This window comes from Gymnodraco acuticeps, unplaced genomic scaffold (genome assembly GCF_902827175.1).
Source record: "Gymnodraco acuticeps unplaced genomic scaffold, fGymAcu1.1, whole genome shotgun sequence".
Lineage (NCBI taxonomy): Eukaryota > Metazoa > Chordata > Actinopteri > Perciformes > Bathydraconidae > Gymnodraco > Gymnodraco acuticeps.
Window position 1 is genome coordinate 3,081,433 of NW_022992216.1, and position 72,089 is coordinate 3,153,521.

Sequence of the window (72,089 nt, forward strand, 5' to 3'; positions counted from 1 at the left end):
GAAGATTCCCCAAACATGTGGAAGAAGGTCCTGTGGTCGGATGAGACTAAAATTGAACTTTTTGGCCATCAAGGTAAACGCTATGTCTGGCGCAAACCCAACATCTCTGATCCCCCTCAGAACACCATCCCCACAGTGAAGCATGGTGGTGGCAGCATCATGTTGTGGAGATGTTTTTCATCGGCAGGGACTGGGAAGCTGGTAAAAATAGAACGAGTGATGAATGGAGCTAAATACAGGGAAATAGTTGAGGAAACTATGTTTCAGTCTGCCAGAGATTTGAGGCTTGGGCAGAGGTTCACCTTCCAGCAGGACAATGACCCAAAGCATACTGCTAAAGCAACGCTAGAGTGGTTTAAGGGGAAACGTTTAAACGTTTTGGAGTGGCCTAGTCAAAACCCAGACCTTAATCCAATCGAAAATCTGTGGTATGACCTAAAGATGGCTGTACACGCCCATTTAACCCAAAAGGAGCTGGAGCAGTTTTGACAAGAAGAATGGAATCAAATCTCAATGTTAAGATGTGCCAAGCTTATAGACACATACCCCAAGAAACTTGCAGCTTATTATTGCAGTTATTACTGCAAAAGGTGGCTCTACAAAGTATTGACTTTGGGGGGAGGGTGAATAGTTATGCACGCTCATGTTTTTTCTTTTTCCTTATTATTTCTTGTTTGTTTCACAATAAAAAAATATGTTTTGCATCTTCAAAGTTGTAGGCATGTTGTGTACATCAAATAATACAAATTCTCCAAAAATCAAATTTAAATTACATGTTTTAATGCCATAAAACAAGAAAAATGTCAAGGGGGGTGAATACTTTAGCAAGGCATTGTATGTGACCCCTCCTGTTGTTAATTGATAAGCCTGAAACACGCATTAGTCAAGGTTCAGAGGCAAATGTTGCTAATATAGCAGTAGCCATCGATCATCTTAAGATAAGATATACTTTATTGATCCCAAGTTGGGAAATGTTTTTGTTACAGCAGCATGTACAACATGCAATTTATTGTTGGTTTGTAATTCTACTCCACTACATTTCAGAGGTTATCCTGGTATTTTTACTCCACTAAAGGCAGAGGCGCGGGAAGGTATTTTGAGTGGGGGTGCTGAGGTGCTGGACTCCAGTGAACACTATTACGGGCACTATAGAGCACGCACAAAAGCACTCCCCACACGCAAATACACAGTACACCCGCGACTGTTACAATGAAGGCTCGATAATCAGCTCACCAAGGGCCCCGGAAGCGGGGGGGCCAGGGGGCCATTGGCCCCCCCACTTTACGGCCCTGCCCCACATTTTCGCAGCAGCGGATGCCGCGAAACACTGTACACATCCCGTTTCAATAATTCCCCTCTACTCTTAAGTTGCATCTAAAAAGAACGCCATCTGATCTAGCTGTGTATATTTTGTTATTTTTGATTGTTATATTCGATCTCACTAGCTACAGGCATGTTTGAAGCTTGTAAAGGGAATAACACAACTCGCCTCTCACTCGCCACTCTGCTCTTCCACAGCGCCGCTTCCCCTCCCTCCGCTGACATTATGAATGTAAGGCATAGTAATCATAGATAACACCGCAGGGTCCATTACAGTTTGTTTTCATCTGATTTCAAATAAACGAAAGTCTTGGCTTTCAGAATATTAAACTTGTTTCGGCAAATTCAGATGATAAATACAGCTTTGAAGCTTCGGCATAATTACAAGCGGAGAACGGAGTAACTTGACGTCACAGTAAGCATAACAACAGCCGGTGTTTCTCCTGAGTTTTCCCCGGGAAACAAACGCAAAAATACACAAACATACACACGTATACACACACACACACACACACACACTCGCGAGCTCCCCCCAGACCAGTAATCCAAACGAAAATATCTTCCCTCCGTAGTATTTTGATCATTTTCTAATAATCAATCAGATCGATCCAGAGAAGAGGAAACTTTAAAAGCCTTTTTCTCAAAATGATGACTCAGTGACAGTCATTATATAATGTGACATATTTTGCTTAATATTTGGAGAACAAAAACAATCCTGATATCATTAGAAAGTTAGGAATCTCCTCTTTCCAACAGTGTATACCACTCAAAATGTGTCTTCGGATCAATGCGACTGACTTCGATGGAGCAGCAGGTCACTTTGCATTAGGTAAAATACAGCAGGCAGACATAACAGGAAGAATATGTACATTTTAATCCAATCAAAGAGGACATTGTCACACCATTCAAATGTATCCATGTACATTACAACCAATAACAAAGCTTAGATGTGTTTATTTGTTACGTTGTTTAGTGTGTGTCAGCCGTTAACCTAGATAGATAAACTTGCAAACATGTCAGACGAACCGGCGCATAAGAAAACGAAATACTGTCAAACTAAGCTGAAATTCAACAACTTGAATGTCACATCCCTGACATCCACAACTCCGGAGCCTGGTCCTTCAACCATAGAACCAGCGCAGCCAGATGAACCCCAGCAGCAGCTCTGCGGCCGCAGAGGCTGTCAAAACCGCCGCCGCCATCGTTGAACCAAAACAGGCTGGTTCCAACTGCATGGAGGTTTGTTGTCGGGACATTGTGACGGGCAAATGAAAGCTTATTTGGGCAAAGAGAAGGTACTTCAATGCAGAATGGTACAAAAACAGAGAGTGGTTAATTATTTGCAAAACCACTAAACGAGCCTTCTGTGAAATATGCAGATGTGCTGCTGTCAAACGGCTTGTAACTTTCTCCAAATGTGGAGATGACAGCTTTGTAAATACCGAGTTAATAACTGGAACTTTTCACAGAGCTTACTTCAGTCAAACACCAGTCAACATTCAGCTTGTCAAACAAGAGCGTAGCAGGAAAAAAGAAGAGATGGGATGATGTGTGGGCTCGACCTGTATATTTCCTTTACAGGAAAGGAGTGAGCAGAGGGTCGAGTTGTCCATTCTTGTTCTGTTTTCTCTGACTATCTTCCTCCTGAAGACCCTCTCAGACTTTCATTTGCTCGCGCTACTAAAGAGACACGTTACCATGGAAACCAAACAATGGTGTAGCTGTATTGAAGTCCGAGTGGAAACAGTAACATTTGGTACGTTATGTTCAAATCAGATTTAGTCAGAAATCGGGAGAAATGCGGGATAAATATGACCCCGGGAGGAAACCGGGAGTCTCCCGCGAAAATCGGGAGGGTTGGCAAGTAATACACACGCACTTTTTGCCCCCCCCACTTCTGAAATGAATCCGGCGCTGCTGCAGCTCACGGCATATAGGCAGGGGTAAAGTGCTATTTACGAGTGGGGAGCGGACCTCACCTCCTCTAGGGGGGTCCGGGGGGATGTTCCCCCGGGAAGATTTTTTTTAAATATTGAAGTTGAAAGCATCAATCTGGTGCACTTTAGAAAATGTTTTAGATCTTTGAGTTCATCTCATGAAAAATGGGAGCAAAAACAAAAGTGTTGCATTTATATTTTTGTTCAGTGTAGTTTGGTCACCATTTATGCAAACAAGTATTTCCAAGGCACACCTTTATATGATCATTATAGTTATAAAAAAAACAAGAGAATACATGAAAAACAGGTATGAAATACTATATAAAAGTAAAACAAGAATACAGTTTAAAAGGGGAGTGATTAGTAAAATATCCATAAAGTAAATGTGTTTACAGTTCTGTTTCATATGGGTGTTGAGAGATGTATCCATAGATCTCTTAATTCTGGCCTCAAAGTGCACCTGATTGATGCATTTAACTTAAATTATACAAATTATTACTTCTGTTAGGGATTCATTTTGTCTTACTCCTAGGAGTCTAACCTTTTCTGTTTGGGGACGTTTACGACCAACCCTGAGTCTGTTATCTCCCGTAAGGAATGTGCTAATGCAGTCATATGTTGATATTTCTCAGTTTTATGACCGGTCAACTCTCGGTCACAGAGCCTAAGAGTCAGGCAAGTGATTGAGTGTCTCCAATGTTGGGGATATCTCCAGTGTTCCCAGCTGTTGATTAACTCTCTGTAAACTAGTTAAAATGTCTATAGAGAGAGAGGCTGGGCAGAATTGCTGTGGCAATGCACCCGTGCAGTCAGAACCTCTTGCTGCTGTGACTTGTGATATGAATTCTCCGGCCGATACTTGTAATAAACATCAGTGTTTGATATCAAAGCTCCAACTCTCCTCGTGTCTCTCTGAGTCCTGACTCTCCATTGCTGCAGAAGTTTCCCTTACAACTTCCTGTTTATGTCCAGCCATAGTATGGTGGCCTTGAAGGGGGAAAAAGCCACTACCACCATATTAGCTATTTCCAGTCTAATTGGTCCAGTCCAGCAGACAGCTAGAACGTTGGTCGACTTATCTGTAGGCTGTTACCAAATGAACCAATTGTTATTATACATTATATTTGTATTGCATATTTGCATTGCTTTAATTTTCTCAGAAGTTGTACTCATTTGATAATCAAGCAGCAAAGAAGAACATTTAGCAACTACCTCATAACAGTATTTTAAATATATTTGTGAAACAATATGTTTTTGTTCTGAATTCATGTTTTTAATATTTAAATTCAACAGCTATTTTCTTCTATCATTCATCAACTCCCTTCTATATCAAAGCTACATTTGAAAGTGTTAAATACGTAGGCAATTACAATCTTCTCACCTGCTTTCACATCTTCTTAGATAATTATGATTCATTTTACACCATTGATTATCCAGATGTCGTTTGTAGCGCTAAGCTAATTAAGTTGATCATTGTGTGAAAAACATAGCTTAAATTCAAGGTTTTCCACACCTCTTATACATGCAAAACTCTTAGGAAAAGTGTGTCCATTTTGGTTGCAATCCACTTACTCATACTTTTATTTTTATTTTAACAGCCCTTGTTGTATTGTCACAACTTATTACTATGGCCAATGTATGTGTATGTTTTAATTCGGACAAAGGGGAAATTGGCTTTATTCAGAATGTTGTATTAATCTTTGTCTGTGTGTGCTAGTGGTGATGCATTAGCCTCCATGTGTCTGTCTGTGCATTTACAAGTGTGTGTGTGTGTGTGTGTGTGTGTGTGTGTGTGTGTTCTAAAATCATTTTTCTAAAAAGGCTCAAATTAACTGAATCAGAGCGCTGCCCTCTCCTCTCCTCCTCTCTCCTTGTCTCTCCTCTCATCTCTTTCCTCCTCTTTATCGCATCCTGTCTTTTCTCCTTTCATCGCTGTTCAGATTCCCTCACATCTCTCCATCACACCTTTCACGGCGCTCCTCCTTGTTTCTGTGCCGCTTTCGTCAAGGATCACTTTTAATGACGAGGTTTGAACGCGGCGGGACAAAGGCTTTGAAGAGTGAACAGCCATATGGGATTTGTGTGTGTGTGTGTGTGAAGATAAGATTTGCGATTGAGAAACCCTTTCATAATGTGCAAAGATATTGGATTACATAACACACACAGAAGCTTGGGTGTGGTTGGTCTTTGTAATTGCATATTTATTTGTATTTTGCCTTAGTGTAGACCCCCCCCCTACCTTTTGCTGTCTTACACCTTTGAAAAAAAAGTGGATGCTGGTGATACAAAATCATTTGAAATAAGATGTATTTTTATATAAAATAATTTGTACTACATATAAAAGTTAGCAAAATAAAATATGATGATTGAATACTGTTTAGCTTTAAATAAAAAATAACACAGATATCATTTATAAAAGAAAATATATCCTTGACTATGATTTTAATAATGGAAAGTGTAAAATAAGAGCATTTAGAAAAACATTTAGATGCGTTTCACTTTTAATATAATTTAAAGATTAAAATTGTTAAATAAGATGTCACATACAGGCTCATTACAATATACTGCTGTCCATAGTATCTCCACTCACAGCTTGAGAACTACCTTTGCAATTTACTCAGAGCCAATCAGAGCAGTCTGGGCTTTTTCGGGGGAGGGCTTAAAGACACAAACGGAGAGTTTTAGACGATACAAAAAAATATGGGTATATTCAGACTGACAGTGTAACAAAATATACAAAACATTGTATTTTTTGTGCATATTATTAGTAAATCATTGGATAATAAAACCTAGAGATGAGTTGAACTTTTCCCCCTTTAAATATACAGTGAAATAACTACTACTTCCTGCATGAATCACATTAAAAGCCTTTCCTTTAATGGTGAGCTCACCACCAACTAAGTGGAGCCTGAAGAGTCATGTAAATGTACCACTAATGTTGAGTGTTTTAATTGTATTTTTCCCTTGATGCTACAAGGAACACATGAGCCATGATTCCTGCTTTAGTCTCTCTCTCGGCTCACACTCTCTTTCTCCAGAGAAAAGCTGACTGTTGGCTGATCGTCCTCCCTGTCCACTTCTCTTCAGCAGTAGTATTGGCATTCACCTTCGTCACACACACTGTCCAACTCTAAAAGTGCGCAGTAACAGTCACCTTTTCTCTCACCCTCTCTTTGGCTCTCCCAACCTGCCATCCCCATTGCTTCCCCCCACACTCTTTCTCTCTCCCACCCTTTTTCTCTCTCTCCGTCTAAAGGTGAATGTTAGCGGTCACTGTCTGCAGATCTGCCCACAAAATTGAATCAGCCAGCAGGTTGGGGGCCAGCGAGGCACACGTGCCAAGCTCCACGCCGATTTAATTGTGTGTGTGTGTGTGTGTGTGTGTATGTGTGTGTGTGTACATTTGTCTATACAGATGTGTATACGACGTACGTGTTTTTACTACATATACAGAATGTTGTATACTTGAGGAAACCAGTGACCAACTATACATAATCCAAAATCAATAGTTGTACTTTATTTTGTGTTATTGTATTTTATTCTGCATTTATTTTTTAATGTATGATATTAGAAGCTAGACAAGTCAGACAGGAAAGTAAAAAACAAAAACAAATGGTGACACAAACTATTGCCACTTGATGCAACCTGTTCTGATCCTAACTCAGAGCTGTTCTATTCTAGTTTACTGTGTATTTTTAACATTAAATCCATAAAATATGTTTGGTAACCTCTGTTAAATGTGGTTGTTGCTCTAGAAATGGAAATAAAGAAAAAAACAGACACTGGAAGGATTTGTGCTATAGTCTCTGCAATTCATAGCTGAATGTTGCTAAACCACTCCCCTGAACGGTGTTTGTCCAATCATAGCTTAGCATCTGTAACTAGGCACTCAAGGTATGTAGCTTTGGCCTTTTCCACAATAAAAGGACACATATTCAGCTTTGAAAGTACATGAAAAGATACATTTTGAATAAACATAGAAGAAAAATAGTTATCGCTATCTGTTAATTTGCTCTGCTAGTTAGCATACTACCTACAGTAGTAGTGTTTCCAAACGCTAGGGGCATGTTAATGGATAATTATATTATTATTTGTTGGTACCCTATCTCTGAGAAGGTCATTATTTGGTCTGGATAAGATTAGATTTAAAAAACGTAGCATTATTTTGGTTTCACTGACATGGTTCTGTAGTCCCAAATGCTTTTCTCGTGTAAAACACCTGTTCGAGTAGGCTACCAACTTACTTTTTAATTTACATCAATGAACATTGCTGAACAACCTTTTTTAGCCCAATATCATGTGAGAATCCATCAAGAACCTATATAATTACCATTTCACAAGGTTTGTTATTTAAAACATGAATGGAACATAACGCTGATAAAATCGCAAGCGAAAATGTTCTTTGTCTCTTCAGCTGACTAAATCCAGGCTCGTCAGCTTTTATATACCCATGTGAAATAAAATACTTTTTGTTCCAAAAAAATGAAATGTATATTATATCAGTAATATTTAGTGGTGCACGATAATTATCGGCCCGATAATTATCGGTCCAATATTAAGAATTATGACGTCATCCCGATAAACCCGATAAAAGTAGTAATAGCCCCGATAATATACAATATATTTTTTGGGTAAAAAAAAAGAAAAAAATACTGCGGTGTGGGTGGATTGGGATGAGGGACGCTTGTTTTTCACTCGGCTCCTCCCGTTTTGCCAGTACTGTGGTATTAGTGGTTTAGGAAGAGGGGAGTTTTTCACAAATCCAGCGCTCCCTAACTCATGCCTGGCTGTGACGTAAATGGTGTGCGGCCATGAAGCCAGGACAGTTAACAAACATGTCGTCGGTAGTATGGGACTATTTCAAAGTTTCAGAGTTAGATAGTTCGCTTGCTATTTGTATTAACAAATGCAATGCAGAAGTTCCACGAGGAGGGAAAAAGGCAACGAGCTATAATACTTCCAACCTGATTAGTCACCTGAAACATCGCCATCGCTACGATGGTGTGTTAAAAGCGTACGAAGACGCCTGCGCTGCTAAACTAGCGGCGAATCCAAAGCCAGCTGCAAAAACTACAGGTACATTTAATATATACATATATTATATTATTATCGGTATCGGTCTTGAGAAGCAGGAAGTTATCGGTATCGGTATCGGTTTCAAAAACCCAATATCGTGCATCCCTAGTAATATTACTTACTTTATATGAGTAAAGGGTATTTGAAGCAGGCTTATATAGAGACAGCCCTTTATTTGAATAAGGCTTGTATTTCATACAGGCCATTATTTCTACTTCCCTCTATTTGATAGTAACAATGGTTTTATTTTAGTATGAAGCTCCCTTACATTTGGATCTGCTCCTGTTTGCCCTTTAATTTCTTGTTACAGCTTTACTGTACACCTTATCAGGCAACATGTCTTTCAGTAGAATTACACTGAGATAAACAATTAAGATGATTTTGCAGCGGACACAGAGATCTGCCGGGGACGGAGCGTTCAGAGAGTATAGAGACACATTTTGACTAAAAGTTGACTAAAATGTAATTTTTCATCGACTAAAAGTTGACTAAAACGTTTTGAGTTTTCGTCGACTAAAACTAGACTAAAACTACGAAGGATAGGAATGACTAAAATGTGACTAAAACTAATAACCATTTTCGTCTAAAGACTAAATCAAAAACAGCTGCCAAAATTAACACTGAAATATGCGAACACAAACCTACAGACTGGGGGTTGGGAGATCACAGGAGGGGGGGGAGAGCTGTGGAATGTGACCATCCCCCTTGGGAGACTTACTCCACACATTCCGATGGCCAATTCGTTTTAAACAAAGAGTTTGCAGCATACATCATAGGCAACATGGGGGGTGGGGGCTTCTCAAAAGATAAAATGCAGATATAATTCACTCTCTCTACTCGCTGGTATCTCGAGCTGAGCGCTCATTGGTGGTTTGTACCCCGTGCTGCTGATGAAACTCTACATTGGCTCTGCAAAAGTTTGTTGTTTTGTGTCAGTTTTACGTCGCCACTTCCATTCACATTTTTCATCATTGTTCCACAATGTTTATCATGAAATTAATAGCCATATATTTGATACTATACTTGCACTGCTTACCGTTTTCATACTTTATATATCTTAGCATATTCATACACACTGTTCATACTGCTCACAGGCTGCTGTGTATATCTATTGTATTCATACCCGTCCTCATTGTTTATTCATCATTCAATTCATTCTATATTTTATTCTGTCTATTGTGTACATTACTTTTCACTTTACTGCTTGTTGCACCTGGTTAGAAGCTAAACTGCATTTCGTTGTCTCAGTACCTGTAATCTGTGCAATAACAATAAAGCAGGCATCTTTATTGTAGCCTCAACAATCAAGTTCTAAGTGCTATTTTTTATAAGTGGGGGGTGGACCGAACATCCTTTAGGGGGGTCGTCCTCTCCTCTCGGGGGGTCCGGGGGCATGCTCCCCCGGGAAGATTTGTTTTTAAATATTGAAGTTGAAAGCATCAATCTGGTGCACTTTGAGAGCAACATTAACCCTACCTTAATAACACCTTAAAGCGGACAAAAGGCACTGGAGAACACTCATTAACACCCTTTAATGAAGCAAGCTAATGCCTTAACTCACTCAAAGAGTCGTTTACTTATTAAGGTGAAACGAATGTGCGTAGAGTTTTAAAGGATGCGAATAGTCTCACCTTGATTCTGGCGCATTGCTTATCGTTTTATAGATCTATTCTCATCCACCATCTTTGTTTGTGACGTAAAGAATGTAAGAGTCACGTTTCCCAATCGGATTCAGAGGGTTGCCTGTCAGTTCTGTTGTTATGTGTACTGAAACGAGAGCCGGTATAATTCCACGCGCGAAAACAAAATACAAATTGGAATACGTTATTTTAGTGTCTTAAAAGTAGACTGAGGTATGAAGGGTTAACGTTACAGGATAATTTTTAGTCATGTTCTGTATACATACTAACATATAAGGGTATACTTAGTGTGGTTACTCCATGTTTACTGGCTATAACATTAACGTTACATCACTCTTTTTCACTTCTTACTCAGTCAGCCAGAGTGCAGATATCACCATTAGATTAACAAACCTGAAACATCATCCATTTCTTGACTGCTGGTGATGACATTGTTGTCAGCTGCTGATACTGCTGCTGCTGCAGCTTGTGGCCTGCTTCGATGACAATAACTTTCTAATATCCATAACTGTATAGGCTATTAGCTTAAAACTCGTCAGGCACTAGGAAGGATCACTTCTTCTTGAGGGCAGGATACGCAGTACGCAGGCTAATGTCCCACAGTGGCTGCTTTTCTGGTGGACTCCGGTACTGCACAATACTCCCGAGACGTTTAAAAAAAACAAAAAAACATCCGGGGCTTTTCAGAAAACATCCGGGGCTTGAGCCCAAGTAGCCACCCCCTAGCGCCGCCACTGGTCTTTGGCGACTAGTTTTATAGCCTCATGTACATTACTTAGGTGCTTCAGGAGATTGGCATTGTTGTTATTCGATGAGACGTTTTTAAAAAATAAAATAAAACATCCGGGGCTTTTCAGAAAACATCCGGGGCTTGAGCCCAAGTAGCCACCCCCTAGCGCCGCCACTGGTCTTTGGCGACTAGTTGTATAGCCTCATGTACATTACTCAGGTGCTTCAGGAGATTGGCATTGTTGTTATTCGATGTGGACAATGCTTTCTGTCCTGCACACAGTTTACATTTGACCATAATATTTTGTGCGTCCTTTACAAATTGAAAATAGTGGTTATATCTCCAAGTTGAAAATGCGCTGCTGCTCTCGCTGATACTTGCATGTGCCATAGTGTGCTGGTGGTGGGCGTTGCCGTGTGTGTGTGTGTGTGTTAGCAAGTGTTTGGGTGTCTGTGTATTTTCCCCATAAGGCAAGACCCGCCCAACTCTGTCTCTGATTGGCTTACCCTGAAATGTTACCCCGCGTTAACCAATCATCACTCCTCTCTGGTTACTTTCACTTTTCCATGGTACTGTGAGAGGACATCACTGTATTCGCCTGTAAATTACATCCGCAGGGAGATTCGGTTCAGTTCCATCACATAATGTAACGCAGTAACGCACCCATTTAAATCACAGTAACTATAACGGCGTTACTGAATGGGAATGGGTAACTAGTAATGTTATTAGTTACCGCAAAAGGTAGTTGCGTTACAGTAATGTGTTAGTTTGTAACACGTTATAGTCCCAACACTGCTAAACACACACACCTGATCACCTGAGAGCTGCCGTTTCATTCAGACAGTTTAAAAAACTAATACTTTTTTCCGAGTGTGCTTGCTTTTCTCTTTGGAAGTCATCACATTCGGCATTGTAATACACGGTTTGGCTGAAATAAATATTACACATCTGACGTAGTTCTCTATTTATAGAGCCCTGATTAGAAGACCTTTGGACAAACTGGAAGAAATGCCGCCGAAACTGAATATGTGACGTGGATAGGGTTGGGAACCGAAACTCGGTTCCAGATGAGAACCGATAAGAAAATGCCGGGTACCGGGTACCCATACAAAATACACAATTTCGGTTCTGCTTAACGGTTCCTAAACGCGGTAGACCCTGTATTCCCAGGCGGGTCCGTCTGCACCGCGGTGCTGCGGTGACCCGGTGGAATACAGGGCGGACCTGGAGAATCACAGAATGGGCCGGTCGTCAGCGGGCCGTTGACGGCCGGCTCGGTACGCTGACGGCCGGCACCACCGCCTTCATTTTTTAAACGGCATCATATAATTGCGCTGACAGGCGACAGAGGTCCACAGTTGCCCCGCAGCGATGCTCCCCCCGCCCTCCCCGTAGACATTTTCACGAAGCTCAGTCCTTCATAACACAAGATAGGTCGCGGTAAACACTCTGAAGTGAGGCTCCACTACACTAAAAAATAAAAAGAAAAGGCAAAGTGTAATGCCTGTTAATAGCTTGCCACAGGCAAAGCTCAGTTAAAATAAAGCACAGCTATTGTGCAATACATTTGTATTGCATGTATATTTTTTAGTAACAATTTCAGTTAAAGCTTTTAAGAATAAATATATTTTTGTTATCTAAACGTTTGACCTCTTTATTTTACAATTTTGGAATCGAAACGGGGAATCGATAAGAACCGGAATCGATAAGCAGAACCGGAATCGAAATCGGAATCGATAAATTTCAAACGATACCCATCCCTAGACGTGGATCATAAATATATCAACAATTAAACATCTTCAATTTCTCTTCACACAATACGTCCCCTTGCAGTATCAATAATAATTCGGCTGACTTTTATATTTGATCCAATTGGTAGATAGGCTATATTTACACCATAACGGTGCACAGCTTATAGAAAAGGACTTTAAAGATATTACTGATTTTCTTTGAATTAAAGAATGTAAATACTGTGTTGAGAGAATAGTCAGGGGATTTGGGTGATGGGAGACACATCTATGGAATCACAATTACAATAGCTTACCATTAAATGACGGATATACCTTTCTGTCTGTGATGTTTTACAAATCAGATATTCATATCTGTAGAACTACAATATGTGAAATAATATAGCAATATCCTGTAAAATGATGTGAAAACATGAATAAAACTACACATCTTCAGATGTTATACATACTCAAGTGTCCTACACTAATAATACAAATAAATCCATCACTAAACTGGAAATTATACTTTCACCGTTCAAACGTCACCGTTTTTTAACCCGCACCGCTTAGTGGTTAAAGCACGTTATTGAATTATTTTTGTTGAATATGTTATATTTGATGAAAAAAATTAAATATTAAGAGTAGCCTACATACAAAATAGGGGGAAAGTAGAAGGTCAATGATAGAAATATAGAATAGAAAATATCAAGAAAATACTGTAGTGATCTCTACAATAAAACAGTTTAGTGCAGGACGTCCAAAGATATTAATAGGAGGATGTGCAAAACAGACAAACTAATAAGGCTTTATTTAAACATTAAAGAATAAGGTCTTCTTTTGAATAAGAAAAAAACGTTGGGGGTATCTACAGATAAATATTAAGCCTGACAAATGACTTAACGTCTAATATATTGCATAGTTTATTTTGGCACTTGACAATCACCTTCCCTGAATTTTACTCAGGTGTAACTCTAGTCTGCTTTAAGGGTTGTATATATTTCACATCATTAATCAGAATCTGCAAAGTAACTAAAATACATTAGTGGAGTAAAAATACCAGGTTAACCTCTGAATTGTAGTGGACTAGAACAAAGTATGCTGCTGTAACAAAACATTTCCCAACTTGGGATCAATAAAGTATATCTTATCTTAAGATGGTCGATGGCTACTGCAATATTTGCAAAATTTGCCTCTGAACCTTGACAAGTGCATGTTTCAGGCTTATCAATTGACAACAGGAGGGGTCACAGACATAAGAACAGCTATTAAATAAACATATTCTGACCTTAGCTGTCATGTGGGTATATTAATGCTGCCCATTATGGACACAAGCAATTTTCACCAATTTATAAGTTATGTTTTAAATTTGATAACACCAATGTGATTCCCATCCAGTGTACCTCCAGGGGTGTACAAAGTTTAATACTGGCAACTTCTAATTATGGGAAATACGAAAACGTCTTTTAAAACTACAATTCCCAGTAGAGACGTGCCATAGAACATGTTGCGAAACACAATTAGCCAGCATGTGTAGTTCTGGGGGGGTGGGGGGTGGTGCTGGACCCGTTCGAGTCCAGTTTTGGATAGTCTGCCGTGGTTTAATTCCATTTCAAAGAACTGTTTGACGCTCGGCGTAACCTTGGCGCACTGCCACTCCAACATGCAATCACAGAGCTTGAGGACTAATCACGGGGTTTGTAAAGGAAAGTGGATGTTGTAGTCCCAAACGATAGCTGAGGATTATGGGTAGTGTAGTGTCTTCGGCCATCCTAAACTCAGAAAAAACAATTTGTTTCTCCGAATCGAAGGTTAAAAATACAAAAGCATTGCACAACATTTAAACCAATCAATGTTGTGTAATTAACAAGGATAAACTGATGTTTTTTAGTGGATGAGTACGGCAGATATCACTGTAAAATCATTTGACAGTGAGGGAAATACTTCCTGTTTTATTATGAAAACGTCGAGACCGGAAATACTGTTTTCCCCCCGTGAGGCTTGACGCCAACTTTACATGGACGCTGCCGTCAATAGAAATGAATAGGGGAAAGATGTAGTATACACGTTCTCCTGGCGAGACCTCAAATAATCTTCTTAATATCTATCAAACTATAGATCCTACACAGCCACTGGACGTGGATTCTAAAAGTACAATATACACTTTTTGCTAGAAATCAAATCAAAAAGCATTTTAATGGCCAAACTATTTTCCAGAGAGGGTTATTTCCTCAGGAGCGTTTGCAGTCAACAGGAGCATCAGCCCATATGCCGCAAATTGTTGTTTCTTACATGACCACTAGAGGTGCTAAACTTTAAAACTTTAAGACTATAGGTCGCAATGAGCTGCTGAACAATCAACCTATTTGGTCGTTTTTTGGAGGAGGAAAGGCTGTAAATTAAACCCACCACTAGTTCAAAGCAGCAAAACACAGCCACAACATCAAGTGTGATCCCCTGCCTGTGACTGCTTGAAAGAACGGTTTTTACTTCTCTTTTTCATTCCATCTTCTCTAGTCTTTTTTTCAAACTTGCCCTCTCTTCTTTGATTCCTTCTTACCCTTTGTCTTTTATTTCCTTCTCTCTTTCTTCTTTATATTTTCTTCTTCCTTTGTTTTTTATCCCAACGTTGCACCCTTCCTTCCATCCGTCTGTACAAGTCTCCCTCCCATTGATTCTGCTGCCCTCTTCACCCCGACTCTCTCATTCATAATTGAACAGCATTAACTGCTGCTGAGGCCAAGCAGTCGCCTAATTAGCTGACCAGCCTGCAGAGACTCAGCGGTGCAAAATATATATTGCACTCCTGCTCAGAATATTCAAAGTACAGAGAATGTTCTACTAGTGTGTTTGGATACGTCGTCAATGTTGAGGAGTCAGCAAGTATGTTCTGCTTGGGTGATTGCTTATAAAATAAATCATTTGACAAATAGAATGTTGACGTCATAATTGCACTAGGTGAAAAGCAATAGATTCTCCAATCTAGGGGAACATGAATGTGTGCACAACATTTAACAGCAATCTAATCCAGTGAACGTTGATAAACTTAATGGTGGCACAAACCAGAATAATTACAAAAAGGGTTCCTCCTCTGGGTACCAAGGATCTATGTGCCAAATTTTTCAGCCATCCAGAATTATTTAGATATTTCAGTCTGGGAAAGATAACAGGATTCAGAACCCATTTAACTTCATAGATGTTTAGGACAAAATGAGCCACCATCACAAACATGAGAACACTTCCCACAACTGCCATAGGATCCGTAATGACCATCAAATGTTTTGTGATTGATCCATGGAAGTTCAGTAACATAACAATCATTCAACTGAGCTCCATCACAGAGAAAAACATATAGCAAACCAAATATCTGATGTCAAATAGCCACAACTGTTTCAATGTTGGCATAATCTTCTCTGTTATTTATATCATTGCCAAATATCCGTAGAGACAGATGTTGGGAATCGGAAAAGATCTGGCAACATCGGAAAAGATGTTGCCAGAATTTAAAAAAGATGAACTAGGTTAAAATCTTGAAAGGGATGTGCAAAATAGTCATTATATACAGTCTTTAATTAACTATTAGTAGAGAATAACGAGTAATGAATATACTTTATACGGATCCTATTAATATCTTGAAAAGGAATCTAGCTTCGATACAACAATTGTTAATACCTAGGCCGTCTCCGATACCGAACTCCGGTGCTGATAAGGCTCCGGTGTACCGATACAACACCCTCTCCAGAATATGAACCAACTCCGATTTCACTGTGTCCATAAACAGAGACGTCTTGGCCCCAGGAGTAACATCAGCAGCAGTAGTACTGCAAGATTCGGGTGTCCAAAATGGTGGTGATGATGGTAGTCCAGGAGTCTACTCCTGGCTGCAACTCGCGGGGGGAGTCTTGGTTTTTCTCAGATCCATGGCTAGTTTTCAACGGTCGTCTTAGTGGGGTCCTTAGTTTTAGATGATTTGCTGAGTGGAGGGTGGGGTTTATTGCGTTGAATGGGGGGAGTCATCTGTAGAATTGAGAGTTTTTTAAAAAGTTCTTTAAGCGTTGTAGCTTTTTCATCTATCATTTCCAACCAAGCAGCAATAGGTCAAATTTAAGAATAAGTAATAGTTTGTCAAGATTTTACGGAAAAAGTCAAAGGTATAGTTTGTCAGAAATATGGAAAAGTCATTGTGTACAAATATTATGTTGAAAATCAAAAGAAAGAAACTCAATTCATTACAAATTAATGAATATTTTACCCAGTTCTAAAGTTTTGCACCCCTTAAAGAAAACCCCATTCCTTACAAAGTACTTCATACTATACCCTTTGTTAAGTGTTGCGTCAAAGTGTATCTTAAAGTATCTTAGTAACACGAGAAAAGAGAAAAAAACATTGATGTTAACAAAAACTGGATTGTGTCACAGTCTTTAAGAAAATAAAAGTTTTACACAGTGACTGACATTCTGTATGGGGGTTTCACACCTGAGCTGCTGCAGGGGTGCGTTGAAAAGGGGATGAGTATGTCTGGCTCTCGGGGGATGGTGTGTTAAGAGCCACAGTCTTTAAGAAAACATCTAATCAGACAATGTACTTCATTTTCTAGTTTTAAGGTTTTGCATACCTCAAAGTGTGTCTAAAAGTATCTTGGCAAGAGAAAAAAGCCAAAATCTGCCTAGCCCATTAAAAGAAACCGAATTCCTTACAAAGTACTTCATATTCTAGCAGTTGTTAAGTGTTGCATACATCAAAGTGTGTCTAAAAGTATCTTAGTAACATGAGAAAAGAGAAAAAAGCATTGATGTTAACAAAAACTGGATTGTTCCACTGAAATAATAAATAAATAATTTCAAAAGTGCCTTTAAAAGAAAATGTATTAAGATAAAGTATTTTATTTTCAGAAATGTTTAAGGTTTTGCATACATAAAAAGTGTATCTTACAGTTCCTTTGTGAGAGAATTACACACAAATCTGCAGAGTGTCCGTAAAAAGTGTTAAAATCACAAACTTGCCTTTTAGAGAAACAGTCTTTAAGAAAAAATCTAATCAGACAATGTACTTCCTTTTCTAGTTTTAAGGTTTTGCATACCTCAAAGTGTGTCTAAAAGTATCTTGGCAAGAGAAAAAAGCCAAAATCTGCCTAATGTCAGTAAAATAAGTGTTAAAATCACAAATGTGCCTTTTAGAGTCACAGTCTTTAAGAAAATAAAAGTTTTACACAGTGACTGACATTCTGTATGGGGGTTTCACACCTGAGCGGCTGCAGGGGTGCGTTGAAAAGGGGATGAGTATGTCTGGCTCTCGGGGGATGGTGTGTTAAGAGTCACAGTCTTTAAGAAAAAAATCGAGTCAGACAATGTACTTCATTTTCTAGTTTTAAGGTTTTGCATACCTCAAAGTGTGTCTAAAAGTATCTTGGCAAGAGAAAAAAGCCAAAATCTATATTCTAGCAGTTGTTAAGTGTTGCAAAGTGTATCTAAAAGTATCTTAGTAACACGAGAAAAGAGAACAAAGCATTGATGTTAACAAAAACGGGATTGTTCCACTGAAATAATAAATAAATAATTTCAAAAGTGCCTTTAAAAGAAAATGTATTCAGATAAAGTATTTTATTTTCAGAAATGTTTAAGGTTTTGCATACATAATAAGTGTATCTTACAGTTCCTTTGTGAGAAAATGTTTCTTTAATAGTTACTAACATTAGATATTTTTAATGAGATATGGACCGCAAAACAAAAGATATCCCTGGTTTTCATTTAAAAAATCAAGTCACTGAATGCAAGTAGTTGCCTTAGCTTATTTTGTTATGAGATGATGATGAGTTAATGTAATAATCGTTTGGTTATTTTATTCATAGCCTAATGTTACATTTCTGTGCTTAAGAATGCCTTCAAGACAGAGGAGACTGAAGCAGAGAGAGAGAAATCTGAAGGAGGCAGCTAAAAGGACTGCAACTTTGCAGAGCTGGATAAAAGGTGCCAGCAGGGCATCTGTAAGAGAAAAAAGCTGAATTCCTTAGTGGTGGTGGGGGGGCTAGCATCAGACCAGTTGAAGGGGGGCGTTACAGGGAGACGAGTCTGTCTGGCTCTCTGAGGGGTAGTGTGTGAGAGGATCACTGAAGATCAAACTTAGATCAGCACTTGTCGCATAAGGTAGGCTGTGTGTAAACTCCAGAGAGGGGAGGTTTTGGTACACTGATGGCTGGCTTACGCTGCAAACTTCATCACCTTTTAACAAGAGAGTAAGTATATAAAACGTTATTTTGGATATTTTACACATCAGCAAAAAAAAAACATATTTTATTTTTAAAAATAAGCTAGATACAAACACATACAGTTTTAAATACATATATACTCACTTTCCTCAGGGAATGAATCATATGGGGTTCCACCAAAAGAGTTAAGCCTCTAATATTCCAATTCGTATTTGGTTCAGACTTCCCTGAACTGAGACATACACAAAAAATATTTGATTAAAAATCTCCCCCAACTTTACTGACAATGTGTTTTAGAGAGAACAATACAGGTGTAAGGTAACTGTTTTTAAATTCCATCCCCCCTCTCTCTACTGATAAGATGGCAGGAAGGGGGAGGAGGACAGGATCACACACCATACACACACACAGACACTGTGTGAGACTCCATCCCTTTATAAACTAAAGTACTTCAACATTAGTTAACAGTCTCCCCAAAAACTTAAAAACCATTATGAATCATAGTGCTAATACACAATAAATACAATATATACACAGAGGTTGTTTAACACACAACATACAACATTTAATAATGATATGAAGTACTTACCATAGTTTTTCAGGATCAGATCCAGGTCGGGAAAACGCAGAGAAGAAATGCCAGGATGGTTCATCATCACCTTTCTCTTGCTGTAGAAATTAGATCTCCTTATAAACCCAGATAGACATATCACACACGTCGTCTATACATGCATCACCACAGAAGGAAGGAGGCTTTAAAACGATAGAAGATTTTAGCTTAGATTCCCGTTAGAAAGGGCTGTCTGATGAAGAAGGAAAGTGGTAACATACATCAATACTATTTTTTAATTATTATGTTTATGGGGGGCTTTTCTTTAGGGGCTAAAATAAGATTTGATGTAGCCTCGGTCCACAGCAGGGGTTAGGGGAAGACAGTCACACACACACACACTCACACACACACAATTGGGGGTGGGCCTTCCTGTCACTTTCTATGCATACTAATGTGATTAAAGCAGCATTTTATTTATTTTTTTATTTTTTTAGGCGCCATAAGGCGCAACAGTGGGGGCATTTCACACCTGTGAATACACATCACCCCCTCCTATCGACTAGGGATGCCAGTGATTATTTGATTATTCGAATATTCGTTACAGTCTCCATAATAGAATATTATTTTTAAAAATCGATTTTATTTATATATATTTTTATTATTATTTATGTTTTTTTTTTTTTGTTTTTTTTTTCTGGCTTAGTTTCAACCAAAATATAGACTAATGCTAATAATAGTAATAGTATTAACAATTGTAAATGGCCATTGGTCACACCACCAGTTTGTTTTACTGTAAACTTGGAGGAAGCCTGCGTGCAGAGCAGACTGCTGCTGCAGCACGCTACACACCGCCCCCACCCCCACCCTCCCTCACACGTGTGACTAAAGATGAACAAAGCGGCAGGTAAAAAGAGTTCCTCCTCGTGGAACTACTTCGAACTTATAAGTCCAAAGGAAGTTAAATGCAAGCTCTGCGAAAAGACGTTGGTCTATCACAGCTCAACCTCAACAATGCGTTCGCATTTGAGTGTGAAGCACGCCAAAGAGGTGACATGATGTGCATGTTTGTTGTTTGTACTGTTAAACATGTTCCAGTAAAGAAAACAACGGAATTCCTTTTGTCTGAGTTTTTTCCTCTCTCTCCCGCGGGGGGGGGGGGGGGGGGGGGCTGCCAGATAATCGATTTTGATCATGGTCAGTTTCTGGCAACCCTACTATACTATCGACGGATCTCACATCTACTTGGGAAATCACACCTACTTGGGATATCACACCTCGACCAAATGGGAGGTGGGACTTAACTCATTTGCATAAGTAGTAGAGGTGTGACCTGTCACTTTTGTATGCATACTAATGAGATTGATGCGGCATCTGTAATACTACTCGCAGTGATCAGCAGGCAACTGGTGGTCCATGGGCCACATACAGCTGACCAAAGGTTTACTGTCTGACCTGAAGTATTTTAATGATGTCATAAAATGTAACCCACTGCCACCGGGACCACTTCAGGTGCCGGTGCTACCTGTAGAGCTATCAGGATGGTCTATCAAAGTCTATTTTCTGTCTATTGAGAAGTTTTACTTGGAAAGTTTTGGTAGCAAACAAGTTGTGCTGTAGCAGTGGCAGCACTACAGATTCAGAGCAATGCCAATGAAATCACTAAAAGCTACAGTCGTTTGACTGCATGTATGCGAACACATTTGATCAAAGAAAATACCAGACCAATACATAATGGCTTGAATGCATTGCGTTACAATGTGTGAATTTTAGTCAGTCCACTAAAACAGTGGTTCTCAAATGGGGGTACGCGGACCCCTAGGGGTACGTTGGAGTACTGTAGGGGGTACGTGATATTTATTTTATGTTAATTAATAGTAATTAGTAATTCTGGATAATAAAATGGGAAAAATAAACAGGGTGCTCTCTTTTCCTTTTCCTCTCCCTCTCCTGACAGCACGTCAGTCTCGTGCAGCTCGCTGAACCTGTAATAAGCAGTAAAGAAGAAATATATGTATAACTAGTTTAGCTTGTTCCAGAGTAGATAAACTAGCTAAGTGTGTTAGGTCTAACTCTTACGGCCCGTCCACACTACAGCTTCGACAGCTTCAAAAACGGTTTCCAACGCGTCTGCCCATTCACTTTGAATGGGGTGACGTCACTTTTCGCCGAACTGCATTGTGGGAAGCAGAGCGGAGCTTTCCTGGCGTTTCTGGCTGCAAAAGTTGGGCAATGTTCAACTTTTGAAGCTTCTGAAGCTTTCGGTGGAAGCGTCAGCCAATCAAATCATATGCCAGTAAAAGCTCTAGCCAATCAAACCGCTGCTTGTGTGTCAGGGGCGGGAGATTCATGTGATTGGTTGTTGGTCCAGCTCCAAGCTTTTTTTTAAGCTGTAGTGTGGACGGGCCGTTAGTGTATTTTGCTCTACTCAACGGTCCGTCACAGCGGACGGAGCTGTGATCATGCAGAGCTGCCTGTTCTCCGTCAGCAGCAGCTGATCTGATCTCTGATCTCTCTCTCGCGTCCGGGTATACTTCACTCGCGTTTATGTCCAAATCTATCAGATCTAGCTAGTTCTAGTTAATTATATGACTGCCTGCTTATCAAAGGACCTAAACAATAAGCGTTGCTTGGCAACGGCGTGTGGCCGCAAAGTATAGCCCAGCATTATGCATATGTTTTATATGAGGGGTCAAAATCCCATGCTCATAAAATGCACATATATTTGTTTCTCTTCATTCCCCACGCCCCAAAATAAATAAATATACCAATTTTAGTAAAAGTAATATTATATATATATATAAAGTTTTATATTAACAGATTTACACATATTTCAAAACACGAAGTGTAATAACTGCAGTTTGCCTCCCTGTCAGAATGACAAAGATCCTCAGTGAAGCACAAGCCCATATTTCTCACTAAATTGTAAGTACAACTTATTAAAAAGATCAGTTCAATGCAACTAATGTCGTCTTAGTGTTATTGCATGATGTTAAAATTGGTTTGCCATGAATTTAGTGATGGATTGTAAACATTTGAAATGTAGCATTTAAGTGTTTCTCAGTTACAAGGTTGTTGTTTTAATAAATCAGACACTGATGGTGCAGCACTGTGCTGTACCTCTTTATATAGGCATTTTTTCCCTAACAATTTTTTTTCAAAGGGGGTACATTATTGAAAAAAGTTTGAGAACCACTCCACTAAAACAACAAGCGCAAGCTACAATTCAGGAAATATTAGAATTGATTCTACAATTACATTTCTTTAATCATAGTCTTTTTGCTCAGTGTTTGTCACTTGAGAACCAACTAGATGAGTTTCCAGTTTTGTGTCCAGCCACTCAAAGCAAAGCATAAAAGTAAACACAACATGGGACAGCTTAACCGTAGCATTAGAGTTAGCAGCACACAATGTGATTATAAAACATAAACACTGGTTCAATCAGTGGGAACTGATAATAATGTTGATAATATTTCAAATATGCTGAGGATAGGAATATCTTGGTCAATTTAACTTATTGTAAAGAGGCTTTTTATGTTAATTTAGATTATTTAATTAACTGCTCCATAATCCCTTTAAATCAATGAAGTACCATCAAATGTCATTCTGTCAGATTATAAGGCTAGGATCAGTTGCTTATACATTTTCTTAAATTATGGTTTTAATTTGCCTGACATACAGTACTGTATTGGAGGCGAAAGCTGGTTCTTCAGTGAAGGGGTATGATGTTAATATATAATAGAAGTTGATTTGTCCTCATGTACATTTCACTCATTATTTAACTCTGTTATGTAAAGCAGAAGACCTTGCACACATCTTGTATGAATAGCAGATGTCAATAAAGATGAGAACTGTTCAGGAAAATAAAAAAATCAAGAACTTTCATTCGTATCCATGGAAACAAGCAAAGTTTGTAGTCTTGTCTGATCAGCAGCCCCTGTGTCCTTGCATACGTGATGACAGAGACCCCTTCAGACACGTCCATCTTTGTATAACTGAAGTCAGCGGAGGATCAGGCATTCACATTCAGCTCCAGTAAGTAAACAAGTGTTGGCCGACAGCTGGGCAACTTCTGCAAACAAATTTCATTGAGATCAAACTGCTCCCCCCCCATCTTCTCCCCTGAGGATTGTGGGTAAACAACCACAAGTTTGTGATCTGATGGTGTGGTCAGACGATTTACAACGCAAGGTGAGGGATGCAGTGTGAGTGTGTGGTTTGTTACAGCCAGAGACCGAAGAGTTGTGGTTATAAATTACACAGCGTGCAGTAATTATTTGTACACTACAGGAAAAAGCTGGTGTTGAAAGCATGATGAATGCTTTACAATAAAACTAAAATAACTTTGGGCAATGTATTCTGCTAACACAGGAGGCTACACACCAAAAGTGTGAAATGAGAACACTCAACACAATGTGCCTTCGCAGTTTGCTTGTATTTCTTTGCATATTTTATATGAAGATAGCTGTAGACAAAGAAAATATCCACAACTGCAACGTGGGAAGTCAATGATGGGTTTAAATTGAGATTCTTTCCTCTTACGCTTCATCCAAACCAAGCTTATTTGGCAGCATTTCGCATTTGTGACCTTCTTTGGTGTTTTTTGGAACTATGACCTTTGAAATGTCCTCTCAATGTTCTGTTGCCTCTTTCGTCACCTTTTTTTTTAACAGTGTAGCACCTGTGACAAACCAAAATGTTGCCCGTGTACCTGTGTCCCAGCCAATCATGTGATAGGGAATCATCTTTGGGAAAAAAAGGAACTACTAAAGTAGTGTTTCTCCTTGAAAACACTCCTTGGTTGGCCTGCTTGTCAGATTACTAAAGTCAATTGGTTAAATAACTACTCCAATCAATGCATTTTAAAAGGGACGTTATTTGGCTGATATTATAATTCATGGAAACCCCATTGGTGACCAAACCAATTCCTATTGATTCAGAAGTATGTGCTCTCAACAAACCATCCTTCCTTACTCAAAGAAAAGTGACACCAGTGACAGAGTGAAATGAAGACAAGGAGCATGACTGACACTGTCAGGGTTGGGGGGAAATAGGACCCAAATGCAGTAAAAGGACTAACAAAAGGTCAAGTAACAAAAAGTGAGCTTTATTTCCCAAAGCCGATGACAAAAGAAAACAAGGAACAACTTGACATTACCAAAACCAGGGGAGTACGAAGAAGGAAACCAGGGAGCACGAGGGAGGATCAGGACAAAAAACTTCAGGAACAAACATGGAGCGTGACCAGTGCTTGAATTGGAATCAAAAAGGTGCCAGTACTCTAAATCAGCAACTGTTTCAAGTCAATTTATTTATACAGCCCAAAAACAAGTATTTGGCTCAAAGTCATAGTATATCCTATAATGCTGGTGGGTTTGTCTCTTTACTGTATATTTTAGTTCTTCTAGTGCGGCAGTATTCATCTTGGACTTGAACTCTTACTGTGGACTGTTACATCTGACATTACATGGTCGAAAAGCATGAACAACAGCATTTTCTAAAGATAATTTAGCTGAAGAAATGTTCCAATACTTGTGTGACCGGATTGCGAGTTTTTGTGTGCATGCTCTCGAATGGATAGGTAGGTGGTGTGTGCGTGAGTGTCCTCTAAACACCAATGAAAGATGTTTGTCCTTCATGCGAGGCAGAAAGGGACAAAATTGAATCCTTCCTCTTTGTTCACTCTGAATGTTTGAATAGAGTAATACACTCCGCTCTTTCTTTCTCTCTCCTCAACAGTGCGCCAGACAAAAGGACTGCTTTCAGGCTTTAATTGAAATGCGGGGCTGTATAAAAAGGTGACACACACACATGTATTTCAACATACAACACACGCTCAACACATATTCAATTCAGACACAAAACAAGACACCAAGATGAACCCTGCTGACACAACACACACATCTGAAACACAAATCCTTGTACGTCTGTCAATGTGAGGAAGAATATTTGCTGACTGCGTGCTCATAATCCTTTCCTTCACCCGTTCTTTGACCTTCACATCAGTTTAGAATTCTCATATACATACACTTTTACACCATTTTTATAAAATCTGCCCCATGATGCAGATCATTTTCTCCTTCCTGCCTCCCTTCATCCTCATCCTTCTGATGCCTCCCTTCCTCTCTCCTCATTATCCTCTTGTGCCACGGCGGACACAGAGCAGCGTCGGAATAAAACGGAGTGGGGACACGCTGAGGGACCCTCCCCTCCTCTTCATCCGTCTCTACCTCCCTTTTAAGAATTTTAAAGGGATCACTTACTGTGCCCCTTTGGTTTCAATGTGGCATTCTACTGATGCTAACAAGCCATTTTTACCGCAAGGGAAACTCCCCCCCCCCCCCCCCGCACAATATGACAAGTGTCTGGTGAAGAAAAATAACCGGGCAAAATTCAAAATGCCAAGTTGTAGTTTTAAGACGACAAGGCTAAATTGGCTATTATTTTTCCTTTCTGTCTGTGCTGTCCTATCCTGTCTGTCTCTTTCTGTATTATCTTTATTAATGAATGCTGGTCGGCCACATACAGTATATCTTTTTTTTTGTAAAGGTGTGTGTGTGTGTGTGTGTGTGTGTGTGTGTGTGTGTGTGTGTGTGTGTGTGTGTGTGTGTGTGTGTGTGTGTGTGTGTGTGTGTGTGTGTGTGTGTGTGTGTGTGTGTGTGTGTGTGTGTGTGTGTGTGTGTGTGTGTGTGTGTGTGTGTGTGTGTGTGTGTGTGTGTGTGTGTGGTGTGTGTGTGTGTGTGTGTGTGTGTGTGTGTGTGTGTGTGTGTGTGTGGGGGCTTACATCTTAATCAGTTAGAGTTTAGAGGCAGTCTTAGCCTCCCCAAACCCAAAACAAAAAAGGTTTTACATATTTTTTCCAAGAATTTAAGTCAATTGAAGGTGAGTTTTTCTAAATTAAACTATGAATGTATGTTTAATTACATATGATAATAATATTTCACCCTTATTTTTTTACATTGGAGAAAAAAAGGTTTGACTGCCTGCCTCTCTTCCTCCTAATGTCATGACAGCTTGTCTGACTTTCTCTGAATCATTTTTAACAAAGATCTTTGCAAAAAGGTTGAAAACGAGAATACGCACTGTCTCCTTTCAATTATATGGGTAATGTGTATTTTGAAAGGCTTAGAATTAACATACACTTCTAAATGTTTTTAAATAATCTACTTACTGTAAGACTCATCAATAACATAAAACATCCTTATGAAAAGCGGAGACATTATTTATTTCATCACTTGCCATACTGCTATAAAATGGGTTTGAGAAGACAGAAGAGGTGCTCTGTTGGCCACGCCCATCACTAGAAAGCCCAGGATGTGATTTTAACCATACATCAAGACTGAAATAAACTGCATATATGTTGTTTAAAATGAAGGCCTCAGTATCCCTGATGGTCAACAATGAATGAATGGGCCTCGGGAAGAAACCTACAGTATAGTGCAGGTAAAAACTAACCATTTTAACCATTACAAAAGTGAAACGTGGAGGAGGCAAGTATAAAGTATCAACAAAAAGCTAGTTTTTAATTAAATAAAGCTAATACAAAAACGGGACTAGACCAAGCAAGGCAAAAGAAAACCACAAAAACAAAGAAAAACTGTACAAGTAAAGACCAGAGGACAACAATGGCGGGAACATGCAGGACCTCAGGGAAACATTACAACAAAGACAAGGCACAGCTGGAGAGGGCAGGCAGAAACACAAGGGGTGAACACCATCATACAATCACACAGGGAAAACAAAGAGACAGGAAGTCAAACTTGAAACAAAGAGAAAATATATTTCAAAATAAAAAAGAGACATAAAAACTAAGATCATTCAATTCTGTCCTAACAAATTAAATACTGTGTGTCACTCCTGCATCCTTGTTCTGTGGAACATGGTAACATATCTGTGTTTTTTTCCATTCTCTCTTTGTTGTTTTCTAGCTACAATTAAATGCAGACAGCAATTTGTATATAGGGTACACATACTGGATAAGAATAGAATCAATTTTTTTTTTTTTAAATAGAACAAGTGTGGATAAGCAACAAATATATACAATGTATTAATACCATAATAGAAATATCACTATGTTCTGAGATTATTTGGGATACAGTGGAGCTTGTTTCAGGAAAAACTCTTCATAAGGAGTTATAATTATCAAATCTGCCGAAATGTACTGAGGTCTAACCTCTTGTTTAAAATAAATGTTTAATTTAGAGTGTTTTCACGAGTTGGTAGGTTAGTGCAAAAAACTGAAGAAACATATTGGCAACATGCTTCGTTCCATCTGTTTTTGTCCACATTTTCAATTTGCCCATAAATAAAATGCAGAAATAAAATATATTTACGAAAAATGTTGAGTTTCAAAATAAACAAATTGCCACCAAGTACAACGGGAACAGACTTTGTGAATAAATCATAATATGCATGAAACAACAGTTTTTAATGAATATAAAAAAGATTAATTCTATATATACACATCATGTTTTTGTTTGTTTGAGGTTGGACTGTCACTCTTTCAATAACATGTTGATGGCCCTTTTCTTTTATACTAGTGTTACCTGACAGGAGACAACCCAGCCTCTAATATTCACATAACAGTATTCAATATAAAATTGTACTTAATTAGCATTTTTTTCACAGATTTGTATTTAAATAATTGGACCTGGAAAAACAGTGCCATTGTTTTTGCATAAACTCAAGTACGTATATAATACTCTCCATTTATACCTCCCATAATGTACATCTCCAAAAAGTCATTCTAAAAATAGATATAGCAGACCCCAAAATGTGCCCGATCTTATTCCATTTCACTAGCACAAAACCTAGGACCATATCAAACAGCATGTGTTTGTCAAGAGATTGTGTCCTTATTTTGACCTCTTCACCTTTAACCTCTGAGTATTAGATATTTGGCCTCAGCAGTGCTGCGTCAGTTTAAGAAGTCAAAAAGATCAAACAGAGGGATGACAGCTATCCCACAGAGGAGAGGAAAAAAAGTCAGGAGAAAAAAACAGGACAAGAGACAGGAGAGAAGGAAAGGAGACAGGATGAAAGATCGAAAAGGAGAAGAGATGAGGCAGGCAAGGAGACATGAGAACAGGAGGAATAACATTTATACAGGGATCAGATGGGTGAAATATAGATCTATTTTATTTCCATAACATTTTAAATCCAGTCTTAAAGCTAACTATTAAATTAAGCAACACATGTATGTTTAAATAATCTTATATCCTGTGTTATTGTCTTCACTTCAGATGATGTGATTTACTTAAAAATAAATAAATCACTCACAAAGGTCAGTTTGCTGCAAGCTGTTTGCCTGTCTCTCATCCACCACTGTTAAAATGCTTTTCAATCAGATTACTGGTCATAATTCTATCTCTATGTCTGTATAGACACTAACGTATTAGGTGCATTTCCTGGAGAAACGGCCCAGCCTCGATCCAACATCACAAATCATTCTTAATTATAATCCCGCGGATCCACAACAAAGAGAAAATATTGTAATGAGGCGCTTCGCTACTTTCCTCCACACAACGGAGGTGAACACTCATTTTTCAGCCCAGCATTTGCATAAATTCTCTTATTTTTTAAGTTTCCGCTGCCAAAAGTGATAAAGTGCATGCAGCAGCAGGGGAGGAGAATCAGGGAGAGAATAGGGGAGCAGAGGGGGGGATGGGGTTATAGAAAAGTAAAGTTTAAAATAATGCTTAAAATCTGCATAGACTTACTGCAAAGGGACATAAATAGGTGCCGGAACCATAAGAGGAAGCTGTGAAACACAAGCATTGAGACAAAAGGAACAAAAAAAGAGGAGGAAGAACATCATGTCTGATTTTCCAAATATAATGAAGAGAGAGAAGGGAGAAGGAATAGATAATGTGAGTGGGATGGATAACAAACACAGAAAGCTGCAGGCAGGAGGCTATAATGGACTTTTGAGTGGCGAGAACGAGAGATAGATTTACGAGGAGAGAGGGATGAGAGCGGGGAAATACAGAGATAGCTTGATCGAGTGCTAAGTGGAAGGGGTAAATTGTGGCCCTGCTTCTGTTCTGTTTTTACAGAGCCCGTCATAAAATCGGTGTTTAAATTTAATAGGCGGCTGCAGTAGGACACACACACACAGACACACAAATCTGAAACACTCAGACATATTTTCTCTCAATACAGTGCATGCACGCTATCGTCCCAATGAACTAAGAGTTGCTGTTTTTGACATGATTCATGCAATTTGACGTGGGAAGTGAGGAGTAAATAACAATAATATCAAAGAGCACTGGTACGAAGTGCTTCACATTTAAGGGCCCTATAATGCTCATTTTAGAGTTAATATTTGTATTTAGTGTCTCTACTGTGACATGTCTCCATGCTTTAATGTTTAAAAAGCTCTTTATTCTTCTCATACTGCCTGTGCTGCAGCACCTCTTTCCACCCTCTGTCTGAAACCAGAGGCCTGTACTACGAAGCAGGATTTTCGCTTGGGCCGGCTAACTTCAGGGAAAACTCTGGGTTTCCGGTCCTACGACGCTGGTTCTCTTTTTAGCGGGCTAGATATCTATGGTAACTTATGCTATGCGGCTAACCTGGTCCGGAGCAGGTTAGGTTGCAGGCTAAGAGATCAACTCAGTGAAAGCACCGCCTGCTGACCAATCAGAGCTCAGTGTGCGGAGTTTAAAGCGATCAAGTCATATTACAGGAGAAAGGAAATACATAAATAAAAAGAAATATATCACCTCCCATCTTCAGAGCAATCTGACTATTATAACATTAGCGATAAGAAAGCTTAATTAAATATCTGCCACAACATAAGTAACCGGATCAAAGTAACATTAAAGAGCCTTTCACAGCCTCCCAACAACTGTTGTGCAATGAAATACTGGGATACTAGTAATCTCGAACCGTCAGTTTTAAAAAGAAGTTGCGATACCGTTCCGATAAATATCAATAATTTCGAACATCACGGGGAAATTCCTTCGACTCATTTTGAAGTTTTGGGGGAAGCCGGAAGTGACGTCAATGCGGGAACGCTTCACTGTGCGGCGAGAGAGCCAAACACGGACAAAGTGTGTTGTCATGCGTAGAAATTGTGAATTACTGAGTTTAGGCACGTTAATAACGTTTTAATGAAGTTGACTACAGTATATTCATATTTGTCAGTGCTTTCATGTCAATTCGGCGAACATAAACATAAATGATCGTGGTGAAGATGATGATTACATTAGGATTAAAAATCGGTAGTGAGAGCTACTGAATTTCCTCCCGTAGGATGTGATATAAAAACAAATCGATTATGTTTGTAGTTGTAAACTCAAGTGGATGAAACTACATTTATTAGTGCTTTCATGTCAATTCGGCGAACATATGATCCTACATTAAATGATCGTGAGGATGATGACAGGGGTGGCGGGTACAGTAGGCTAAGTCTTCCCAAATATTTGTATCACTGCATCCTGGTAAAATAAAAATATAATGTATAATGTTTGTGTCTTTGACATTAGCGCTGCTATGCAGCCACCTGTGCCATGTGCACTACGAAGCCAGTTCAACATGAGTTATCTTAACTAACCCTAACAAACGAGATCTCGCTATGCGGTCCTACGACGCTGGTTATCAACTCGGTAAATCAAGCCAGGGTTTCTCTCTCCAGCTGAGAGCGCGTTCACATGAAAGGGGCGGGGTTAGCTACAAACAGGGACAAGTGTACTGACAGCGCAGCGTCATACTTCATTAATGAAAAGTAAACTAATATTAGACAAATATGAGCTTTAAACATCCATGACTTAAACATATAATCCAGGATACAAGCCACAGAGTTGCACCTGCAAGGTGAATATAGAACAACTGGTTAAAAAATAACTATTGAGTGTTTGAAAGCGTACAACAGTTATGATATCAGTGCCCCATCTAAGACACGAGTGGATCTGACTTTAATTACATTTGAGTGTTTCGTCAACTTAATGTGTTGCTTCAAATAATACTTCTGCATACAGTATATGTGACAATGTAAGTGTTGCACGGCCAGATACAGCTCGAGAAGCTGACTCAGATAAGGAAATATTGTGATATTATATGATCGATGATCTGATTGATGATGTGATATGAATGATAAGTGCGACACGTCGGCGTCTGCTCTGCATAGGCTACGGCAGTTTAAACTGTATTTCCTTTATCCTGTAATATGACTTGATAGATTTAAACTCCGCACACTGAGCTCTGATTGGTCAGCAGGCGGTGCTTTCACTGAGTTGATCTCTTTTCTATAGATGCCGGAGGCGGGCAGCATCAGGTAAAAAAAAGTTATTTAGCCTTCCCAAACCTGAGCCTCACGCGCCGCCTATGGATGATGATTAAAAATCGTTTGTTTGAGCCGGTCTGCATTTCCTGATGAAAAAACAAACCGATGCTTTTTGTAGTTGTAGTACACCAACATGGATTAAACGTGTGGTTTTTTTACCACAATGTTGGGGAAATTAATGGATAAAATGCACGGATTATTATTATTATTATTATTCCTACTCCGATCGGGACACTAGGTCCACCGTTTCCCCGCAGCGAGGCTCCCCCCGTTGACAGTTTACGTGGGCTGGGCTGGGTGCAGTGGCGGACTGGCCATCGGGACGAATCCCGATGGGCCAGTACCGAAGTGGGCCGGTCGGATAAGTCACTAGCACATCCCCCACTCCCCCCGTTGACAATTTACTAGCGGTACCGAAGTGGGCCGGTCGAGAGTCCCGGGATGATTTTTAGTCCCATTCCACCACTGGCTACATGACCGTATGATCGCCCATATTGACGCACCTAATTCCTAAACTTCTAACAGATACAACATAAACCGATCCTTCAGCCTCATATGAGCTCTCAGACACGTTCAACATTAAACTGTCATCGCTGTCTGAGCTTGCTGCTGTGTGCGCCATCGTGCGTTTACATGCAGATGCTGGGATCCTGAACGGTGCAGTTGGAGCGCTGTGCCCGCAATGACGTCACACATCATTTGGCGGGATTTGAAGAATCCCCGAGAAGATCCAGAAAATGGTCAACACTGAAGGGCAGATTAATGGTTATCAAAGTACAAATATCCAAAATCAGTTCAGTAACGGTTTTCAAGGGGACAATATTTACTCAAATTGATGGGTTTGGATGATGGGGGAAACTCGTGTCACAGGCTCTTTAAGTACAGTCCGCGGCATATCACTTCATAATGTATCATATATTTCCTTATCTGAGTCAGCTGAGCCGTATCTGGCCGTGCAACACTCACAGTGTCACATACTGTATGCAGAAGTATTATTTTAAGCAACACATTAAGTTGACGAAACACTCAAGTCAAATGTAATTAAAGTCAGATCGTGTCTGTGATATCATAAACCTGTTAATGTACGCATTCAAACACTTGTTCTGTTACCAGCTGTATTCACCTTGCAGGTGCAACTATGTGGCTTTTATCCTGAATAAAGTGTTTAAGTCATGGATGTTTAAAGTTTAACTTCTTCATATTTGTCTAATATTATAGTTTACTTTTCATTCAGGAAGTATGACGCTGCGCTGTCAGTAGGCCTACGCTTGTCCATGTTTGTGATTGGTCGAATGCTCCAAATACCACCCCTTTCATGTGAACGCGCACCTAACTAGATAGGACACGGCTGGCTTGAGCGATCCACTTGATAACCCGCGTCGTACAGTTTAGCGAGAGCGCGTATGTTTTGGATTAGGCCAACCGGCTAACTCAAACATATCCAGGTTAGGTTGAACCAGCTTCGTAGTACAGGCCTCTGAGCCCAGTCTGCTCTGATTGGAAAGCTGGCCGGCTCTGTTGTGATTGGTCAACCGTTAGGCTAAAGGGCGGAATATCTCTATCACGTACAATGAGTTGGAATGCTAGCCAATAGAAGCGAAAGTGTTAGGGATGTCACTCAAAGATTTTTACATTATGTTCTACAGCGGCAAACATGTCCGTAAATACTTCACTCATAAATTGGAGACTTTTACGTGTTTCAAATGCAGCTGTTGCTAACAAGTGGCTAAATAAGACTACTTAAAGTCATCTTGACAAACATTAGCTTAGCAGTATTGACGTGAGGCCATGCAGTCTTCATGTATTATGTTTTTAGCTTTACATATTTTTACTTTTGCAGATCTTCCTTTTGTATGAAAAAAGGGTATTATTCGTGGAGATTTTCTGGCTAAACAAAGCGTGTACGTTTTCAAAACGTTTGTTTGCCACAGAACTTGATTTCTGAGACAATCTAACATTCAATGAAAAAATTACAAATGTTGTCAAGGAAACCAGTGTGATGCTGATGTTGTCCCAACAAATTTTCATCAGTCTTTATACAAAAACATCAAATAAATGTTTCCTAAAAATGATACAACAAAAACACACTGGCTTTCTTATTGTTTGATGAAATGTATGCTTCTTATTGTAAATACACATACAAACACATTGTGAAATCAAACCTAAAAGGAGAAAAAACACGTATTATTGTGATAAAATGTTTTTTTATTTTTTATGTTAAATCACACTTCAGCCCGCTGTCACCATTGACACTAACCAGAAACACATTTTTACAAGAGTAACACAAAAGAAACCCATATTTGAATTGAAAATAAAAAAGCATTATAAATAAACATCTTTATTTTGAAAATCAGCGCTAGCCACTTTTTGCAGCACTTTAGTAGAATCTTAGAAGTTGTCGACGTGAAGGGCAGGCATTTAAAGCAGGTTAAACAACACTTCATACAGACTGACAAGAAACACAACACGCTGAGTTATCTGCTAACCATAAATGCTCAAAGGCAGAAAACACACCTGTCCCATCCATTCTCATAAACACACACACACACACACACATTAAGATGCACACGGACTGAAAGCTTGGCCTTGTCTAGTGCAGTCATGGCTGGCTGTGGTCTAACAGAGATATATGGGAGAAGCGAGCTGTGTGGAGAACAACATTTATCTACAACCCTTTCCCTTTAGTATGCAAGGACAGAGCCAGAGCTTTCGTTGTATCTCTGTATTCTTCACTATCCGCTCACCCAGGCTGTATAAATGTCAGGAAAGCAGCCAATTAGAGCATATTGACACTTTTATACTTCCTTCAATGTGTTTGTGTGAGAATACGCAGACAATGGATAGTAGCCTCCTTTTTGCACTTGCTCCCACACCGTCCTCCACTCACTGACTATAAGTGGTCAGTGTATGAGTAATTGCTGTGTATGTGGAAACAGTTTTAGGTCCTCCAGAGACAACAGCTGCTTGGCGATCACTCACTTAGTGGTGCAGACAATAAGAGGAACTGTCCTTGGAGTGGGATGTGGAAGAAGAAAAAAACATCAAAGAGTGTAAGCAAGATTTTTCCACATGTTTAATGCATGAATTGGGCAGTCTGTGTGAGGCTGTTCAACACAAAAAAACTTTGCTTCAGAAATTACAAAGAGACAGCAACTGCCTTTATAACCACATCTACTTGGGAAAACAATATGTATTAAGATAGAATGTATTACTTTGCCCTATAAACAATTTTAACGAAAGGAAACAATTATTTCTGAATCTGCCCCGTGATTGGAACTGCTCCAAAATTAAATGGGTTCTTCCGTGGCCCTTTCACAGAGATTCATTAAAAATCATGACAGTAGTTTTTCTGTAGTCCTGCTGACTGGTCATAATACAATGATATGTTACTATTATTTACTCCTTTTTATTACGCCACAGAGCAACTTTCATAGGAATTAAAAGGTCCACGCTGTTTCCAGTTCTCTTTATATTTTACTGACTGTTACTTACGCAAAAAAAGAGCTTTGTTCACCAAAAATAAATCACCACAAGGTCAATTTCGAGCTTTAGATCTTCCTTGGCACAATTGTCATGAAATGTTGGTTTTGTGATACAACTTTAAGCTACAAAACAACTACCATGACCTACGATTTGTCAAAAGAGAAAAATGATTAAGAGGATAATGCCACAAGTGTGAAGCCATTCCACAGAATCAGGTGTTTAGTGGAGTTATTACAGTATCCTACAATGGGCCAAAATAGAACCATCTGAACACAATAGCCCTAATTCTATGTGCTCTTCTTTCAAAATATCATGTTGTGACATCCTGATGATAAGTCTCAGTATAAAGCATTGTCGGGTTGTATTTTAGTATTGAAGACTGAAGTGCTTCTGTAAGCTGAAGTTAAAAAGAGACTCAAAACCCACAATTTACCCAGCATGATTTTGGCCTTGCTTTCATACCGTTATATAGCACTGTGTTTATCTATGTGTGCACGTGTCTGTGTGTAGGCATGCATTTTAGGGCAGGACATACACACACACACACACACACACACACACACACACACACACACACACACACACACACACACACACACACACACACACACACACACACACACACACACACACACACACACACACACACACACACACACACACACACACACACACACACACACACACACAGCGGTGGGCTCTCAGTGTGTGAGTGACCCAGACATTTGGCATCTTTCGCGTCAGGGTGCAATCTCTTTCTTTCCTCTCATTCACCTCATCTAACAGAGAGAAAGATGGAGGGAGGTAAGAAGGTAGAAGGTCAGTGGATGGGAGGGAGATGGATAGGGGGTACTGATGATCAAAAAAACTAAATAACAAAGACAGAGGACAAGCAGGGAGGGTGCTGGAAGAGCCATGAAGATGGGAAGGTCTGGCAGGGTGAAATATGGTGAAGCATCGGAGCAGGGGAAGGGAGAGCTGAGGAAAGACAAATGGAGGAGAACTCTGAACAACTGAGACAAAAAAACATCTTCCTTCATATCCATCAGGAGTCAAAACTCCTAGAGAACTCTACTCCAGTTTCCTAGCTGCATATGTGTGTTGTGGTTTTGAATCCAAACTGAGTTTCTAATCTGTTATCCATTACTTTCTGCCAAACCTCCAGTCTATTTGTATTGAATGTCATAAATAAATGAGTTAATAAAAACCCATAGCATATATGCTTTAAGTTGTTATTTGTTACTTGAGTAATAAACTCATATTTTATTAAAATAACTATCCAACATGTTTGAAAAAATACTTGTGTCAAAGCAAAGGGTGATTGATGTGGACACACATTAAATCCTTTGCTGGTTTTGTGTCTGTACTAAAATGGGCATGAGCAGCATTAAAAACATTACATTAGGTCCCATGTCATGCTTTTCCGGTTCTATTTCGTATATGGCTTCGCCCTCTAAGGCTATCGCTATTGGGTTTACCCTTCTGCGCCCCCGCGCAGTACTGAAAACACTTGTAGTCCACGCCCACCCGCTAGGTGGGCCCCACCCTCGGGCCTCCTTCCGGTATAAATAGGGAGGTTGCCCGGCGATCTGCTCCCTCTTTTCTTCAGCAACCAGCAGTTTACTGAAGCACGAGAAAAGCAACATCATGAGCAATAAAGAGTGTGTCCGTATGTGCCCTTCGTAGCAATACGGGCTACATTATGAGCTACGATTTGCATCCGATATGCGCAGCCTGTCTGGGGCCAGAGCACGCGGACGCGGCTCTCAGCCAGCAGGTCGCATTTCCTCACTATGTGCGTCTTCCTTCATCCGACAGGAAGCGAAGGGCGGACGCTCTGCTGCGGGTGAGGAAGACGTCTGGGGTGGGCAGGAGCCCATCCAGAACACACCACCGTCGCTGTGCACACAGAGAGCGGCCCTTTTTCCCCCTCATAGGAGAGGGACGTCCCCCTTCCTCTGACACACTTCGTCGGGAGTGCCTGGTCAGAGTGAGTGACGTCAGGGATCCAGCTGAGAGCTCTCCTACCTGGCTGACACGGAGAGAACGGCTGTTCCCCCTCTATGATCGCAGGACAAGGTGGGACCTTCGTCTCTACTTTCTCACAGCGGTCGGTATGTATTGTTCCCAGCCTTCACCCCGTCAGGAAAACAGGTATGTTTGCTCCAGGGACGTGCCATTACGCATGGCACAACAGGCAGGGGGGTGTTATTAAGCAGGTATGTCTGTGCTTCTAGTGCTGGACGGACCCAGTGGGGCGCAGACTACATCATGCTTCGCCCTTAACCCAATAGCGATAGCCTTAGAGGGCGAAGCCATATATGAAATAGAACTGAGGTTACCTACTGTAATCCAGCTTCTATGAGTATTGGCGCAGCCCTCTAAGCGCTGGGCCCCACTGGCTCTACGAATAGCTGAAGAAAAGTTATATTGTATGGGAGCAGATCGCCGGGCAACCTCCCTATTTATACCGGAAGGAGGCCCGAGGGTGGGGCCCACCTAGCGGGTGGGCCCCACCCTCGGACTACAAGTGTTTTCAGTACTGCGCGGGGGCGCAGAAGGGTAAACCCAATAGCGATAGCCTGAGAGGGCTGCGCCAATACTCATAGAAGCTGGGTTACAGTAGGTAATCTCAGTTATTGCCCGTCCCCTTGTGTGTTATGAAGGTTTTTATGCATGTAAACAGTCTGCAAAGTCAAAACCCTCAAAGTACACCTGTAGCGAGTAAACTCTAACACAGAAAATACCTCCCCCAAAAGCCTCGTTGGAGATTTCTCAGTTTCCATTGTTTACTTCCTGCCCCGCGTGACGTAGCTGCACCGCGTGACGTCACTTCCTCTGCCAGTCGACCATATTAAGTGTCGTAAAACCTGCTTCTTTTCAAAGCTATATCCAGTCATGTCGCGGAGGGTATGTTGCCTGTATTGTGTGGATAAATCCACAATGTTTGCAGTACCAAGGCAGAACAACGACGAAGTCAGTGGTTGACATTCCTTTTTAACACTGTTCCAGCTGATTTACCAGCCGGTACTGTTGTGTGTGCGCGGCATTTCACGGACCAAAGCTTAACAATGTTTAGCTTCGGACTTGAAAAGCTGATATTGGAGGACGATGCTGTTCCTACTTTGTTTGGACCAGCGGGAGATTCGGGTACACAACCTGTAAGTATTCATTGTGGTTTGTGTATTTATTATGTTTAAAACAAACAATGTATCTACCACGACTGTGTAAATGCTATGCTATGCTAATGCTACCGAGGTAAACACGAGGGCTACCTAGCATTCCCAGACCTCAACACCGATGTTAGCACATGGCCTTACATGTATCTCATAGCAGGAGAATGTCTGCAAACACACACGAAATACTCATAGACAGTATACTCCGGGTGATTTAACCATACGGTCAGTAATTACAGTTGCCGTTCGTGTATTCTACCGAGCTACCATTAATAAGCTAAGCTAGAAGCTCTAACCTAGAGATGTTATGAAAAACATTGTTTTCATGCCAGCTACAATGAATGACCGAACGTAGCAGACTATCTGTAGAACATTGTAATTGTAAAAGTGTTGCTTTTATGAAATTGACTGTTTTCCTCGGATACAAAATTAATTGTATGAATACTATGTAGGGCTGTGCGATTATGGCAAAAATCATAATCACGATTATTTGGGTCAATAATTGATATCACGATTATTTTTGACGATTATTCATTGACCATTTATTGAACTTTAAAACAAATAATATTTTACCAATAAACAAGATCAACAAATATGTTGGAGCGCACTTCCAAAACCATACTAAACATTTATTATTAATATGATAAATACAAATAAATTAGACCAAAATAAATTAAATCCAATATGTTGCAGTGCACTGTCACAACCTACTGAAAACTCCTTAACATATAGCCAACATTTTGGTAAAACATATTCATTATTCCACTCAGTTAAACGTTGAAGGCTGGCCAACCGTCATGGTCCAGAAGTAACAGGAAATAAATGTTGAACTACAATTTAAGACCAAATACAAATGTTTAGGCCACCATGGCAAATGCTGGTAGGGCTGCTCATGTAATCTCTTAAAGATTTTTTGCAAGAAACAACAGCCTGTTGACATGGTCTGGTTTCAGAGATGAGCGCAGGCAGGTGACGATATTGCCACCTGTACTGAAGACCCTCAGCCACGCCCCGACACATGGGGTGACGCCGGCCAATCAAAAAGCTTTGATGCGTTCAAGTGCATTATTCTGGCACAGGAAGATTATGTTACAGGACATTAACGATAAAACAGAATATTGTTGTTCTATTTTTAGACACATCTTGCGATCGACTGGTTGGGCACCCCTGGGCTAGACCATAGGTCTGTTGTGGTAGCAAAGTACTCAGCTGAAGCCACATCTCTCAACTTCCCCACGGCATTTGTCATATAGCGCAGGCAGCGCAGACCTGCTGAAATAATACCGAGACGGCATCGCGTAACGCTTGTCCAACGTGTTGACAAGTTGCTTAAAGCCCTGGTTGCTAACAGTGCTAACTGGGCACATATCTTTAGCGATGTGAAATGTAATGGCAAAGTACTTGCAAATAGTGGAAATAGTTTTACCCTTCTTTTTAACGAGTTGCTGCTCTTGTTCTGACATCTTCGCTCTCGCTGAACACTCACAACACATGTCACTCCCACGTCACCGAGTGGGCTTTTAGGGAGGGGCGAAAGCGCACCCAGCAAAAATAATCGTATTTTGTCAATTATGCTGTTTTCATAATCGTCGCAAGCCATAATCGTAATCGCGAATAAAATACGATTAATTGCACAGCCCTAATACTATGTGTATCTTTCTTAGAGTACATCACAGCAGGAACACAATACCCACCGCTCCAGTACAGTCGGATGTCAAACAGACCGTCCACAGACTGTTTGTTTGTGTGGGAACTCAGAGGGTACCCCGGTTGGCAACTTACAATTATCTGCTGCTACATACTTCACTAGTGCTTCCTTCTTCCAACTAAAAAAGGTATTTTACCATCTTACATCCATAGCATATGAAAAATGACAGAAGTGGACTTTTTCAAATACTTGTCCTGTTTTTCTATTTATTCATAGATATGCAGAGCCATGCAGCTGGAGATCTTCCAGTATGAGACCTTCAGGAGGCATGCTAGGCATTATCTGGAGCCTGCTATTATCCACAAGTGGAAAACTGATCAGCTGAAGATTTTCTAGCAACTACACCACCAGGGGAGACCAAATCTGTACAATGAAAGAATAAAAGAGAAATGAATAAGTGTATATAATTAATTATTATATGAATGTTATATTTTTCAGTGTATGTGGGTGAGCTGATGAGGCTGGTGTTTGAAGAAGTCTTTGAGGACCCAACACCCTTTGTGGAGGAGATGAATAAAATCAACATCCCAAAGGACCTGTCCACTCAATTTGACAGGCCCTCAAAGGAGGAAGTGGTAGCCCGCCATGTCTCACGTTTTAGTCTAGGGGCGGTCGGAAGACCACGTACTGTCCAGCCGGATCAGGGAACTCCTGGCGTATCCGGCGGACCACACACGACGGGATGACCACTCTGATTCCTCGTCCCAAAAAGCCCCAGCACCAGCTTACGAAGCTGCGATAGGCCAGTTGCCTAAAACGCCTATAAGAGGAGGAATGGATGATAACATATATGTGCTGTCCTGTTTTTCACCCTTACCCTCTGGCTGCTTGAACAACTGAATTTCCCCACAGGGATTAATAAAGGTCCATCTTATCTCATACAGTGTATATATACACATAATCAATTTGTACATTTATCAAAATAAAGTTTGATGGAACTACTTGATAGCCTTTCTTCCCTGAATTATTTGCTCCTAGATCATTCATATATAGCAAACCATTATTTGATTTTTCATCTAATACAGTAGTAGTTTATTATAGCTAAAAATAACTTACTCTTCTTCAGTTCTACGCCTCAAAGGTCCATAATCAAACAGATAAATATTGTGGAGGTTCTGCAGGGTGTAGGGATTGAGGCAGTTTGGTTCTAGTCCGGGGTGGTCAACCATGCACACAATGGGTTCTGGGACTTGGTGCATTCGTGTTAAAACCTATAGGAGGATAAGATATTTGTAACATAATACGTTTAGCAATTAAATCCAACTATGGCGAGGTTTATAAAATAATATAACAAAATAAACATTCAATTACTATAGAATAAATAAAAGGGCATATAGTCTATTGACTTGACAAGTATGTATGGTGTATATAATGTTGTGTGCTACTGTTGGTGTTTTTGTATTTGTTGTGGTGACACCCTGTTTTGACCATAATTCACCTTTGGTATAGTGTTGCCACACGGACCCTTTAGTGTGTGCTCTTAGGTTTAGCTTGTCATTCCTAGCTTGTCAGACAGAGCAGACATGTATTTTACCTGATTCTAAACACACCGCCCCCGACTCCCTTTCATCGGCACTACACTGTCACCTTTCTAATCTCCCTGCAACAGAGGTCTTCCACCTCGGTTGGCATTACTGCGCAGTTTCCACACGTGCACCTAAATAACAGTTGGAAAGTTTGGTTAGTCAGCGGACACACTTGTTACTGTGATGTAGATACTCAGTGCTGGAATTGGGCCGGTACTCACCGGTACGCAGTACCGGCACTTCTGGTTCTGACCCATGGACTACCGGCACTTCTTGCTCAGTACCGGCATGCTGGCGGTACTCCGGTACTCATGCACCGTGCCAGTACTCAACACTCTCCCGCCGTTCTTATTATACATCCATATATATATATACAGCCGCCCGGTACTCAGTAGATGCGTCATGAGGTGCCGAACGGACATTCTCATCGCTCTCACCGCTGGAGTTTCACAGCGGCTGTCAGCTGTTTACTCCTGTCATTCAAACAGAACGTGCTGGAGAGGGGGCGGGGCTTATCTTCTCCATGTAAATACTGTGGTGGAAACGACTATGTCAAAATTAACCTATTTGACCGTGATTTAATAGTAATACACGTTTCAAAAATAATAATAATAATAATGCCGAAGTAACAACATACTGAAAACTGTTAGTAAAACCATGTTTTAATGCTTTACAATTTACATACCTAGATGCACGTGTGTTGTGTTTATGCAGTGCAACTCCCACCCAGTGGGTGGCTATGTAGAGTGATAGAACAGAGCAGGCACGCCCCCGAGAGAAGGAAAGTAAGTCACGTCACAAATTAGCATTTCTAAAATGTTAGCGTGGATTAATAAAAGTGCAAAAAGACAGCGGTTGTCGCCGGAAGAAACTTCAAATACAGAGAATGCTGTGCCTGTGTTGGAAATTGTGTCTGATGGGGAGCTTTCTTTGGTTGATCCTCCTGCTCCAAGTTCTAGTGCATTAGCATTAGCACTAGCTCCGCCGCCTCCTCCAGAGCCTCTAACGTTAGCTGCTGCTGGCGCAACTGCCACCACCAACACCGGGCAAAGCGATGCACCTGACTGCTGGACAACGGACCAGGTGCAATATTTTTGCAAGACCAATGCATGGCTCCTTAAAGATAAGAAGCTAGGATGTCGGATATGCAGAGATGTCAAATCTTTGGGAATACACACTGGACAAGGACTGAAACTGTCAACTGAATGGGGTGAGTGTGCAGTGTCTCATTTCGGTGTTGACAAGGGCAAACAACAAGCTAGCCTGAGAAAAAAAATCAAAGAACATAAAGAATCACAAGCCCATGTAAAAGCTGCTGACATCCTTACATCTGCTTCACGTGAAACTATTCAACATCAAGTGCAGTCTATGCATAAATCTGAATTAGACACCACTATCAGAGTTTTTCGAACGGCATATCAAATTGGCAAACATAGCCGGCCATTCACAGACATGCCAATTGATTTGAATGTACAGAAACTGAATGGGCTGAACGTGGGAAGGGTTTTGCACTCCAATAAAACCTGTGGCGAAATCATCGACCACATAGCTCATGAGCTGAAGAAAAAAATGGCAAAAGACATTACAGAAAACCAAAGAAAACTGTGTTTTGGTCGATGAATCTACCACTATTAGTGGTAAAACGGTGCTTGTTGTGTGTCTACGCTCAGCATTAGCTGATGCTGAGCCCGAAACGTTTTTTTGGGAGCTGATCCAGTTGGATGGAACAACGGCTGATGACATCACAAAGGCGTTAATGGAGTGTCTTGGAAGAGATTTTAACGAGGACTTTTTAGGTCAGTGTTTCGTTTCTTTTGCATGTGATGGGGCTTCAGTCATGCTAGGGAAGAGAACAGGCGTTGCTACCCAGTTGTGTAGTAAATTCCCAAGCCTGTTTGTGTGGCACTGCTCCAATCATCGTCTAGAGCTGGCAGTTGGGGATGTGGTCAAGGAGGTCTCAGGGCTCAATCATTTCCAGATCTTTTTTGACAAACTCTATTCCTTGTTCCATGCCTCCCCCAAAAATCAGAGGCAGTTAGCACAGTGTGCGCAAGCAGTCGGACAGCGTCTCCTGGTGATAGGGCGTGTTTTGTCCATCCGCTGGGTGGCTTCAAGTGAAAGGAGCGTCAGAGCAGTCTGGGAAAACTACCGAGTGCTTCATGATCACTTCACAAATGCTGCAAACGACACGAGCAGGGATTCCAGAGACAGAGCAAAGTACAAGGGCCTGGATGATGTGCTCACATCTGCAACGTTTGTCAGCAATCTGGGACTGATGTACGATGCGCTCACAGAGCTCAGCGACCTCTCTCGGCAACTCCAAAAAAGAGAGATGACACTGCCTACAGCAGATAGGCTCTTAACTCGAGAAATACGAGTTTTTGAATCCATGGTCACCATGCCTGGCCCACACATGACTACAGTTCATACAGCTCTAGCTGAGAAGTCCTTCAATGGTGTTGCCCTGCGTGAGAATGGCAGGCTTGTACAGATTCATGCAGGTCAGTTTTTCCGCAGTATGGTAGAGAATCTGAGACACAGAATGACTTCCACAACCTCCTCTCATGTCAGCACAAGAGAAATCCCATTACATGGCCGGGAGGCCCGGGACAATCAGCTAATCCAGGACATGAAAGTTATCCATCCTGGAAGTTGGCCTGAAGAGGAGTTAGACGTACAGTATGGGGACGTAGAGGTGCTACGTTTGTGCGAAGTGCTGAAAGTGGACAGAAGAGAGACTGTTCAGGGCTTTCGCGAATACAAGGAAACCAGGGCATCCCGTACACCTGCTGCCATGGATTCTCTACTGAAAGCAGTCCGAACCATCGCTGTCTCCACTAGTGAGTGTGAGCGGGCATTCAGCTGCATGAACGATATCCTTACTGCAAAAAGGAATGCTCTCTCTGTCAGCCGACTGTCCAGCCTGGTTTTCATTAAATGTAATGGACCATCACTAGGACAGTTCAATCCAGAACAGTATGTGAGGTCCTGGCTGGCAAAGGGAAGGAGAAGTGCTGATGAAAGAGCCTGTCCAGCTCCAGCCCCTGATACTGATGTCCCCAAGGCCTTCTGGAGCCTTTTCTAACAATGTGAAGTATATTGCAAAGCAGCTCACCCAGTGAGAAGACTTTTGGCATAATGTGCCGATTTGTACAGATCCTGGAGATAGAAGGACTTCAGACCAACCAGGGAGTTATCTGATCAGCTTGGTGTTCAATGTAACTCTTTACCATGGCTCAGACTTTGTTACTTGCAGTTACATTTCTCATTTTAGATTGTGCAAATTTTGCATTTGTTTTTACATGTTCTTTGTTCATGCTCTTTATCATTTTTCTGAGTTGGAAAGTTAGATTGCATCATAGTTTACTTTATACATATTTGTATTCTTCAGTGGTGAAGTATATTGCAAAGCAGCTCAGCCATGTGAGAAGACTTTTGGCACTTTTTCGTTTTTCGTTTTCTGAGTTGGAAAGTTAGATTGCATTCAAAATGTACAGAAATACTTAATTTTGTTAAAGCTTTTTATAAAAAATGCTTCTGACCAGAGCTTTGTTTCCTTGTCATTAATGTTGAACACCACCAGAGGGGCTCTCACCTGAAAGGTCTCTGCTTCATGTGTCTTCAGCAGAAGATCTAGACTTTGATTGCTATATTTTCAGTTAATATTGACCTTATTGAGCTTTAGCCATATCCGCTGCCTATCATAAAAAATGTTAAGTACAGTGAACCTTTCTAAAATATACAGTAGTAAAGAGACAAACCCACCAGCATTATAGTAGCCAAATTCTTGTTTGTGGGCTGTATATATAAAATTGACTTGAAAAAGTTGCTGATTTTAGAGTACTGGCACCTTTTTCATTCCAATTCAAGCACTGTACATGATGAAGTTCTAACATTACATCTGAAATGTAGCAGCTATACAAAATTAAAACGTTCCACTGTGAAACCGCCTGCTGTATTCTTGTTTGGGACGGTGGATCAGGTCCATCACGATCCGTTTCACTCTCAGGGTCGGACTCCGGTTTGTACATATATGGCTTTACTGACGCCATTTCATTTCTGCTACTCCGCTCAGAGCCGAAAAAACACCATGGGCTAAGTGGGCTAAGTACCCGCTAAACCACTTTACGGCAGATGTCAACAGGGGCAGAGCCTCTCTGGTGGTTGACAAATCAGAACAGAGGGGCCGAGCTGACCAATCGGAGCACACTGGGCTCACAGGGAGGGGGGGCAAGAGCTGCAACGAGCCGTTTAGTGGAGAGAGTGAATACACGTAGTTTACAGAGATGCTGTATGCGAAACAATGTGAGTTTGGAAAATTGCACAGTATAAATCTATTCTAGTAGACCTCAACAATGGAATTATGATCAGTGGAAATGGCCATGACATGGGACCTTTAATGCTTAACTCATTAAAAGGGAGTGTTCACTTCATTTTTGGGAACCAAGCCGAGGTTAGATGAGAATTCTGTTTTTGTTTTTTTAAATAAGGACGCAATCTCTTGGCAATATGTAGCAACAGGGAGCTACTAGTTAGCTTAGCATTAAAACGAGGGGAAACAGCGATCCATCCATTTGTTTCTGCTTTTTCAGGGACAGCAAGAAAAGGGCAACAGGCAAAGTATTGGAGACTCCCTTTTCCTAGCAACGTTATCCAGCTTCTCCTGGTAAACCGCAAGGCGTTCCAATGCCAGACGATATCATCTTTACAGCAGGTTCTGGGTCTACCTTAGAGGCTCTTACCAGTTTGGCGTGCACTGATAACCACTAATGGGTTGCCAGAACTACCTCCACTGATGGCTGAAGGAACAATGGCCCCCAACTTCAACTGGTATGTTTATTTTGTTATGTTTAAACCAGAGCCGTATAATAGAAGAGTTACGACAACGGAAGTCCAAAAACGGTTATCGTCACGTGGTTCATGTAGACGAGGATCGTTCCCCGGAAGTTCATGGCGGGCAATGTGAATGCACTGATAACAGGAGATAGAACTACGATTTTTGGTAATTATTAGTGAATAAAGGTTTTGATTTGCAATATTTATACAACAAATCGATATGTGTATGTATTTACATCAATATGTTTTAAAAAATAAAATAGAATTTGCTAATATTAAGTGATAATATTAGGATTAGTGTGAACAACTAGTTTACATGGTAGGCTAACAGTGCCTTGGTTAAAGAGCCTGTTGCTGTTTATTTATAGCTTTGAATTCTTTAAAACCAATATGATCTTCTTAAACTTGTATGGTAGTCAGGAGCATCACTTTCTAATGTTTATTGATATATTTAGAGGGAGGGGGATCTAAAGTAATGCTTTAAAATTCAGATTAGATTAATGTCTAAAATTCTTAATTCTTAAATTCATGGTAGTTTCAGTAATCCCATGGTAATTGAGGACACAAGTTATCTAAATGACTAATGTCATCTTTATGGCTTTCAGAAAGGACAGGAGACCGACAGGTGACTATCAAAGGACTAGCAGCAGCAGCATGATGATGATGATGTTAAATGTGTTGTTTTAGGAACATCCATTGCAAATACATGGAATTCAATAAACATTAAATAGCATATCATGCAGTTTGTCTGCCTTTTCCTCCGTGTTGTCCTGGTTTGCTGTGCTGCCTCCCAGTCGCCACCATGGTTTGCTGTGCTGCCTGGGGATGCTCAAATCGCTCCGAGAAAGGAGTACGAATGTACGGCTTCCCCACTGACACAGAGCGGAGGAAAAAATGGCTGGCTCAAGTCAGCAGGAGCAATTTCACGACCAACAGCAAAAAAATATGTGAGGTAATTATATACAAACACTGCATTTGCACTTTTTCACAAAACGAAAACCACACCATTGGGAAAGCTTAATGTTTTGTTTAATACAAAAAAACAGGGAAAGGCTTGAAAAACACAGAGTTGAGACTCAGGGTGCAGGGTGAGGGTCTCAGTGCAGGTATTCAGGCTCCATTGAATCCCCTTCTGGTTCTTGTGCTGAAAGAGGGATAAACAGACAGGAGAAAGGGTTATACACACCTATATAGCACACCTATTGGATGGGAAATTGCCTTGGGGAGATAAGGTGTGGTCTTTGTTCCCAACTGAAGTTATGGAACTTTATTATTTGTGAATTTAATAAAGTATGACAAATGGCATCAGTAACAGATGTGATATGAATTTCTATAAAGTTGTCTCATATTCTTGGTCATATTTTATATACAGTATGTAATGAGTATAACATGTCCAGTAAGTATAAAGTGTTTCCTAATACTGTGTATTCAACCACTATGGAATATGTATGTGGGCAGACAAGATTCAGACACAGTTGTTCTGTGTGTGAAGTAACCTCAAGTCACTCCGCAGGCACATTTTGATGCAGACCAGTTTGTCAAGACAAAAAAGGGCAAGACTAGGCTGAGAGCAGAGGCTATACCCACCATCTTCGTGCATCGCCCTGTGGTCAAAAAGAGAAGGGCCCCTGCACCACGATTCACCCCGGGACCTGTATCTACAAAGCCCATAGCTCATGATCACAGCTATAGTGTGAAGGGTGACACAGGTATAATAAGTATGAACTCTTAGTAACAAAAGTAATATTTCTTATTTTTAAGTGGTATAATATTTTAAATGTTCGAACATTTACAGTGCCATGTCTTCTACTTACATTAGTCTCAAAGATTGAGGGAAGAAGGGATGAGGAGACTGAGAGAAAGGAAAGTGAGGGTGAAGAAAGAGAGGACATGGCTAGTGAGGAGAGACAGGGAGGGCGGACACCACCCACTCAGCCAGCAGCCAGTCAGCATACGAGGGAACCAGCAGCCAGTCAGCATACGAGGGAACCAGCAGCCAGTCAGCATACGAGGGAACCAGCAGCCATTCAAACAGATCTATTACAACAATTAAAGAGAAAATTAAAGAGCCAAGAAGGAATCACCAAAAAAGCAAAGGCTGCACTAAGAAAAATCAGGAAGGAAAATGCAGCTCTCAAGAAAACAATGAAAATTAGGGACAAGAAATATAAGAAAACGTTTTCAAAAGACCAACTGAAGGCATTAGGCAGACTCACCACAAAGGGGATGAAATGGAGCAATGAGACAATTAAGAAGGCTTTAAAAATTCGCTTTGCGAGCGGACCAACGGGTTACAAAACTCTGCAGGAATTGAAGATTCCCCTTCCAGGAATAAGGACACTGCAAAGAAGGATGCAATGTGTTAAGTTTGAGCCTGGTGTGTTGACAGAGGTCTTTGATTTCCTAAAATTGAAGGCAGATAAATTGACAGACCTTGAAAGGGAGTGTGTATTGACCTTGGATGAAATGACAATCACACCAAGTGTGGAGTTAGACATGATTACAGGCAAACTGTACGGTGATGTGACTTTACCAGGTCACACAGGGGTGGCAACACATGCTTGTGTGTTTATGTTGGCTGGAAACACAACACGGTGGAAGCAAGTAGTGGCATATCATTACACTGGCAATTCTACCAATGGAGCAGAGTACAGGCCAATCATTATTGAGATAATACAGAGGGCAGCATCCATAGGGCTACATGTGCTTGATGTCACCACCGACATGGGTAGCCCTAACCGAGCCATGTGGAAATCCTTTGGGGTGGACCAAAATAAAACATCGGTGCCACATCCAGCAAAACCAGACAGGCAGCTCTATTTCATGCCCGATGTCCCACATCTGGTAAAAAATTTAAAAACTGCCCTTGTCCGTGGGCAGGTCTTCATAATTCCTGAGGATGTTTTTAACAGAGAGAACCTCCCCTCTAACGAGGTTTCTGTGGTCCCCATTAAGGACTTATTGACCTTTCAGGAAGGGATCGCCTTAAAAATAGCTCCCCATCTTTCAGCTGCAGCCATCGAGCCAAGTCACTTTGATAAGATGAAGGTTGGTCTTGCTCTAAATGTGTTCAGTAAGGCTACAAGTGCTGGGCTGAAATACATGGTGCAGCAAGAAAACCGCCCTCTGTCATACCTGACGACAGCGTGGTTCCTGGAGCAGGTTGATCGTTGGTTTGATCTGATGTCATCTCGCCATCCAATTACAGCCCTGAGCAGGCTCAAGATGGAGGAGTACCAAAAGGCCATCACCTTCCTCCAGAACATCGTCCATCTGTTTCGTGGGATAAAGATAGGTCAAAAGGGAGGTTGGAAGCCTGTTCAAACAGGGGTGATAATGGCAACAACATCAATTTTGGCCATACAAGAGGAGATGCTTACACAAGGACACAGGTTTGTGTTAACGTCAAGGTTCACACAAGACTGCCTTGAAAATACATTCAGCTGTGTGAGGTCTAAAAATCCTGTCCCAACTCCAGTGGAATTCCATCATGCACTGAGAATCATATCTGTGGGGCAGTTCCTCACCACCATCAGCTCTGGGAGCTACCAGGAAGACCACAGTAGCTTTTTGGCAGACTTCCTGGACACAGGGGAGCCAAAAATCACTCCATCAGTCAGAGTGGAACAGCTGATGGCGGTGAACAGAGCAGCAGCACCTGACCTCACAAAAACTGAGAAATGTATTCTCTTCCATCTTGCAGGCTACATCGTCCACAAAATCATCAAGTTTGCCAGCATCTGTGAAAAACGCAAAATTGCAACAGAGCACCATGATGAGAGTCCTTCTGGTGACAACAGCTTGTTAGTGGACTTGAAAGACTTCAAGGCAGGTGCTCTTTGTCGTCCCTCCCAAGAAGCCTTTGACTTCATTCACCAAATTGAGGAACTATTTAGGACCAAGACTGGTTCCTCCCTCATGCAGCTCCCCAACGCAGTGGGTGTCTTGGAGAAAGAAGCTCAGGCCCTCTCCAGCAGGCTTCCGTCATGCTGTGGAGTACAACAAAAACTCGTAAAAAGATTTATACGGCTGAGGCTGAGAATTGAGGCAAAACAAATCAGAAATGACAGAAAAAAAATAAAATTAAAAGATGGCCATTTTGGAAACAAGAGCCAATCCAAAAAGGTGAAAAGGAACAACAGCAGCCAAGCTACCACATCCAGCAACCCCCAAACAGATCCACAGCTGCAATCATTTCCATTAGCCGTTGCAATGGAAATATTTGGACTAAACATTGCTCTTCCACCTGCCAGCACCCAGCTAACATCACTGCCCCTCCACCCGTAACTTCACTGCCCCTCCACCTGCCAACATCACTGCCCTCCACCTGCCAGCACCCAGCCAGAGGAGAGCAAACAACAAAAACAAGCAAGGTGTCCCGTCATGTACCTGGAAGTTTGGGTTGGCAAAATGGAGTAAGAGAGGGACTTGAAAAACCTTGGTGGCTCTCTACTCCTGTTGTTACAGTTGTCTTGGTTACAGCTCTCACGTGTTTTTTTGTTGCCATTTCCACATCTTTAGAAAATATGAAATAAAAAATTGAAGTGAAATCAACCTCTTCTCTGGAGAACAAACTTTGATTTCTCTGTCTTGTGAGTTTGCAGTCTTGCAGTTTTGCTCCTCCACCTGTAACATCACTGCCCCTCCACCTGCCATACAGTAGGTTACTAACAAGATTACTTATATAATACAGTGATAGAATACATGTTTAGTATGCTTACTTATATAAAACAGTAGTATTAAACTTACCTTGTGTTTTCACACTCACTTAAGTCCCTCTCCCTTTGCCATCAATCCAAAATCAGCTGAGCTGCAACATTATACAGGCAGATAATAATCACAAGGACACAATATGGCTCTGCTAAAAACACTCACTCTTACACGCACCAAAGTTATATTTATCTAATATTTAACTCCCTCCACCCCCGCATACAATCCCGTTTAGAAGCCCCTCTTCTCTAATTCAACAACGTTGGACCAAATGACATTAAGAGAACGGAATTTACAATTAAAAGGTTGTTCAACGTCTGTTGCTAACTTGCTTCGGTATCCTAGCTTGATCTGTTATCTGTAAACGTTCCCTAAATCTACTGATTTAGGGATAATCCACTGACATCCTTTAATACACATGTTCATTTGAATCAGATGTACTGATAATATCCGCAATATAAATCTTTAAACTTCTTCTTACCTTTAAAAGTCCGTCACGAACGGTTATTATGCTGCAACTCTACCGCTCTGCTAGCCTTGGCGCTAACTTCCGGGGAACGAATGAGAGGCTTCACGATCCGCCATTGCTGTAAAAAAGTGGTCCATTGGAGTGAACGGAGATGTCATAACTCTTCTATTATACGGCTCTGGTTTAAACATGCTATTTTTGCCTAATTTAATTTATTATGCTAAGCTAACAAGCTGCTGGCTGCACTTCATAATTATCGGTCATAATTCTGGTCTCCGAATCTAACTCTTGGCAAGAAAGCAAATAAGTGCTGTACTCAAGTTACTAAGCTGTCTTAAACCCGGTTTATGGTTTTCTGGTCCTTGTGATGTAAAAGTAATAATTTTCCTGCAGAAGTGTGCAGCCTCAAATGCTTTCAAAACAAGCCTGGTTGTATCTGTCTTGAAGAGGTATTAAAATATAACAATTTAGAAAGGTAGGAGATACCAATTTATCTTCAAATGTGGGCTGAAAGCTCCCGGAACACGTTTCACTTTTTCAAAGGAAAACCCATTCCAGCTGAGTCTAAAAAGTAGAGGAGGTGTGGGACTCTTTAAAATGGATCCTTTTAAGCATTTATTTAACTATGTTTTTTCCATTGGTTTGTGCATGGTTGACCCAGATTTTAAAAAAATGTGATCGCAAGAGTCTACACCAGTATGTATCAATGCCTTTTTAATAGGGAGTATAAATTCCACCTAATAAAAATACTCAAGACGATTAAAGTAATTGCAGTACATGTAATATTTAATACCGCCTGGTCTCCACAATGCATTTTCACTTGCCTGTGGAGGTGTAAATATGACACAAACACATGGGGATTCAGGATTTAAAGGATAACTCTTTGAATAGTTTTTAACAGCTTTCTGACGAGGCAGCATATTTATTTGCGCTATAGTGTGGGAGACAACATTTAGACATTCATTAGATCTGCTTCAAAGACGGTGCAGTCACATACTCATTTTTAGAATATTGCTTACTCTGTCTTTGCATCAACTTGTGATTATGGCGCCTCAGGGTTGTAAACAGCCCACTGAACAGGGAATCAATGCTAAGAGGATGAAGAGGCTGAGTTACTGTATAAGAAAAATGCAGTTGAAGAGAGGTGACAGGACAACCCAGTCTCACGGCATTTCGTGTTTGTTACGTGCCAGGCAGGCTGTAGGCCTACTTGTGTGGTTTTCCTTCCCTCCTGTGTTTCTCTCTTCTCCCTGTCTTCTGCACAGCTAATCAGCAGCTGATCAGTATCTGCCTGTGCACCTGAGTCTGATGGCTGATTGGATCCTCTCACCCTCAGCTGGCCTATCAGCAGCCAGGGCCGACCATAAAGGAGGCACCCAGGAAATCTTCTCTCTCTCACCCTGGGCCTGTTGCTGATTGAGGAGCCTGCAATTGACTGCCTTGAGTAGAAAGTCATTCTACTTAGTTTGTTCTGGCCTTTGTTAATGTGTGTGTGTTGAGAGGTGGGGGAGTTAGGTAAGTCTGGGGTACCCTGTACATTTCTCATCACGTAGATAACTAATGTTAAGACACACTAGGTTAGCGGATTGTTGCCACCCCTGTATTTTGTTTTTTCCAGCTCTGAGTAGTTTAGTTAGTGAGGGGTTTTGTTTGAATTTTGGTTTCAAAGGATAGATGTAGAGATAGGCCAGGGGCCTGTACTACGAAGCTGGTTCAACCTAACCTGGATATGTTTGAGTTAGCCGGTTGGCCTAATCCAAAACATACGCGCTCTCGCTAAACGGTACTACGACGCGGGTTATCAAGTAGATCGCTCAAGCCAGCCGTGTCCTATCTAGTTAGGTGCACGTTCACATGAAAGGGGTGGTATTTGGAGCATTCGACCAATCACAAACATGGACCAGCGTACTGATAGCGCAGCGTCATACTTCCTGAATGAAAAGTCAACTATAATATTAGACATATGAAGAAGTTAAACTTTAAACATCCATGACTTAAACACTTTATCCAGGATAAAAGCCACATAGTCTGCACCTGCAAGGTGAATACAGCTGGTAAAAGAATTTGAATGCATACATTAACAGGTTTAAGATATCACTGCCCCGTCTAAAACACGAGTGGATCTGACTTTAATTACATTTGTCTCGAGTGTTTCGTCAACTTAATGTGTTGCTTAAAATAATACTTCTGCATACAGTATGTGACACTGAGTGTTGCACGGCCAGATACGGCTCAGCTGACTCAGATAAGAAAATATATGATACATTATGATTAGGGATGGGTATCGTTTGAAATTTATCGATTCCGATTTCGATTCCGGTTCTGCTTATCGATTCCGGTTCTTATCGATTCCCCGTTTCGATTCCAAAATTGTAAAATAAAGAGGTCAAACGTTTAGATAACAAAAATATATTTATTCTTAAAAGCTTTAACTGAAATTGTTACTAAAAAATATACATGCAATACAAATGTATTGCACAATAGCTGTGCTTTATTTTAACTGAGCTATGCCTGTGGCAAGCTATTAACAGGCATTACACTTTGCCTTTTCTTTTTCTTTTTTAGTGTAGTGGAGCCTCACTTCAGAGTGTTTACCGTGACCTATCTTTGGTGTTATGAAGTGACTGAGCTCGTGAAATGTCTACGGGAGGGCGGGGGAGCATCGCTGCAGGGCAACTATGGACCTCTGTCGCCTGTCAGCGCAATTTATATGATGCCGTTTAAAAAAATGAAGGGCGGTGCCGGCCGTCAGCGTACCGAGCCGGCCGTCAACGGCCCGCTGACGACCGGCCGTTCTGTGATTCTCCAGGTCCGCCCTGTATTACACCGGGTCACCGCAGCACCGCGGTGCAGACGGACCCGCTGGAATACAGGGTCTACCGCGTTTAGGAACCGTTAAGCAGAACCGAAATTGTGTATTTTGTATGGGTACCCGGTACCCGGCATTTTCTTATCGGTTCTCATCTGGAACCGAGTTTCGGTTCCCAACCCTAATTATGATGTGATATGCCGCGGACTGTACTTAATGTTACTCTGATCCGGTTACTTATGTTGTGGCAGATATTTAAGTAAGCTTTCTTAACGCTAATGTTATAATAGTCAGATTGCTCTGAAGATGGGAGGTGATATTCTATTAATGTTCACGTTCACACAGTCGGTGATTTTTGCCGGCCGTCTTTCCTGCAACGGCAGCTTTTCTGTATTTCCTTTCTCCTGTAATTATGACTTGTTCGCTTTTAAACTCCGCACACTGAGCTCTGATTGGTCAGCAGGCAGTGCTTTCACTGAGTTGAGCTCTTAGCCTGCAACCTAACCTGGTCCCGACCAGGTTAGCCGCTAAGCACAAGTTACCATGGAGATCTAGCCTGCTAAAAAGAGAACCAGCTTCGTAGGACCGGAAAGCCGGAGTTTTCCATGAATTTAGCCGGCTAAGCGAAAATCCTGCTTCGTAGTATACCCCCCTGGTTTTGTTATGCTTGTTTCTTTTGTTTGGCACAATCTCCTTGACTCCTCCCACGAAGAGTATTTCTGTTGAATTTATGTTCAGTTAGGGCTTAAGAAATAAACCTTTTGTTAACCTTTACTCTGACTCCCTCATAATTATTGGTTGTTGCGTGTTACTGTCTCCAGGTCCCCTAGACCTTAGTGGGGACGTAACAGTGTTATAGTCACGACATTTAATCTATTGATTCGTGTTCACCAACACGTTTTTCCCCTTTTTTTTAGTGTCACTCAGAACGATTTTAAAAGCAATGTATTTCTATTGGTAGTATGTTTCGTGCCTGCAGCACGTATTTTTGTCCGTTCGGGTCTTGGAAGCTGTGGGGTTCATAAAAACATGTTCTTACTCAATATCAAGCCACGATTATTGTTTTTATTTTAAATCGTATAATGTCGGACTTTTTTGTCGTCTGTGAGGAAAATAAATGGGGCTCAGAGCCTCAGAATACTGAAATCTGTATTTTTTAAAAATATTTGTTTCCTTCTAATTTCTTTTCTAAATAACACACTGTTATTTACTCACCAATAACACACAATTATCCTTGTTTTTATTTATTTATTTAATTCCATAATCTCTGGCTTTTTTGGCGTCCGTCAGGAACTGAATTTCAAAATAAAAATAACCGGAAACAGACGGGACATTTCGAGCATCATTGCGATACACAGCCACTGAACTGATTACTGTAGAGTTATATTTGTATTTATTCATGTTAGCAAACTATGGATAAGCTTAAAATGGGAATAATTTGGGTAAAACTGTGAGCTGCATTTGGGGCCTGTTGACATGTGTTTTTGAGGACAAAGGAAGATGGGGGAAGGTGAGAGCATGTCCTGATTTGCATTCAACTTAGATCTAGCTGCAGTGTTTGTGATGTTAAGAGAGGTCCCTTGGGTTTCTCTGGTGCTTATCAATAGTAGCAGTTAAGTGAATACTGTTCAAACAATACCTGTGTTTGTGTTTTATATTGATTTCTGTTTTATCCTTTCATAAATGTAAGGACTACAAATGGCTATAAACATTCTGGGCTGGTTGGAGTAAACAGGGTTTTATTGCTCTGTGGGGGAGGTGTAGGTATGCAGGCCTTGAGACCTTTTGTTGGAAAGTGAGCCTGTTTGGTTTCCTGCTGGCCAGAGTTGCGTCTCCCAATGAGATGACCTGAAAAGATGACCAGCTGACCTAACACCAAACCCCTCCTTCTTACTCTGGTATATATCCGGTGGATCCCTGGCGTTCGGCCTCTTCTTCACATGCTGCCCTCGGGTGAAAGTAGCTCTGCAGTATGCGGACTAGAGCAGGAGTAAGCCGGCATTACTCCTTAAGCATTGCAATATAACTGTAATATATCATGTTGTATTGTAATGATTGTATTGCATTGTCATATTGCCATTAAAGTAGATTATTGTTAATGGTTACTTTGTAGATATGGATTCCTTCCTGTATTATAACCAGCTTCATAGGAACGCGCGGAGATTTGAAAAGCGGACCAGTTATCCCTCCAAATCTCCAACAAAATGGTGACCCGACGTCTATAACGAAGCTGAGGAAGAATTCAGACGCTTTCAAACATCTCAGACAATCAGCAGGACTCTGCAACTTTGCAAATAAGGTAAGCAGACGATGAAAGTCGCCTGTCTGTAATTGGATACGCTAAAACTTTAGGATTGTCTGTAGGCGTTTCACAGTGTTTTTATAGTTTAAATGGAATATACAATGCATATTTTACTATGTTAGGAAAGTTATATACAAAACGTAAACGTGGATCGACAGGTAGACGAAAGTCCTGCGTGACGTAAAATAGAGCAGTTTGGCGCGGATCTGCAGGTGTTTATTCCTGAGTGGCGTAGAAATGGTGCAGTTTGTGTGAATGCGAGGTTTGAATCCTGCACGGCAAAACCTGAAAACTCGATATATCAGATCGAGTCGCCGTTTAAAACTGGGGTTTAAATAACAGACCAATGCTAAAAGCTTAAAGCCAGAGGTCTGTTATATATTAAACCAAGGTAGAGCGTTTCCCTTTGTCTGGAAACTTCTGCTGCTGCCATCTAGTGGCTGAAAGGGGGTATCACACCCTTGAAACTTCTGCTGCTGCCATCTAGTGGATGAAAGGGGGTATCACACCCTTGAAACTTCTGCTGCTGCCATCTAGTGGCTGAAAGGGGGTATCACACCCTTGAAACTTATGCGAGCTTAGAGTTTAATCATTACATTGCTGGCCGGTATTGTTTGGTAAACTGGTACAAAACAATAAGGGATTGAACATTTTTTACAACGACAGCACCAGGAGATGAGTAAACTCAAGAATCTGTAGAGTGTAAATACATTGTGCAAAACACATTTTACACTCGAACTGTTTGCAAATGTAGACAATATAAATAAATGTTCAGAAAGAAGACATAGGCCTACACTTGATTCAAATTTCATTACTGTGATCCGATTGGTGTGCTCTGCAGGTTTACTATTGTTCGAAGTAACAGTGGGATTTAAAATGAGAGAAGATATGGAGATGTTCTTTCATAGTGTGTGGAATATGTGATGCTGGAAACATGTAAGTATTTCAGTTGTGTTGGGTAAATATGTAACAATGGATGAAACAATTTTTGGAGTTAGTTTTTGTAATATCATAAGTAGACATTAATTATGTTGTTTAGATGGCATTTAACAACTAAGACAGATAGTATGATTAGAAAGAGACAGAGTGGAAAGGGTTGGATTTATTTAACATCAGTGTGCTAGACTTCTTATAGGTAATGTGTACCGGGACCTGGACTCCCCCTCTGAGTTAGAAAGGCTTTGATCCCGACCCTCCAAGCAGACAACGAGACCTAACCCAACAGGAGACTCCTCCTTCTCCATCGTACAGACAGAGAACCAGAGCTGAACCAACAACAACAACAAGACTACATCAAGACTGCAGCCAGAACTATCTCCACCTGTGGCATCCAGAACCAAACCAGCATGCTGACATACAGAGAGATACTCTCATCGGTCCCTCAAACAGGACATGAAGTTCCAAACTGCGCCGCGAGATTTGGCACAATAGACATGAGAGCAGAATCCGCCCTCCATAAAAACAGCAGAGAGACTGTAAAGGAGGAGTGCAACAACAGTGGCATGATGGGGCTGCAGATGTGACTGGGCCAATGGCGGCCTACAAAAGTTACAGCGGATGGATTCAACAGCTGATGGACTGAAGAGAAGACAGAATCAGAGGAGTTGGCATGGTCGATTAGAAGTGAGGAGGCCGGGGTCACGGCTTGAGAAAACCAGGGGAGGAGGAAAGGAGAACGGGAATGAGTGAGTTACACATAAACACACTTATTCACGAAACGCACATTTAAATAACTTGAATTAACTTCATAAATACGTAAAGACAGAAAGATTTATTAATCATTTGGTAAATTAAAAATAGCAGTAAAGAGGAAACTATTAAAGTAAAATGATAATCATCCTAAAACACACTGACAGAGTATAACCATATTCTTCAATATTTTCATCATGTTAACAATTCATTCTTTAAGACATTTTTATTCACGTGTGAATAAAGTAGTGATCTCATTGGTTACAATATTGATCACCATTAAAAGGATAGTTTTAGGAACCACTCTATAGGACAAATCTTTGTTTGTATTAATGGCTAGTGCCAAGCCACATATTAAATTCCAATCTAAAGTGTTGATTTCACCATTGTGGCATAGTTATTACCAGACTTCGGTTTTAAATCCTTGATAAAGGAGGGAGTAATTGTTGCATGTTCGGACACCCAAGGTTCCACACACTGCTAAAGAGTTTAACATCGTTTTTTAAGTAGACCAGAATTATAATGAGCTATGAAATGCAGAGCGACACAGATCCTAGTAATGTTTTGACTCAAGATAATAGTTATTGTACAAAAGTTTCTGAAATAGATCATTAGACATTTTAATTAGTAGTGGTACTCGAAGGAAGTGAGTTTTGTACCAAGTTTCAGGAAAAGTGGGAGGCGGAAGTCCCAATGACAAGTGAGAATCATCTTGAAAATTATAGTTGAAATCGTGACATATTTTTGTAGACAAAGGATACTGGCCTATGCTGAAATGTCAAAGTCTCTGCAGAGCACGACACATGGCCAAAAAAGACGGAGACCAACTGACCTTTGACCCTGACCGACAGTGTAACTTGACAAGGCACTGTGGATGACTGACTCTGGGGTGAACCTGACCAAACTTGACATGACAACCAGACAGTGTGAGTGTGAATGTATGCCGGCATGTGATCAGTGTAACTGCATGATTCTAAAACAATAACTAACCAAGCATGTTTTTGGACTAACATATTATTTTGGAGCTCCAAGGGAAACGAGAGGTTTCCTAAAAATTCCACAAAAAGGGGAAACCGCACATGTGATATTTTCCTCTCACATGAGTTGGCGGTTTGCAAATGTAAAACTACAATCTGAAGATTCTGTTTCTTTTAGGCCTGAAGGACGGAGAGGAACACTTCTTTTCACTGAAGTGTTCACTGTGGAAATAATGATAATAATGTTCGTTATGTTCCTAACCAATTACCTGACAGTTTTTGTTCCCCTCCCATTACAGGCTTTTGTTACACATTATTTCATGTGTAAAAGGGGGGAGTGAGTATAATGTATAAATGTCAACATGGCTGTAAAATTCACAATTTACATTTTTCTTTTAAGGATTGAGCATTGAATGTAATTAACCTGCTCCATATCTGGGGATAAGATACTGTTTGATGAAGGTTGAGATGTTTCTAAATATTGATTTGAATTATAACAGGTAACAAAGAAGCAGTGGCCAAGGGGCTACTGTGAAACCGAAGAAGTTGACCTGTGATAGTTAAACAATTTTGTAATATTTTAACAGACATTAGAGTAACTGAGGTTTGAAATGTAGAAAGAACATATTACAGTTAAAGCTAAAACATAGTAGTGTATTGAGACAGAATTTAATTTAGACAACATCATGTAACTAGCCTGGTAAAGAAGTAAAAGCCATAGACTTTATTGTTTAGGTCATTATAGGGATATACATTTCATCTAAATTTATAATAGAAAGACATTTGATGACAGTTTGTTGGAATTCTGTATTCATTTTTTCAGCGTGATAATATCTAAGCACTGACAGGTAGAAGCAGTATCACCAGGAAATCATTCACTTTGTTAGCATCGTGATTTTGGTTGTTTTTGAATCCATAACATTAGTGTGTTTCTTTACCAGAAACATTAGCAGTTCATATTAGATTTGGATTTTAAATAGGATTTCATTTAAAAATAAACACGGATGTTTGTCAGAAATTCAGAGCTATTGAAATATGTTATTTAGTTTACCTAAAGATGTTGAGGTTCTTATTTAGTTGGCACAGTCCAAGTATTAAGATTCTGAAGCTGCACTGGCAGATAGGAGGGCTACAATTAATTTGGAAAACCTGTTCACAGACGGCTGTTGTTTCAAGACACCCCACCAACAGGCTCCAAGTGGGTCAAAACAGCTGAGCGTAGGCTTGAGGGAGTTGTATCAGATTTCTCCACACAGGTCACTGGCGCCAAAAGGGGGACCCGAGAAGCACGAGGCCGACAGCAGAGTTCGTCTGGCTGAAAGTCATCAGGACAAAGTGGCTCAACCCCAGGCTCTCCGACCCCGACTGAGTGACCCAGCGGACCTCTTATGCCGTCTGCCTGGGAGAAAAGGGGGACAGCTCGTACCACGGGAGCCAGTGTGCGGCGGGGAAACCACCTGCTAGGACCAGGGGACGACATCAGGACGGACGTGGCCCTGGCAGACGTGGACTACTCGGAAGCAGCAGACTGGAGGAGCAGGACCCTGGAGACATCCTTACAGCAGACGACCCGGGAGGCATCATCAGCGGGCCGGAGAAGGAGGACCCTGGAGACATCTCTACAGCATCGACCCGGAAGCCGCCATCAGCGGGCCGGAGGACGAGGAGGAGGAAGACATCTCTCTAGCAGGCAGCCCAGAAGCTGCTGTCAGCAGATTGGGTGGACAAAGACACGGCAAGCCAGGACGGCGCAGCAGAGGAGTCTACTTCGGTTCTACTCAGTTCTACCCGTGAAGGGAAAGCTGCATCTCCCCCTCCCTATTAGCTGTCCTTGTGGGCTATTCCTCCGAGGGAGGGGGGGGGGGCTGATGATTCTAGCACTCAGCTACCCCCTCATGGTTCCTTCACTGCCATGGAAAGTGGTGTTCTGTCGCCATGAAGGTTTCAAGTACTCTAAATACCAGCTTCGGATGGATTTACGGACACAGTAGAAAATAATGACAGTGGGTATATTTCAAAATGCCTTGTCTAAGTTTATCTCTGGAGAAGGAGATAAAAAGGGGGATTTGTAGAGTTATATTTGTATTTATTCATGTTAGCAAACTATGGATAAGCTTAAAATGGGAATAATTTGGGTAAAACTGTGAGCTGCATTTGGGGCCTGTTGACATGTGTTTTTGAGGACAAAGGAAGATGGGGGAAGGTGAGAGCATGTCCTGATTTGCATTCAACTTAGATCTAGCTGCAGTGTTTGTGATGTTAAGAGAGGTCCCTTGGGTTTCTCTGGTGCTTATCAATAGTAGCAGTTAAGTGAATACTGTTCAAACAATACCTGTGTTTGTGTTTATATTGATTTCTCTGTTTTATCCTTTCATAAATGTAAGGACTACAAATGGCTATAAACATTCTGGGCTGGTTGGAGTAAACAGGGTTTTATTGCTCTGTGGGGGAGGTGTAGGTATGCAGGCCTTGAGACCTTTTGTTGGAAAGTGAGCCTGTTTGGTTTCCTGCTGGCCAGAGTTGCGTCTCCCAATGAGATGACCTGAAAAGATGACCAGCTGACCTAACACCAAACCCCTCCTTCTTACTCTGGTATATATCCGGTGGATCCCTGGCGTTCGGCCTCTTCTTCACATGCTGCCCTCGGGTGAAAGTAGCTCTGCAGTATGCGGACTAGAGCAGGAGTAAGCCGGCATTACTCCTTAAGCATTGCAATATAACTGTAATATATCATGTTGTATTGTAATGATTGTATTGCATTGTCATATTGCCATTAAAGTAGATTATTGTTAACGGTTACTTTGTAGATATGGATTCCTTCCTGTATTATAACCAGCTTCATAGGAACGCGCGGAGATTTGAAAAGCGGACCAGTTATCCCTCCAAATCTCCAACATTACCCAAGATCCTCAGCTATGGTTTAAGCTCGCTGATTGGATGTTTTAGCCGCAATGCATGTAGGGATATGGTGTTAATGCGATATTAAATCCGAAAAACATTTCTGAGTTTAGGATGGCCGAAGACACTGCACAACCCATAATCCCCAGCTATCATTTAGGACAACAGTCCCCGTGATTAATCTTCAAGATCTGGGATTGGATGTTAGAGTGGCAGTGCGCCAAGGTTACGCCGATCGTCAAACAGCTGTGTTAAATGGATTGAAACCAGCCAGACTATCCAAAACTGGAATCGAACGCCCCCCCCAGAACTACACATGCTGGCTATTGTGTTTCGCAAAATGTTCTCACGAAATGCCGTGAGACTGGGTTGGACAGGATCACCTTGTGAGGTCTGTGCTGTCTGACTGAGTCTTCCCAAAAAGAAAAACACAAACAACAAAGGGAGGAAGTTAAATCTAAGGTGACATGCTGACTAAACCGCTCCCTGCTGTTGACCAGCTACAGATTGTGTAGGTCAGGACATAAACACACACACACACACAGCTGTTTCCTGCCAACTGCTGGCTCCGAATCACACACAAATATGCACACACACGCGCGCACAGCTTCAGGTGACAGAGATTAATAGCCTTACTGACTGACAGAGTAACTTCCACTTCCTTTGTGTCACTGTCAGGCCCCCGGGTGAAAGCGTGTCTCAGTGTGTGAGTGTGTGCGTGTGTGTGTGTGAAGCCATTATTAGAAGTATAATTGTGGAGACATTTAAAGTGTTTCCCCTCAAGGGCTCTGCCAGCATCCAATAACGTTTTCATACCGCAGGAAAGACATAGAGCTACTAGAGAGAGAGGAGAAGGAGAGGAGAAAATCAAAGAGGGGGTTTAGGGGTGTAGGCCTACAGCAAGCATGTGGTGTCCTTCTAGTACAGTCAAGTCATTCAGAGCAACTTGTATGGTCTTTGTATTTTGATTGTTGCTGTGCCTGGCATCAAACATTTCACAAGTGATTAAGATAACGTCTGAGTATTGTCATCAACTGATAAATAAATAAATTATTGGGTTTGGAAGCGCAAAAAAAAAGTGAATAGGTGGACCTTTAATGTTGTCTAAGTATTTAAAAATGTAGACAACACTACAGTCTCTCTGACTTTTTTAAAGAGGCCCTATTATTCATTTTGCGGTTCTCCCTTCCCTGTTGTGTGTTATATACTGTAGGTTTTTTGTTTATGTAAATGGTCTGCAAAGGCTAAAATCCCAAGTTGAAGGGACCTTTTTGAACATTAAAGCATGGGGACATGTCACAGTAGAGACCAGAGTTGGGTGTAACGCGTTACTGTAATAATATTACTTTGTCGGTAACGGAGTAGTGTAACGCGCTACTTTTATAATTCAGTAATCACACTACAGTTACTAACATTGCCCCGACACGCGTTACTTCGTTACTTACTAAAATCAGTCATCAAACCTCAACAAACACCTGAGGGACGGGTGGCGCAGTGGTCTGTGCATCCGATCATCAGATCAAGGGGGAGTGCTGGGGAACTCCAGTTCGAAACCCGCTCCTGCTGCCACTGCGTCAGGCCGTTGTGTCCTTGGGCAAGACACTTCACCCGGATTTGCTCCTGTGGGTATTGTCCACAGTACATGTATAATACCAATGTGTACTTGTAAAAGCGCCTCGATGACCTCGAGGCGTGAAGATGGACGGTGTGGCGCAGTGCGCTGTGCAATGATCATCAGATCAAGGGGTGAAACCCGCCGCTGCTGCGTCTGTAAAGCCGGTGTGTCCTTGGGCAAGACACTTCACCTGAACTTGCTCCTGTAGGTATTGTCCACAGTATCTGACCATTGCATGTATGATATGTGTAATGTGTGTATATGTAAAGCGCTTTGAGTCATTGAAAAAGCGCTATAATAAATGTAAGGAATTATTATTATTACCTGCAAAGAACACATGCGCTAAAGCACAGCTATTTGTTGTTTGTTTATATCACGTAGTCTGTTCTTCTTCTCTGTCTTCCGGTTGTTGCCTGTTTTGAATGATGAATACACACTACCGCCGCCTGCTGGTAAGGAGAGTTATTGCCACTCACGCATGCGCAGTTCGTACTTGCTCGGCTGAAGTCTTTGCGGTGTGCTCCAGTCTGGTTCCAGTGCAACACATGGCCAACACGCAGGAGAACACGCCGACACAACAGCGTGAGCAGAGATAGACTGCGCAAAATACAGATAGCAGGAGACTTAGGACAGCCACGGTCAGATAGGAAAACATTCAGGAGCTATCTGGATCAGTCTTATGCGACAATGGAAACTGAACTACAGAGAACATTTGAAACTTTAGCAGTCTGCGTGATCTGCCTGCAGGGAGGGGCGGGCTGCGAGTAAAGTAACGAGTTACTTTATGTAGAAAGTAACGAAGTAGTGTAATATATTACTTTTTTTTAAAGCAATACTGTATGTAATATGTAATATATTACTTTTTTTTAGTAACGACCCCATCTCTGGTAGAGACACACTATGTAAATATGAACCTGCAAATGAGCAAAATATGTTGTCTTTAAAGATCGTCTTTAGATAAACTGAGAGCAGACTTATGTGTTTATTGAATACAAACATTTATGTTTTTTATGTACAATGTGGTTTTCAATGTGTCGATGGATAAACAATGCAGCTCAGGAAGCAAGGTTCTTTATTGTACTTCTCATCTGAGGGTTGAAGTGAACTGTGTCAGCCCTGAAGTGATGGCCTTTGTTTTTTTGTGCTTATCTTTCTTGCAGTGCTTTTCTGCTTGCTCTTGCCTCTGCTTACTTTTTATGCTGATTTTCCTATTCTTATTCTCTGAAAACTTCAAGCAGCGGCTCCTGGACATTAACTTATCACTGGGACAGTTCATCTTCGTAAATAGACGGAGGGTTTCAGCCATATTTCAACATTTTTACGACGACCTTATTTTGCAGTAACGTGGCCTAGCAACAGCTAAAGCCTGGTAGGCTACTGCATGCTATTTAGCTTAAGCTAGTTGGTAGCAAAATGCCTCCGTTCTCTACAGATGACTTCCACAAACTTATACAGAAAATGGCTGTGTTGGAAATGAAAATGCAACGGTTGGAAGTTAACGTGGAAGTGAATGGACTATGTCGTGGGAATTACACCACTTTACCAGTGTTGCAAAATAATGGAAAAGGGTATGCTAACTCACAGCTAGTTAGCAACTACAAGGATTCCAAGGAACAGGAGGGCTGAGTACTGGGTAATAAATCTACAAGTGGTAGTCCTCCCTGGAACTCGCTGGGTGCAAAGCCTAAGAGTAAATCATTTCCATGGGATTTGGGAGGACGGATAACAGGCAGAGCCCAGCGCTCTGAAATCTGTGATGCGACCGGCTGGCCTGCATTGTTATCACCCAGGAAGAGCGCCTCTTCAACCCCTATTCATACTAGGAAACAGCCGTGGACAGCTGCTAAAGGGAGAATTACAAACAATCCTCTTAAACCACCAAGTGTGCCAATCCAAAACAGATACGCTCCGCTGACCGAGAGCCGGAGATCTCTTTCTGATGACCCGGATAACCTGTCCTCGTCACACAGCAGGGTAAGGACCAATAGCTACTCCAAAAGTAAAAGGCTAGAGGGAAAGCTAACGACTGGGCCTGAAACTTTGATTGTGGGTCACTCTGCTGTAAGAGATGTAAAAGGTCTGTGTACTGAGAACAACACCAAAGTACTCTGTTTTCCCAAGGATGTGGTTTCTGACTTGGCTGAGAAGATCCTGCATATTGGGGCTGAACATCCGACTGTGAAGAATGTGGTACTACATATTGGAACAAATGATGTTGTGAAACAAGAGTCAGAAGTGCTGAAAGAAGACTTTAAATGTTTGTTGGAAACTGTCAGCTCTATAAATGCAGATGTGTTCATTAGTGGTCCTGTACCGCCAGTCAGAAGAGGAGTTGAGAGATTCAGCAGATTGTTTGCACTGAACACCTGGCTTTCAACTGCCTGTACTGACCATTCTGTCCATTTTATTGAGAATTTTAACTTTTTCTGGGATCGCAGACATCTTTTCAATGCAAATGGAGTTTGCCTGACCAAGTCAGGAGTGAAATTGTTTATCTCTAACATATTCAACTGCCTGCGTCATCAATCTGTTCCCTCTGCCAAGGACAAGCGGCAAGAGGAATCAAAACAGGAGAAAGACACAACACATCGCGCAGAAAACCCTGAAGAAGTATCACTGCACCCGCCTGAGGAATGTTCTGATTATGGGAGACCTATGACCCAAATGGAGGAGTCTCCACTGCCCGTCACCCTCCCTGTCAACGCCTTTGAGGATACTCTTCATTCATCCCCAGCTCTCTCTACTCTCCGCTCACCCTTTCACCCTCGCCCACCCCCCTGGAGTTCGATGACCGCATGAAGGCGACACGCAGGGTTGGCAGCATGTCCTTTACCCCCGCCCCTCAACAACGCCCACCAAAATCACCGAAGCAGAGATGCGCACCATCTCCCCCGGCTTCATCACCATGCCTACCACAATCATCCAAAACAAAACAATACAAGGAAGATGGAAGCAGATTTCCAAACCCCCCTTTCTACAGTTTAGCCCTCACCCTGCCCTCCTATGATGAGAGGAGCAGGGTGGTGGGTCCTCCCTCCCCTTCAAAGCCTGATAGGGATGTGTGTGTACAAAACGTTGCAAACTGATATGTGCTGGGTCCAGGCTTAAGGGCGTATGGCACTCTCAACTCTTTCCAGGACATGCCGGGGCCCTGCCTGCCTGTAGTTTTGCCGATATCTGTGTTGATAGGTAATAGATTAAGAGCGGTGAATCATCTTAGATACAGGAAGCGCTCAAACGTTTGTGTGAGTTTATCAAAGTTAGCAGTGATTCCATGTCAGCCACAGCTTGTTACAAAAAACCTGACTGATAGTGTGTTTAACAAACTTAAACTAGCTTTATTAAATGTCAGGTCTTTGGCAGGAAAAACATTTTTAATCAATGATTTTATCAGTGAGCACAATCTCAATTTTATGTTTTTAACAGAACCTTGGATTGAACAAAATAACAGTGCAGCTGTTCTTATCGAATCAACACCTCCCAACTTTAGTTTTATGAGTCAGGAAAGAATGCAAAAGAAAGGTGGTGAAGTTGCTATTCTGTTCAATGATTCCCTTCAATGCAGGAAGACATCTTATGGGAACTGTGCTTCTTTTGAATATGTGGCCCTTCAGCTGAAATGCTCCTCTCGAGCTCTGTTCCTAAATATCTATAGACCACCCAAATACTGTGCAAGCTTTTTTGATGATTTTACCGAACTGCTGTCTATAGTGTGTATTGACTTTGACCGTCTAGTCATTGTTGGTGATTTTAACATCCATGTTGACAACCCCCAGGACAGAGGGGCAACATAACTGTTTTGTGTTCTTGATAGCTATGGACTGACTCAGCATGTGACGGAGCCCTCGCACAATAAGGGGCACACTCTGGACTTAATTATCTCAAAGGGTCTGAATATCTCTAAGGTTGTGGTGACTGATGTTGCACTCTCTGACCATTCCTGTGTTTTCTTTGAGAGCTCTATTTCTGTTCACAAAAATGTTCAAAAAGAGGTAACCACAAAGCGATGTTTAACTGAAATGTTTACTCAGAATTTTTCTTCCACACTTGCCCCTGCTAACATCTCAGTAAATGAGCTAGTAGATCATTTTAATTAAAAAATTAAAAAATGTTATAGATGCCATTGCTCCAACTAAGGTAAAGGAAGTGTCTGGCAAGAAAATATCTCCATGGAGAAAGGCCATGACCGTGAAAACAGAAAAAAGAGAATGTCGAAAAGCTGAACGCAGGTGGCGAAAAACAAATCTCCAGGTTCACTCTGAAATCTATAAAGGGAGACTTGGCCTTTATAATTTGGAATTGAAAAACGCACGACAATCGTTCTTCTCTGACATCATTACCAAAAACAACGCACGTGCCTTGTTTGCTACCGTCGACAGAATAACTAACCCACCAGTGTCAGTAGCCTCTGAATTTCTATCCACCAGGGCGTGCAATGATTTTGCCTCCTTTTTCACTGACAAAATTCAGGAAATTAGACAAGCAGTCAGTGCCTCTGCATCAGGAACAGCAAATGTGTTGTCCCTATGTCCACCTAACATCAATTCAAACACCATGACACAATTCCATCAGATTAATGATAAAAACCTAGAGGACATTATACAACTTCTGAAGTCCTCCTCCTGCTGCCTTGATATTATTCCAACAGGATTTTTCAAAGATGTTTTGCCTTGCATGGCCTCAGATCTACTTCATATAGTAAACAAATCTCTTCACTCAGGTATTTTTCCACAGGCCCTGAAAACTGCAGTCATTAAACCGCTCTTAAAAAAGAATAATCTAGATGCTTCAGTAATGAACAATTACAGGCCCATATCAAACCTCCCATTTCTAGGTAAAATCATTGAAAAAGTTGTTTTTCAACAGTTGAGTAATTTCTTGCATTTAAATAACTGTTTTGATGTGTTCCAGTCAGGCTTTCGTCCAAACCACAGCACTGAGACTGCTCTTGTAAAGGTCTTCAATGACATCCACTTAAACACAGACCGTGGCAGAACTTCCGTGTTAGTATTATTAGATCTCAGTGCTGTGTTTGACACTGTTGACCACAACATATTACTAGACCGACTGGAAAACTGGGTGGGACTTTCAGAAACAGTTCTAAATTGGTTTGAATCCTACTTAAAGGACAGAAACAACTTTGTTTCTATAGGTAAATCCACATCTGAGTTGACAAATATTACATGTGGGGTACCTCAAGGCTCCATCTTGGGGCCTCTTCTCTTTAACGTCTACATGCTACCACTGGCTCAGATAATGAAGAACAACAAAATAAGTTACCATAGCTATGCAGATGACATACACATTTACGTAACAATTTCACCAGGAGACTATGCTCCAATTCAAACACTGAGCAAGTGCATTGAACAAATCAATGACTGGATGTGTCAGAACTTTCTCCAATTAAACAAAGATAAAACTGAGGTAATGGTTTTTGGAGCCAAGGCAGAACGTATAAAAGTTAGCGCTGAGCTTCAGTCTGCAATGTTCAAAACAACAGATAAAGCCAGAAATCTAGGTGTTGTCATGGACTCTGACCTGAGTTTCAACAGTCACATTAAAACAGTTACTAAATCAGCCTACTATCACCTAAAGAATATATCTAGGATTAAAAGACTAATGTCACAGCAGGATTTGGAAAAACGTATCCATGCTTTTATCTTCAGTAGACTCGACTACTGCAATGGTGTCTTTACAGGTCTCACTACAAAATATATTAGAAAGCTGCAGCTAATTCAGAACGCCGCTGCTCGAGTCCTCACTGACACTAAGAAAGTGGATCACATCACTCCTGTTCTGAAGTCTTTACACTGGCTTCCTGTGTGTCAAAGAATAGATTTCAAAATACTGCTGCTGGTTTATAAAGCACTGAATGGTTTAGGCCCAAAATACATTTCTGACCTCCTGCTAAATGATGAACCATCCAGATCTCTCAGGTCTTCAGGGACTGGTCAGCTTTCTGTCCCCAGAGTCAGAACTAAACATGGTAAAGCAGCATTCAGTTATTATGCTCCAAATATCTGGAACAAACTCCCAGAAACCTGCAGGTCCGCTGCAACTCTTACTACTTTTAAATCCAGGCTGAAGACTTTTCTTTTTGTCGCTGCTTTTAATTGAACTATTCATATCTTAGACTGCACTGTAACTTTTCCATGTATTTTTTCTTTTAATGTTTATTTTATTAGCTTTTCTTTTTAATGACTGATGTTAAATGCCATTTTCTTAATGTCTTTCATTTTTTGTAAAGCACTTTGAATTGCCTTGTGTTGAAAAGTGCTATATAAATAAACTTGCCTTGCCTTGCCTTGCCTTTGTGTCTTTTAAATAAACTAACATTTTTCAACAGAGTACAAAAGTGGATGAGACAGTCTGTCTAAAAAATCTATGACAAGTATACGAATATGCAGCTCAAGATAGGAAGAAGGTTTGTCATTAGTTCTTCAGTGCGTGAGCATGATTGCAATGTGAAACCAAAACTACCCTGATGGAATGTATACAATTTAACAAACACACAAACTTTCAGGCGTGAAAAGGATCTTACAGATGCCGGTTTGCGTAGATATGTGTAACTTTTACTGTATTTAATGGGTCGATATTCATTTATAAATTGCAGCTGCTATAGGTTACTTTGAGTGACATATATAGTCTTGTATAATTCGATAAACAGCTAAACATGCTGCTTTAAGGCAACTCTTTCATCATAAAAAGCTCCACTAACTTTACATTTGCTGTGCAATCACTACTATGCATCTTCACCATTTATAGATAGATATAGAGTGAAAGTATAAAAGTTGAAGAGTGAAGGCAAAGGAAATTAGGATGGTTGATTACTGGTGCAGTGAGTCTCTGAGGATGAAAGGCTTTTATTAAAAGCAGATGAGAAGAATGCACGACAACTACTTCCTCTCATTGCTCGTATTTTTCTTTGTGTGTCTCTGCCTCTCAGTCTGCCACCCACCTCTGGGATTTGCATGTCATATTGAGACTGGATAGAGTGTACCTGAGAAGTTTACCTAACTAAACATCTCGAAGTACAGCTTGTCCATTTAGATGAGATGGAATAAAGAGAGGGAAAGACACACAGCCTCCCTCTGTCTGTCCTTTCCCTATAAAGGAAATGAGCTGCTTTCCTTCCTAACACTGACTCAACATTCTGAACATTCTCCTTGTTATTGTTTTGCCTAATATGTTTTTGGCATAAAGCAACATTTAGTCTATACTTTGCCACATGAATAATAGATTAGCATTAAGACATTTGTGGTTCAGTTTGTGACCCGCAACATAGATTTCAAACGCCAAGCCGATAGAGTTTATTTAACATTTTAATTCAAACTAACTTAAATGATAGAAGTCTGTGTGGGCTAGCCTCACCATGGGCTGTAGGACCCAGCACTCCCCCGCTAAACTAAAAGGCAAATGTATAAGTTAAACTAATAAATAATATTGTGGTGTGGCGCAGGTTCAAACCCCACTGCAGTCAGCATGTCGTTGTGTCCCTGAGACACTTCGCCCCAAATTGCTCCTGTGGGGATTGCCCATAGTATTGAGTACGTAAGTCGCTTTGGATAAAAGCGTCTAACAAGTAACATGTGATGTAATGTAATATGGTGATTAGGTGAGATCAGGAACACCTGAGCAGAGCTGCAGAGCAGATCAGGTGCACCTTTGCAGTGAGGAGAAGGAGAACAAAAGGTGGGAGCGCATAACAATTAAGTATTTTTGTACGCCGGCCCGGAAGTTAGCAACAAGGGCTTCCTCGACAACAAGCAATGTTTTTCTTCCATTGGATTGAAATCATATCTGTGGCAAACAGACGTTTATGATACTTAGAGGTTTGGTTATTTTTCTAAGCTAAAGGCGGACTTCTGTTCCACATGACAGCGTTTAGTAGTCTCATTTAGTCAACTGTTAGCAACCACTGTTTGCTTCGGACACTCAACAGTAGGATATTTACTGGCATATTGTCGTCGAATTTTTTTTCCTTTCTGCTCAAGTTAACCACAGGTCTTATATCAGAACTCTAAACGAAACACATTAAAAACTGTTGACAAGAGAAGCGGAAGTGGTCAAATGCTTACTCATTTCCAGATTTCAGTACTTGTTCCACTCTTTTGCAGTTCAAACCGGAGAGACGTGATGTAAGGAATACATATTTATTGTTACACGTCATATGAATGAAATGATTGCCATGATAATACAACAGGAGAATGGAATGGTGTTTGGCGATTAGGCCCCGGTTTGCAGGATAATCATTCAGGAGGGAAAGAACCGCTCCGATGAAATCCCCGGGGTCTAGACACTGGTGGTGGTGATGAGTAGGTGGGACCGGTCTGAAGAAGGAAGGTTTAGCTTTGTCCTGGAGGAGACGGGAGGCGAGAGGGGTGGAGGCGGGTTGCGTGTGGTCACCTGAAATGACAACTGAC

At 41.0% G+C, this 72,089-nt stretch overlaps 1 long non-coding RNA gene across 1 annotated transcript; it reads left to right on the forward strand.

The window, feature by feature from the left end:
- The first annotated feature begins 37,706 nt into the window (after window positions 1-37,706).
- On the forward strand, window positions 37,707-41,469 carry LOC117539665. The gene is made up of 3 exons (XR_004568049.1): window positions 37,707-38,112; window positions 39,792-39,962; window positions 40,052-41,469. It is a non-coding gene; the product is annotated as an uncharacterized LOC117539665 (long non-coding RNA).
- Window positions 41,470-72,089: the final 30,620 nt, after the last annotated feature.